Raw genomic sequence first — 72,089 nt, 5'->3', positions numbered from 1 at the left:
TTACGGCCAAAGCATGTTCTTGGGCAGTAAACTCATGTTTACTCTCCAAAAACTCGTTCCAAGGTGTTCTAAGTCGAGTACATTAAGTCATATGGCCATATCTAAGCTCCAAAGGTCGATTGGAAGGGTTTAACGTCTCAAAAACCCCTTATATGTGTGTTTACGGCCCAAGCATGTTCCAGGGCCATAAACACATGAAAATGGTCCTAAATGATTGTTTAACCACGAATTTTGAAAGTCTAAGATGCTAATCTATGAGTTAGGGAAGTTACCTTAGTGATTTGAAGCTTGAAAAGTGTGATTTTTGGACCTAGGTCTTGGATTGGGGAGAGAGGTTAGAGAGAGAGGAGAAAGAGTGAAAAAGTCTCAAATGGACTCCACTCACCCTTATATATGGGTTTGAGTTGGGGCTCAGTGGAAATCTACCCGATACTGCCGTTAAACGGGGCTTTTGGTCGCACCCGATTTAGTGGTCGTTTTTTGACTTGGTTGAAACTAAAATTTTCCAAGGAATTAATGAGGGTGTTTCTAATTTGTTTCAACCCTTACAAAGTCATTTAAGAAGTCCCAATTTAATTAGCCAGTCCAAAAGTTAACAGACAGTTAAATAAAACGAGGCTTATTAACGGAAAAGGGGTTAAAAATGACGGAATAAATTTCGGGTTGTCACATAAAAGCTTCAAATTATCCCTTTGCAAATAAATTGTCTCATCCTTAATTATAATTAACTCTTTCTCCTTTTGCTCAATCCACATTCACCTCTCCATACTCTTCAAAGACACCCTGCTGAGTTCATAAGTTAGGTTAGAATTTGTGAGGCGATTTTGGGTTAAACTACCGCATAAACTAGAAAATTTAGTTTTTAATTCGTTCAATTCTTTTGCATAGTTTGTGACATGGATTTTTAATGATTCGAGAATATATTGTACCTTCGTGATCAATTGGTCGCACTCATTGATCTACTCACCAACAGGTTTGGCAGCGAAGCATCTGTCCTCTCGTTCCTTCGCTTCATCCTGACCCCCATCAGTGGTGTAGTTCCTCATATGTGACACTCCAGCTGTCACCATCAATCACTTTCCTTCAACCGCATACTAGTCTTCTATCGCCACGAAAGCTCTACCATGTGTAGGCTTTCTCACTTCTTCATCCTCTGAATCAGTAGGCCAGACTTCAACACTACCAAATTCATCATCTGCAACAGTTTCCTTCACAATAAGAACATTCATAGTGTTATTTGTAGCAGCTTTCTTCTTCTTAATCTCTTATAGCTTTCGCAGGTAGTATGCTTCATCGTCATCACTTTCATTCTTCTCTGACATCTTCCTCAACATACAGTCCTTTGCAAAGTGGTTTTTTCCTCCACTGAAGTGACAATTAAATCCTATGTCACTTGACATCTTGCTTTCCTTCTTCGGTTCTTCTTGCTAGGGAGTGATCTTCGGTTCCCCCTTTGCCTTTGCTGAATTGTAGTTTCCTTGCCAGTTTTGGTTCTTATTGGTGGGAAACTTTCTCTGAATGAACTTCTTTGGGTTTGAAACCATCAAAGCATATTCTTCATTGGTCAGATCAAATTCAGAGAGATCTAAATCTTCTTCTTCTTCCACTGCATTCTTTCCTTTGAAAATTAGGGCTAAAGAACCCATGCATGAAACCACGTTCGTTTCTTTAGTCACTTCACCTTCATGTGACTTTAGTATCCCCACTAGCTTCACCAAAGAGTAAGCCTTGAATTGTTCATGGGCCTTTATAGTAGACACTGCAACCATCCATTCTAATCTTAATCCATTCATAAATGTAACCTTTTTCTCAATAACTTTCCTCTCTATGCCATGCTTTATCATTTTGCTAAGAAGATGATTAAAGCGATCAAAGGCTTGGATAAGCTTATCTTCAGGCTTCTGCTTGAAGTCTCCAAACTCTGAAAGTAATAGAGTCTGGATTGAATACTCTAGATCCTCATCAGTAGAATACAACTCTTTTAACCTATCCCAAACCTCTTTCGCTGTCGTGTATGAGCTAACCAACCGAAAGGTGTTAGATTGTAAGGCAAATCTAATCATTCTAAGTGCTTTTATATTGCATACAAACTTATCCTTTTCATCTTCAGGAACGTCCTTAAAATCAACCATAAGTTGGTTGTACTCCTTTTGAGTCTTTATGACTCGGTTTGTGCCAGAGTGAGCGAACGGACCTACAGTGATCGCTTCTCAGATCAAATACCCATTGTCTTCAGAACCGATCACATAGTCTTCAAAGTGATGTGTCCCTACTTCGTAATCCTGAGTATATATAATGGGAATTCTATTTGTGGATCCAATGCTGTTGGAGATATTGATAGGGTTTGTGTTGAAATCTTCATGTGACATGATGATATTGCGAAAAACCTGTTCAAGATCAGACTTGTAAATAAAGTTATGGGTAAAATTGAAATCCAAGAACTGCGTCAACAAAAAAATGATGGCTTCTAACAGAGATCAATATTCGCGGAAAACCCTGAAACCTTCTTCGACAAAAGAGATGTGTATAGATTACACAGTCTCTTGCTCTGATACCAACTCATGAGTTAAATTTTTTTAGATCGATTAGATCTTTAACAGGTAAATAATTACGAACAATAAACACAAGAAAAATCAATGAATCAATCCTTATGTCGAATGATTAAAATATAGTCACACCTCAGAAGAGATCGATTAAGAACTTCCTCTGTAGAGGTGCGCTAGGGTTTACAGAACAATAAATGAGACAATTAAGAAAACTGTTAATGATAAGAATGAATGCATGCACTTTATATAATATACCCTAGAATAACAAACACGGTTGGACAGGCCCAAAACTGTGAATACAAAGTATACTAAATAACATAGGCCCATAACGCAACATAATACCTTCAACAGTAACCATTTCAACAATAACATTATGTTTATATAAGAAAACACAACTCATTATTATGCCTTTGTCAACACCGTAGAAAAGGTAATCTTTTTAGAAATCATTCATATACATTTTTAGAATACGTGACTTAGTTGAGAATATGTGAGGCATTTCGTCTTCCTCGTACCTATCAAGGTATACAAGAAAGCCTTGATTTATAACCAGAATCTCCACCTAGAGAACGTGATAAGCGTGTATAGATCTATACGGGATTGATGATCCCGCACCTTGACTGTTAGCTACAGTCCAAGGGGTGACAATTATCGTAACATTCCAACGCCTGAAGAACGTCGCGGCAGGCAAATTTATCTTAGTACAGTTATGAAAACTCACAAAATAGACAAATATTATGCTATTTAGTTTTACAGGAAAAGTAATATTATAGTTACTTTTACGTACAATTTCAAGCTTCCTATAGTTTCATTTACTGATAAAACTACACATTTTCAGTTTAAGTATGACATATTTACTTACATTTTTTTGGTCTTGGTTCATTTAAGACTACTTCTCACATTAGTGAAAACATAGGATTTTGCGGGATAAACATCATCATTTTACTAGTAAACGATGATCAACATTACTTTCTAGAAACAAATAAGATTATTTATTTCAATACATCATTCTTTAAGTAAAAGAACTTATACAATTTTTGTCTTAAGGTTGTAAGACTACATTCCATTCAACTAATAAGAAAACATAGGATTTTCTGGAGAAACACCGCAACACTTTCAAAGAATAAAGAATGTACCTTTTTGAAAAAAAACAACGCTTATGAACTCACTAGCTTAAATGCTGGCCTTCTCTCTTTCAAAATAAATTGTATTCTTAGGAATCCAGTAGACAGTTACATGCGCAGATTTTGTGACGACAGAGCATAGTAGCGTTTAGTCCTTGTTTTGTTATTTACTTTTGGAGTCTACGATGTGCAAATATGAATACAATGTAAACACTTTAATATTAAAGTGTTGTGATATTGTACATGACGTCCTTCGCCCCCGAATGTTTCCGCCGTTCAGGTTTAGGGGTGTGACAGATTGGTATCAAAGCTTTTTTTATAGTGAATTGAGTATATCAACCTATAAAAGATATACAATTATAAACACATCATGATTAAAATACTCTGACCAAGAGTTTACACTTTTTAAATAATAAAATATTTAACTAAAGTATACATATGTGCATTCATACTAAAATCAGTGTCATACTAGGTCAGAACAAAAGTATTGTGATTATTGGACAACACAAGTAGGCTTGGGAACATATGATCAGATCTGGGTGTGATATAGCATGATCAACTATATTTTTCCGAGAAGTGATTAGCATGTGCCTAGGAATGGTTGTGGTGTTGCAGCAAGTCTAAAAACTTACCAACTCTACTACAATGAAAACTTTAGAACAGAACATAAACTTAAAATACTATAAGAATATTTTGTGTTACCATAACTACTTATTTGAGAACTAAAAAGTCCTTATTAGTAGGTCAATAGTTGCTGAGTGGATACGCTATGGTTATATGTGACTAGGGTGTCACAGACTTAGAATCTGTGATCTTTGCTTTACATCATGTTCCTTGTTAGGTTGTGGACTTAGAGTTAGGTTACTTATTCGAAGGTATATCCCGTTCTAGTTGCATATGATTATTATGCACTACGCAATTAGTGAAGTAACTAGTAAAGATCATTCTATAGTTATCTGAAGTAGTATGTCTATTAACTATCTCTTTTACCCCTCTTCTCACTTAAATAACATGGTTGGATCCCATCTCCCCGGTGACCCGTACTTTCCCAACCAAGGTAATGGTGGATGGAATGATGCCAAGCCAGAAGTCAATAATCTACCTATGGTGGCTCCTATCCCAAATCCTAACCCTCAACCAGGATTTCAAGGTCCTACACCTCTGTGGGCAGCAAACTTGAAAAGATGGAGTCCCGAGCAAGATCAACCCTTACCCTACAATGGAGACCGAACCTTCTACAATCTGAGTGAGGGAGGCTCAACAGACAAAATCTTACCTGTTCTGGTTCGCAGGGTTGCTCGTAATGAGGAATAAGGAAGGGCAACCATCAACCGGTTCATGGAGGTTGATGTCGATGCGGGAGTCACTATAGTTCACATTCGCCTTCTAGATACTGCTCATGGAAGAACCCTGAACCAAAATGTGACCCTGCAGCGAGAACTAACTAGAACCCAAGCTGAAGTTGGAGAACTTCGAGGTCATGAGGCAACGTTTGAAAGGCTCATGCTGGACATGGAGCGTCGTCTGGCAGAATCAAGGACTCATTCAAGCAATTATTGTCGCAAGTAGAGTCTACTCTACTCTCTCTTTTGGATATAAATTAGGTCTATGTATAGACTCTAGTATTAATTTCATGCTTTTGTTAAGACCATGAACTTTCAGTAGGTTAGGTCTTTTTACTGTAAAAATTTTCTCAATGTTGGTGTGATGTAAGACCTACTCCAAGGTCAATTTTCCTAAACTTATCACATCTTTGCTACCAATGACATCGAAAAACGTCTAATCTCCTAGGGAAATGTTTGTCCAAATACTTTCATCCTTCTATTTTTAGAACACTACCAAAATCATACTCTCATTTAATGGTTGAACTATGGTGATGGAGTTCATAGTGATGGGTTTTGGCCATATGAACATTCCTATGTGCACATACAAACCCTACTGTTCAGATCTAGGTTTCTCTAATTGAACATGCATTGAATCCAAGACTTCTAATGACTATTAGAGTATAATAACATAAGAAATCAGATTTGAAAGATTACCTTGAATCACTTGCTTGAATCTTCTTGTCCTTGAAGCTTTAGAGTCATAATTGTCACTCCTCTAATGGCTTACAAACACCAACTTAGCAAGAGGATGATTAGAGAGAGATAAGAGAGAGGAGGAAGTTGGCCAGGTTTCTTCCAAAGGCAAGAATGCCGATTTCATCAACCCCTTGGGTCTATTTATACTTGTAAGGCTCCTAGGGTTTCACCCTTAAAACCCTAATTGGATAACTTAGGCCCTAAGTAATCCAATACCCTAATGATAAGCCTTGGACGATTTTAAGGTCTATCCTAAGCCTCAAAACCATCCCCCTTTATCCTTAAGGGATTATAGCCCAAAATACAACTATCATTCAATTGACAGTTCATGCCCCTTTATTTAATTAATCTCTTTAAGTCACCAAATTAATTCCTAATTAATTTATGAGTTATATTAGTCAAATAATAATATTATTATTCCTTATATGGTTCTCATAATATATTAATAATATTTCTTCTCTCATTATAAATCATCCTGTCAAGTTGCTATGGTGAAGGCAACCCAAAAGGACCATGCTTGTAACAACCCGAAATTTCATATCACTTCTTGTAACTCAACTTGTAATCCAATTTGATCAACCAAACGTCGATTTCAAATTCGTTTCCGATTTCGCCATTTTATTAAGTCATTAGCTTATATCAACCTAAAATGACTTAATTGGTGTCTTAATACATTTAGAAATCATTTTAACACCCCACTTTAGTGATCGGAATAATTATAGAATCGACCATATCGAGTCACGACAATTTGGTCGGGTATGACCAAAAGCCCCACTTAACGTTGGTATCAGGTAGAATTCCGTCGTATCCAATTCCCGAACACTATATAAAGTGTTTTAAGACTTCATTTGAAGCCTTTGGCCAATTTCTCATTAAACTCTCACAACCTCTCTCCTCAAGCTAGAATTAAGGTCCAAATCTCAAGTTTAAGGCTTCAAATCTTTGAGGTAACCTCCCTAGCATGTTATTCAACATCTTTAGCCTTCAATTTGATGAAATATTTGATTTTTGGGACCAAGAACATGAGTTTATGGCCATGGAGCAAGCTTGGGCCGTAAACACCATTAAATGGGGTTTTTAAGCCAAATTACCCTTCCAAATCAAAGTTGGGACTTAGATATGACTATAAGGCTTACAAATCTAGACCTAAATCAATTAAAACATGATTTATAAGGGAAAAAAGAGAGTTTACGGCCAAGGTATGTTCTTGGGCCGTAAACTCCTCTTTAATGGGGATTTAGTGTCTTTAAACATGTCCAAATGCTTTGAAACTCAACCAATGGCCTTGTGGTAAATCCTAGATTCATCTAAAAATGATTTGAAGACCTTAAACACACCAAATGCCCTACATAAATGTGTTTACAGCCAAAGAACTCCTCCTAGGCCATAAACTCCTATAAGTGTGTCAAATGATGTCTTAAACCACCCTAAAGGCTTGGAAAATTTTCTAGAATTACATATGAGTGTTTTAAGCATCAAAAACTAATTTTTCAAGAGCATAAGGAGAGTTTACGGCCATAGAACATGCCTCTAGGCTGTAAAATCCTAAAACTTTGTTAAATGGTAACCTAAATTCATAACAATGCTTAGAAAACTAGTTAGAATCACATGTGATTGTCCTTTGTAGTTCAAATTAATCATTTTGGCCATGGGTGAGTTTACGGCCGTAAACTCCAAGAGTGTGGCCGTAAACTCCCTTTTATATGATGTTAATTCATTCCAAGTGTTCCAAGGCATTTTAGATATCCATTCTAGCAATCCCTATGTCCATGTAAGCCCTTAAACCCTCAAAATCACACCAACATGAGTTTACAGCCGTAAACTCATGTGTGGGTGTGTTTTGTGGTTTTAAACTCATTTAAATGTTTACTTATGGAGAGTAAACTCAAGTCCCAAGTCCCTAATGCCATATCACGTCCGTAGATATCACCCGGGTCACTCCAAACGCTCGTTTTGAGATGTTTAACCTCGTTGGAGTGTAATGTCCTAAATAATCAGTGATTGTAAATCTAATTAGTATTATATGGACATTATTACATTTTACATAGGGACATCGCGAGTAAACAATCCCTGAACCAACGTCTAGTATCTAAAACCGACACATTTCCGAGTCCGGTGAGTTCATACCCCTACCTTTTTCACTGTTTTTCACTGTTTTCAGGGGGGAAACACAAGCAAAGTACAAGGGTTTTCTTGTACTCAAAACTTATTTTCATGTGTGTGTTTCACATTTCATATGCTTTTAATATTGATATACACAACTGATAACTAGTAGAATACACAGATCATTTAAACATTTATTTGTGAAATGGGTTTAATAAACTGTTATGTTTTATATATTTCACAAATGGTTTCCACATTTTATCAGTTAAAAGCATGACATTATAACACATGAACAATATAAGTCGTACACAGTCTTGTCCTCGGTAACATTCCACAGAGATACACGAATGGAGGATTATCCTATTATTACTAGTAAATTTGTTATTCCGTATGATTGGAGACACGTCCTCGGCGAACACTCCATAGAGATACGCGAGTGGAGGACTACACCCATAACCAGAATCTCTGGAATTTAGAGAGCGTGACTTGAGTGTATAGATCTATACGGGGCTGACTACCCCACACCTGGCTGCTAGCTACAGGCGAACCGAAATGGTTCAAGGGTGACGAAAGTCATAAGGATTGTGGACTACTTATTGCCACAAGGTTGTGGACTACTTATTGCCACAGGTTCAGTCTTTAGTATGGTTATGGAACTCGCAACTAGGATAACAGGGATTTACTTATAGTAATAATGAACAATTTACTACATTTTACAGATAACCAGGTTTCGGTTTACATCTTTTACATAAGATAACCAACATTCAGGAAGGTATGGGACCTTCCTGGGGAAACTATGTACATAACCAGGTTTAGCAGAATACATCTTTCACATTAAAAACCAACATATAGGAAAGCATGGGGCATTCCTGGGTAACATATACATAATCGGAAAAGTGTAACCAACTGAATAACATTACATCTTTTACAATAACTAACATTCAGGAAAGTATGGGACTTTCCTGGGAATACACTGATACATAAGGGAAATAGACCAATGAATTGGATAACCAAACCATACTTTACTTATGTGAAATAACAACCAACTTTTAAGATAATATGGGATTTTCTTGGCGTGTATTACATTTTCAGAAACAGAAAGGAAACATAAACATTTTCACAAAATAAAACTACTTATGAACTCACCAGCGTTATGCTGATTTTCAAACTGCTTGTGTTCTCAAGTCAACGATAGTACAGGTACCCGAAGACTTTCTTGGTTCAGGATCGTGTGCGTGCGAGGCTCGTTCGTTTTGTTTATATCTATATTATGTATCACAACTGTATAAACTGTGTCTTTTGAAACATATTGCAAAACTTTTAATATGTAATGTAATGTTTGTTTCACTTTACTTACTATGTACATTGGATTTGATACTCAACGTGGAGTCAACCCCGGAAATGTTTCCGCCTTCGGTTTTCGGGGTGTGACAGATTGGTATCAGAGCCCTTGTTTATAGTGAATAAAGTATACCAAACTTTACATGGTATAAAACTATAATCACTAAAGGGCCTAAGTGCTCTGAAATAAAAGTATCTTCAGATTACAAGTATTTTCAAAAGTATACAAATATACCGAACCGTCGAGATTCGTAACTATAAATAGAACAAAACATAAGTAAATGGGTGTTGTGTACTGCGGTTAAACCTGGGCAGTTATGTAGTCGTGTCTAGGGTCAATATAGCCTGGCCAACTATATTCATTCGAGACACGGCCAACATGTGCTTGGGAGTGACTGTGGTATGCAGCATGCCTAAAACTTACCTTAATACCACAAACATCGAGCCAGTATCGTAGCAAATCATGAAATACTATGGGAGTATTTCTCGAATCATCGTACACGTATAGACCCCCGATCGTTTCGTTAGCGATAGTTTACCTGCTTCAATAACTCTTTCCTGTTTTATCGCTTATTTGGAATAAATATATGTCATATCTCTTGATTCAATTCAGAGGACTTATCATCCTCTCTCTTTCTTGATCTTATTAGATCAAGATGCCTCCCAGAAGAAGATCCAACTCCAACAACCCTCCGCCACCTCCTCCTGAAATCGATCCCGTGTTATTTCAAACAGCAGTTACCGCCGCGGTGGCAGCTGCCATGTCCCAGCTAAACACCAGTGGTCCAGGAGGCAATAATCAGAATCAAGATGGTAACCAGGAACGCCGTAAGGAGGGTTCCTACAAGGACTTCATGAATGCGAAGCCTTCTTTCTTTAATGGCACTGGTGGTGTCATTTCCTTATCCCGATGGTTCGAGAGGATCGAATCCATCTTCGAAATTTGTGCCTGTGCTGAGTCCGATAAGGTCAAGTTCGCAGCTTGTACCTTTCTTGATAAAGCATTGACTTGGTGGAATGGCCGAGTCAAATCCTTAACCCTCCCTGTAGCCAATGCCATGAGCTGGGAGGCTATGAAAGAACTCCTTCTTGCTGAATATTGTCCCCGAGGTGAAATGCAAAAGCTAGAGCACGAGCTCTGGAACCTGAAGATGAAAGGTTCCGACATTGCCGCCTACACATCCCGATTTGATGACCTTGCCCTTCTTTGCCCTGGTCTAGTCACTCCTGAAAGCAAAAAGATCGAGAGGTTTATTTGGGGGTTAACCAATCCGACAAAGGGTCATGTCTTAGCTGCTCGCCCGGATACTTACGATAGTGCTAAGACTTTAGCCCAAGCCATAATTCACCACAGTGATGATGTTGAGGAAGCCACCACTGCTACCCCTGAGTCGACTAAAAGCAGTGGTGAGAAAAGAAAATTCTGGAAGAAGAAGAAGGGTCAATCTTCCCAAGGCTCCTCCAAAAGACAACAAACAGTAGCAGTACATGCTGCTACTACCCCCGTTGCTGCTGCCTCTGTTGTGGGATCCACAGCTCCAACTCCTACCAGCCGATATGTTGGTAACCTCCCTCTTTGTGAAAAATGCAAGTATCACCACAACCCTGGTCCCTGTCGAGAACTATCCTATACCAATTGTGGTAAGAAGGGGCACACCGTTCGATACTGCAAAGCTCCGACCCAATCAGCAAATCAATCATCTGGAACAGGCGTCGGTCAAGCCTGTTATAACTATGGTGAAGCCGGGCACTTTAAAAGGAACTGCCCCAAGAAGACTAATGCTGACAACACCGGAAGGGTCCTTGCTATGGGACGGGAAGAAGCGGTCGCCGATCCCACTGTTGTCTCGGGTACGTTCCTTCTCGACAACTCGTATGCTAATATTCTTTTTGATTCGGGTGATGAGAGGAGTTTTATTAGTCATGCATTCAAACATAACCTAAAACATGATTCCCAACCTTTAACCGAAACGTTTACCATCGAGATGGCGAACGGTGAGAAAGAAAGCGCGAGTGAGGTATTCGTAGATTGTACTCTTACCCTGAACGACCATTCATTTCCTATCGATCTTATGCTAGTATCCATAAAGAGATTTGATGTCATCATTGGCATGGATTGGTTGAGTCCCAATCATGCAGATATCCTTTGCTTCGAAAAAGTCATCCGTCTCAACCTTCCTTCGGGTCAAACCCTAGTGATCTATGGCGATAAACTCGGTTCCAACCTTCGTATCATTTCCTGCATCAAAGCTCAGAAACTCCTGCGAAAGGAGTGTGTTGCATTCTTGGCCCATGTAATCAACGAGAAACAAGAAGTTAAAGACCTCGCGAGCATCCCCGAGGTCTGTAATTTTCCTGATGTGTTTCCCGAAGAGCTTCCAGGAATCCCTCCTGAGCGTCAGGTCGAGTTCCGTATTGACCTAATTCCTAGGGCTACTCCCGTAGCGAAGTCTCCGTATCGCTTAGCTCCAGCAGAGATGCAGGAGTTATCCAGTCAACTTAACGAGTTGCTTAGCAAAGGATTCATTAGACCGAGTTCCTCACCCTGGGGAGCTCCGGTTTTGTTTGTCAAGAAGAAGGATGGATCCTTTCGTACGTGTATCGATTATCGCGAGCTGAACAAGTTGACTGTCAAAAACCGATATCCTCTTCCGCGAATAGATGACCTTTTCGATCAAATCCAGAGAGCCAGTTACTTCTCTAAGATAGACCTTCGGTCAGGGTACCATCAGTTACGAGTTCATGAAAGTGATGTGTCCAAAACAACTTTCAGAACTCGATATGGACACTACGAGTTCGTAGTAATGCCCTTTGGTCTAACCAATGCACTGGCAGTGTTCATGGATCTGATGAACCAGGTGTGTCGTCCTTATTTGGATAAGTTTGTCATAGTGTTCATCGATGACATACTCGTCTATTCCCGAAGTGAAGAAGACCACAAACAACACTTGAGGCTAGTGTTGGAGACCCTGCGATCCGAGAAGTTATATGCGAAGTTTTCAAAATGCGAGTTCTGGATACAGAAGGTAACTTTCCTTGGTCACGTGTTGAGTGAGGAGGGTATTCATGTCGATCCTTCCAAGATTAAGGAAATAGGAATTGGTCAGCACCGAAGACACCCACAGAAATCCGACAATTCTTGGGTCTCGCTGGCTATTATCGAAGGTTCATCCAAAACTTTTCCATAATCGCAAAACCTCTAACCAATCTAACACAGAAAGGTGTACCCTTTTGTTGGGGTGATAAACAAGAAACTGCATTTCAGACGCTGAAGAAAGCTTTGTGCAGCCGGCCTGTCCTGTCCCTACCCGAAGGGGCAGAGGACTTTGTTGTTTACTGCGATGCGTCTAATCAAGGTTTAGGCTGTGTGCTTATGCAGAGAGGAAAAGTAATTGCTTATGCCTCTAGACAGTTGAAAGCACACGAGGTCAACTATAACACACACGACTTGGAGCTAGGAGCCGTAGTCTTTGCATTGAAGATTTGGAGGCATTACCTCTACGGAACCAAGTGCACGATCTTCACTGACCATAAGAGCCTGCAACACATCTTCGACCAGAAAGACTTGAACATGAGACAAAGGCGATGGGTAGAATTACTCAGTGATTATGAGTGTGAAATCCGTTACCATCCCGGCAAGGCCAATGTGGTAGCAGATGCCCTTAGCCGAAAGGAGAGTACAAGCCACAAGGTGAAGAGCCAGTCAATAACCATCTATTCCAACCTACCCATGCAAATCCAAGAAGCTCAGTTAGAAGCCCTTAAACCCGAGAACATGTCAACTGAAGTTTTGAGAGGAATGGAAAAGAAACTTGCGATCAGAGGTGACGGAGTCCATTGTTTCATGGATCGGATCTGGATTCCCAAGTCTGTAGGATTCAAAGAGTTAGTCATGGAGGAAGCACACAGAACCAGATACTCTGTTCACCCGGGCTCTGACAAGACGTACTTAGATCTCAAGAAACAATATTGGTGGCCAAATATGAAGGCTGAGATAGCTTCATTTGTGGGCAAGTGTCTGACTTGCGCCAAGGTAAAAATTGAACATCAGAAACCCTCGGGTCTGCTCCAGCAACCCAAGATACCTGAATGGAAATGGGAGATGATCACCATGGATTTCATCACCAAACTACCCAAGTGCTCGAGTGGGTATGATACCATTTGGGTGATTGTCGATCGTTTGACAAAGTCAGCTCACTTCGTTCCAATCAAAGAATCATTCAAGATGGAAAGACTGGCGCGGATTTATATTCAGGAGGTAGTCCGACTACACGGTGTACCTGCATCCATTATCTCTGATCAAGATAGCAGGTTTACTTCCCGATTTTGGCAATCTCTCCAGAAAGCCCTTGGAACCCAACTAGACATGAGCATGGCATATCATCCATAGACAGATGGACAGAGTGAGAGAACAATCCAAACTCTGGAAGACATGCTTAGGGCATGTGTCATTGACTTTGGAAAGTTGTGGGACGCACATCTACCTTTGATCGAATTCTCGTACAACAACAGTTACCACACCAGCATTAGGGCTGCCCCGTTCGAAGCCCTATACGGTGTCAAGTGCAGATCCCCTCTGTGTTGGGCCGAGGTGGGAGATACACAGCTAGCCAAGAGTCGAGTCTCTGACAGTGCTCTCACTGGTCCTGAGATCATCCGTGAAACCACTGAGAAGATTATTGAAATCCGTGAACGACTAAAGGCCTCGCGCGATCGCCAGAAGAGTTACGCTGATAATCGTCGGAAACCACTAGAATTCCAGGTTGGTGACTGTGTTCTGTTGAAGGTCTCGCCCTGGAAAGGCACTGTACGCTTTGGTAAGCGTGGGAAACTTAATCCGAGGTACATTGGACCTTTTGAAATCGTCGCCAGAGTTGGTCCGGTAGCCTATAAGCTTCATCTACCTCACGAACTCAGTAACATCCATCCCGTCTTTCATGTTTCAAACCTCAAGAAGTGCCTATCCGATGAAATGTCACACCGCCAAACCAGAATGGCGGAAACATTCGGGGGTGGATGACTTCCCGTAGTATCACAACCATTGAATATTGTAAAGAAAGTAACACAACCATCACATATATAATGAAAACGTATGTTGTTGCGTTATACATAATAGCAAAAGAATATTACAATGAGATGATAAATGTTCAATAATAAAACATCTTTAGTGTTTCCTTCTCCAAAAGCTGGTAGTTACCTGTATTACTGATTCCCTGAGAAATACAAGTGGTTTCGAAAAAGTGTCAACAATTAAGTTGGTGAGTTCATAAGTGTTTTGCATTGAAAAGTATGTCCTTTTTGATAGTAAATCGATGAACGAGGTTTTCAGAAAATCCAATATTTTCTATAGATGATTTGAAAAGTTTCCCGTGTTGGAGTGCATTAGTGTTTTCCATGCTTGAATAATAGTGATAACATTTGTATTAACAATGAAATGGAAAACTGAAATGCATGTATGAATCTCGTAAATCTAACTTGTTTTTATACTTTTATGTGAGTTTTATAACCATGCTAATGACATTGTTGGCCTGTAACAACGTTCTTCAGGCGTTGGAACTGTTATGACATTTGTCACCCCAGGCCTGCCGGCCTAGCTGTAGCTAACAGCTTAGGTGTGGGATTGTCAATCCCGTATAGATCTATACACAAGTATCACGCTCCCCCTACAAGGGATTATGGTATATAATACAGGACTTAATAATGCATACTCGAACGTACGTGAAGCTGTCTCACATTACTAGGTATAAACAGATTTACGATGATAAAAGACTGTACTTCTTTTGAAAGCATTTCATTTGTCGAAATGTATATGTAAAATGTATGAATCACTTGAATACTATGCTCATTATAGTTTGTCAAAAGTATGTTCCCATTTGGTAATAACAACTTGGTGATATAATATCCCTTTAAAACATAAAGTTATTTTTGTATCAACACTCTATAAGAACGATATTATAAAAATAATACTTTGATTTGTAATGTACTTGTATTCCCCCCCTAAAATGTGAAAAGAATTGAAAAGTAGGGGTATGAACTCACCCGTTTCGAAGAGAGAGGCTAGGGTTGAGCAGAACTTCGTCCGCGGATGGTTGCGTCGTCGGGCTCTTCGGGGATCTCTGCAGCGTAAATCTTCCGTCGGGGGCTCGAGTGCGGAAACCGAGGTGAGAAAAATGGTCTCTGGAACTCAGTGGTATGGGAGAATGACTGAGAAGTTGTGAAAGTGTGCAAAAACTCGAAGCTGAACCTTTCTATTTATAGGCTGGAATTGCATCGTACGCGGGGCGTAATTTTGGAGTACGCAGGGCGTACTTACGTACGCAGCGCGTACGTCGTTACGCTGGGCGTAATATGGCGTCATGGCTTACGACTCCTGGCTAGCTAAGCGTAGCTTGGGCGGGCCGATGGGACTCGACTCTGGGTCTAGTACGCGGGGCGTACTCCCAGAGTACGCGGGGCGTAATCCCTGCTTCCGACTTCTAAATTCCGTAACTTTTGCGTACGAGCTCCGTTTTTCGCGTTCTTTATATCCACGCGTAGGTGAGATTATGCTCTACAACTTTCCTTTAGACTCCGTCGGCTAGTTTTGACTTTATTTTTAATGATATATTTTTAATAGGCCGGGCCTCCTAAAGTTCGATAAAAATTCATAGGTTCTTTATTCGGCGTCGGTTTTCGTTTGTCTTTTTATTGTTTTATTACTACTGAGGAGATTTTCAACTTTCGTTTAGATACTTAAGGCTTTAAAATGCATTTTATTGAGATTCTACTTTTTATGTCAAATATTGTTTTAACGTCGCGTCGTAAATATACGAGTGGTTATAATTTCTTCAATATAACCCGGTTTTGAGCGTTCTTTATGTTTTTGGAAACCTTGGCATGATATCTAATATTCGATGCATCCCAACTTAGATACTTGAACACTTTATTTTCGAGGTTAATTTCGTTGTACTTAGCTTTCGAGCATTACAATGCTTTTGGAAAAATATAGGTTTGTCACATCATCCCCCTGTTAAGGGAATTTCGTCCCGAAATTTACTCTAAGATAGCGTTTACAGTTTTGGAAAAAGATGCAGGTACTTTTGTTTCATCTGGTCCTCGCGTTCCCAAGTGTATTCAGGTCCTCGCTTGGCGTTCCAGCGGACCTTTACAATGGGTATTCGGCTTTGTTTAGTCCTTTTGATTTCCCGATCCATGATCTCTACTGGTTCCTCCACAAACTGGAGGTTTTCATTTATTGCAATTTCTTCTAGAGGGACGACAAGGGTCTCGTCGGATAAGCACTTCTTCAGATTCGATACGTGAAAGGTAGGGTGTACGTTGTGGAGTTCCTGAGGTAGTCTAAGTTTGTAAGCCACTGGACCGATCCTGGCAAGGATCTCGAATGGTCCGATGTATCTAGGGTTCAGTTTTCCACGTCTTCCGAAGCGTATTAAGCCTTTCCAAGGTGAGACTTTGAGTAGGACATGGTCTCCAACTTGGAATTCCAAGGGTTTTCGTCTCTTATCTGCGTAACTCTTTTGTCTATCCCTTGATGCTTTTAGACGTTCTCGGATTTGAACAATCTTCTCCGTAGTCTCCCGTATGATTTCTGGCCCAGTGAGCGTGTTGTCAGTTGCTTGTCCTTTTGCTAGTTGTGTGTCCCCCACTTCGGCCCAGCACAAAGGTGACCTGCATTTGCGGCCATAGAGGGCTTCGAACGGGGCAGCTTTAATACTGGTGTGGTAGCTATTGTTGTACGAGAACTCGACCAAGGGTAGATGTGTGTCCCATGCTTTGCCAAAATCGATTACGCAAGCTCTCAGCATGTCTTCTAGGGTTTGTATAGTTCTCTCGCTCTGGCCGTCGGTTTGTGGGTGATAAGCGGTACTCATGTCTAGCCTTGTCCCCAAAGCTTTTTGTAACGACTGCCAGAACCTTGAGGTGAATCTACTATCTCGGTCTGAGATAATGGATATGGGTACACCATGCAGTCGTACAATTTCTCTGAGGTATGTCCTTGTTAACTTCTCCAATTTATCCGTCTCTTTGATCGGTAGGAAATGCGCTGACTTAGTTAACCTGTCGACAATTACCCAAATGGTGTCGAGTCCGCTTGTTGTCTTGGGTAATTTTGTTATGAAATCCATGGTTATCTGCTCCCACTTCCATTCAGGTATTTCTGGTTGTTGTAATAAACCCGAGGGCTTCTGATATTCCACCTTGACCTTGGCACATGTCAGGCATTTGCTCACGTAGGTAGCAATTTCGGCTTTCATGTTTTGCCACCAGTACAACTTCTTGAGATCGAGATACATCTTATCGGAGCCGGGATGTATGGAGTATCGTGTTTTATGGGCTTCGTCCATAACGATTTCTCTGAATCCACCAAACTTCGGTATCCAAATTCGATCCATGAAATAACGAATTCCGTTGTTCTTGGTCTCAAGGTTCTTATCCATTCCTCTTAGGGCTTCTCCTGTCACATTTTCGGATTTCAAGGCTTCTATTTGGGCTTCCTTGATTTGCGTGAACAGGTGTGAATGGATTGTCATAGTTAGGGATTTCACTCGGCGGCCTGAGTACTCCTTCCGACTGAGTGCATCAGCCACTACATTAGCCTTTCCGGGGTGATATCGAATTTCGCATTCATAATCACTAAGTAGTTCTACCCATCGCCTCTGTCTCATGTTGAGTTCTTTCTGATTTAGGATATGTTGGAGGCTTTTATGATCAGTGAAGATGGTACATTTTGTGCCGTAGAGATAGTGTCTCCATATCTTCAGAGCGAAGACGACTGCTCCTAGCTCAAGATCATGCGTTGTGTAGTTCACTTCGTGCGTCTTTAGTTGCCTTGAGGCGTAGGCGATAACCTTCCCTCTTTGCATTAAGACACACCCAAGTCCTTGGTTTGATGCATCACAATAGACCACAAAGTCCTCCGTTCCCTCTGGCAAGGTTAGGATGGGCGCACTACATAAGGCTCGCTTTAGTGTCTGAAATGCGCTGTCTTGTTTTTCTCCCCAGCCGAAGGTCACATTCTTCTGGGTTAGGGTGGTAAGTGGCTTGGCAATCTTTGAAAAGTTCGGTATGAATCTTCGCTAATACCCGGCGAGTCCCAAAAATTGTCGGATTTCTGTAGGGGTTCTTGGAGTAGTCCAATTATCTATTGCCTTTATCTTGGAAGGATCCACGTGTATTCCTTCTTTGCTTACAACATGTCCTAGGAAATCCACTTCCCGAATCCAAAATTCACATTTGGAAAATTTTGCGTAAAGTTTCTCTGCTCTTAATGTTTCCAGTACTTGGCGGAGGTGTTTGCTGTGTTCTTCCTGGCTTCTTGAATAGATGAGTATATCATCTATGAACACGATCACGAACTTGTCCAGGAAAGGACGACATACTCGGTTCATCAAGTCCATGAACACTGCTGGAGCATTCGTCAATCCGAAGGGCATTACCACAAATTCGTAGTGACCATAACGTGTTCGGAAAGCCGTTTTGGGGATGTCTCCTTCCAGTACTCGCAGTTGGTGATAACCAGACCTTAGATCGATCTTTGAGAAGTAGCTTGCTCCCTGAAGTTGGTCGAATAGATCGTCTATGCGCGGTAAGGGATATCGGTTCTTGATCGTGAGTTTGTTTAGCTCCCGATAATCGATGCACATGTGAAAGGATCCGTCCTTCTTCTTCACAAATAGGACTGGCGCTCCCCATGGTGAGAAACTTGGTCTGATGAATCCCTTGCTCAGCAGCTCGTTTAATTGACTGGATAGTTCCTGCATCTCGGCTGGGGCTAAACGGTACGGCGACTTTGCTACAGGGGTAGCCCCGGGGATTAAGTCGATTCTGAACTCGACTTGACGTTCAGGTGGGATTCCTGGAAGATCTTCTGGGAAAATATCCGGGAAGTTGCAGACTTCCGGAATATCTTTAATGTTTTTCGATTCTCGTTCCTTGTCTACTACGTGGGCTAGAAAGGCATGATATTCCTTACGAAGATACTTTTGTGCTTTAATACAGGAAATGATTTGTAAACTTGAACTAGGTTTGTCGCCATAAATGACAAGAGTTTCGCCGTTTAGCAGATTTAAGCGAACAGCCCTTTCGTGGCAAAGGATATCGGCATGGTGAAGGCTCAACCAGTCCATACCGATGATGACATCGAAACTTCTTATGGAAATGGGCATAAGATCGACTTGAAACAAACGCTCGTTTAAATTTAGTGTGCACCCTATGTATAAATCGTTTGCGTGTTCTGTTTTACCGTTTGCCATTTCTACAGTGAATATTTTACTGAGTGGTTGGGGTTTTTGATTAAGTAGGTGTTTGAATTTATGACTCACAAAACTTCTCTCCGCACCGCAGTCAAAAAGTATGCATGCATAAGTGTTGTTGAGTAGGAACGTACCCGTAACCACCGTCGGGTCTGCTATTGCTTCATTCTGTCCTACTGCCAACACTCTCCCTACACCGCCAATATTCCTTTCCTTGGGACAATCCCTCCTGAAGTGTCCAGTCTCTCCGCACCCATAACACGCCCGGCTCACCCCAGTGCCAGAAACCTGAGTAATTGGTCGTGCCGGTGCTTTACAGAAACGGGCTGTGTGCCCTTTCCTATCACAGTTCTTACAGTGCATCTCGCGACAAATACCATGGTGATGGTAGTTGCACTTGCCGCACTTGGGCAGAATCCCTGCATATGGTTTTGTTGGTGCAGAGGTAGCAGGAGTTGTGGTGGGGGTAGTAGCAGCATGAACTGCAACCATTTGTTTCTTTGAAGGTTCTTGTGAAGTTTGCCCCTTCCTTTTGTTCCAAAATTTCTTCTTGTTGTTGTTGTTGGCATTGATTTCATTGTTGCTGTTCCCTTTGGTTGGTTCAGCCATAATCGCCGCGACTCCTTGACAGACACCATGATCAACAAGAGATTGCGCTAGTTCCTTGGCGCTGGCGAAAGTCAAGGGTCTGGAAGCTAGTACACTTCCTCGAAGTTGGGGTGATAGTCCCCAAATGTATCTCTCAACCTTTTGGCTCTCCAGGGTTAACATTCCTGGGCAAAGTGTTATTAAGTCACTGAACCTGTTGGTGTAACCAGCTATGTCCGATCCTACCATCGAGAGGTTCCACAGTTCCTGTTCAAGCTTCTGAATCTCGCCTCTTGGGCAGTATTCTCGAAGGAGCATTCTTTTCAGGTTTTCCCAACCCATGGAGTTTGCCACCACCAGGGTTAGTGTCTGGACGTGGCCGTTCCACCATGTCAGGGCGCGTTCAGAGAAAGTAAAAGCGGCGAACTTTACTTTGCTTTCTTCAGGACATGCACAGATTTCGAATACAGCTTCTGTTTTCTCTATCCATTGAGATAGAGCCAATACTCCCCCAGTCCCGTAAAAGGGAATAGGTTTTCCGTTGGTGAAGTCTTTGTAAGTGCATACCCCTGAACGGCTTTGACCTTGGCCATTTGTAAAACTGTTTGTTCCTCCCCCCGATCCGTTGTTGCTCATTTGAGCCATTGCTGCAGTTACAGCAGCGGTTACAGCAGTCTGGAACATAACGGTGTCCATAATTGGAGGAGGTGGTGGAGGTGGTGTTGAAGTTGAGTTTCTGCGTGTTGATCTACGAGGAGGCATGTTCTGGTAGAGAAAAATAAGAATGAATACTATAAGTTTCTAATGTTTTGACAATCGTGTGTTAGTTGTAATTTGTTTTGACTTTAGTTTATGGTTTCAAGGTAGGCATAGAAATTTAGAACTCGTAATTTTTTTGAGAGGTATATAATAAGAAATACTTCATATTCATTCATATAGGTCACACTTGAGGTGTGTTACATTACATATCTTGTTCGGGAAAAATTTGATCCTCCTAGAGATCTCCGATTACGGATACAACAGGGAAATAAAGGAAAAACTTTTATCCGAAATCCTAATCTATAACAAAATTGTTGGGCATCGAACAAGCTCTACTTGCGGCGTTTGGAGCTAGACTCGGCATCCGACCGTTTGACTCCCATTAGTCGCCTCTCAAAATCCGCTTGTTGTTCCTTCATCCCTCTTATTTCTGCCAGAGCCACTATCATTTGGTTCTGAAGTGTTCCCGTGTAGATTTGGGTATTCTCATGTAGTCCTTCCAAACGGCGGATGTCAGCGGCGTTACCTTGGGTAGCAGCATTGATTTCACGAACTCTGGCTGCTTGCCTGTCCGTCTCGTAGTTCTGGGTAGCTATAGCGTTCACGATAACAGGAAGTGCTCGATCAGCTGAGCTTCCCCCACTGACATTGTAAAAATCTCGGCACATGCCGAAAGGAGGGCGTACACCTTGCTGGCGGCTCCAGTAGTAGAGGTGACTTCCCCACATGGGAATGGGTCCCGGTTGATATGGTCTGATTTCGGGAGGATGGGGGATGGGAGGGTCGTACACTTCTGGCTCGGAGTCTGTCCCGCTAGAAATCTCCTCGATCTCTTCGTCAACTTCGAATTCCTCTCCGACTTCGACTTCGAATTCTCCCTCAATAACCCCTTCGGGTTCTTCCTCGACCTCTTCTTCGATTTCCTCTGGGTCTTCCTCCGGGTCTTCTTCTATCCAACCGCCGTTGCCTTGGTTTGGGTAGTAGGGATCTCCTGGTAAATGGAATCCGGCCATTTGTCTGTACTAGGATGGATGTATGAGAACTTTATAAGAAAAGAAAATTTTATTTAACGACTTATTATTCTTAACTATAAATTGTACAACTATTTTTAATAATACTCCTATAATATTTCAATTTGGCGAAACTAAATTAATTTGTATTTGGTAAGTTCTTGGCTTGTTGTCCACTACGACCATTCCTCGACGTACGTTGGTCAAATCCAGGATAAATATAGTTGATCAGGCTATATTTATTCTCGACATGATTACATATCCCGAGGCTCAATCGTAGTGTCGTAACTTGCCGTAATACTTTTTAGTAAAACTTGTTATGATACGAGATTTATGCATGCTTGTAAAAATGTATATCTTTAAAAGAATGTATTTTGTTCATGAAAATGTTTCACCAGAGGGTTTTTGGTCCCCTTTGCATTTATAGTTTGTATATCGTATGTGGTTCGATATACTTAGTTCACTATAAACAATGCTTTGATACCAATCTGTCACACCCCCAAACCAGAATGGCGGAAACATTCGGGGGTGGATGACTTCCCGTAGTATCACAACCATTGAATATTGTAAAGAAAGTAACACAACCATCACATATATAATGAAAACGTATGTTGTTGCGTTATACATAATAGCAAAAGAATATTACAATGAGATGATAAATGTTCAATAATAAAACATCTTTAGTGTTTCCTTCTCCAAAAGCTGGTAGTTACCTGTATTACTGATTCCCTGAGAAATACAAGTGGTTTCGAAAAAGTGTCAACAATTAAGTTGGTGAGTTCATAAGTGTTTTGCATTGAAAAATATGTCCTTTTTGATAGTAAATCGATGAACGAGGTTTTCAGAAAATCCAATATTTTCTATAGATGATTTGAAAAGTTTCCCGTGTTGGAGTGCATTAGTGTTTTCCATGCTTGAATAATAGTGATAACATTTGTATTAACAATGAAATGGAAAACTGAAATGCATGTATGAATCTCGTAAATCTAACTTGTTTTTATACTTTTATGTGAGTTTTATAACCATGCTAATGACATTGTTGGCCTGTAACAACGTTCTTCAGGCATTGGAACTGTTATGACATTTGTCACCCCAGGCCTGCCGGCCTAGCTGTAGCTAACAGCTTAGGTGTGGGATTGTCAATCCCGTATAGATCTATACACAAGTATCACGCTCCCCCTACAAGGGATTATGGTATATAATACAGGACTTAATAATGCATACTCGAACGTACGTGAAGCTGTCTCACATTACTAGGTATAAACAGATTTACGATGATAAAAGACTGTACTTCTTTTGAAAGCATTTCATTTGTCGAAATGTATATGTAAAATGTATGAATCACTTGAATACTATGCTCATTATAGTTTGTCAAAAGTATGTTCCCATTTGGTAATAACAACTTGGTGATATAATATCCCTTTAAAACATAAAGTTATTTTTGTATCAACACTCTATAAGAACGATATTATAAAAATAATACTTTGATTTGTAATGTACTTGTATTCCCCCCCTAAAATGTGAAAAGAATTGAAAAGTAGGGGTATGAACTCACCCGTTTCGAAGAGAGAGGCTAGGGTTGAGCAGAACTTCGTCCGCGGATGGTTGCGTCGTCGGGCTCTTCGGGGATCTCTGCAGCGTAAATCTTCCGTCGGGGGCTCGAGTGCGGAAACCGAGGTGAGAAAAATGGTCTCTGGAACTCAGTGGTATGGGAGAATGACTGAGAAGTTGTGAAAGTGTGCAAAAACTCGAAGCTGAACCTTTCTATTTATAGGCTGGAATTGCATCGTACGCGGGGCGTAATTTTGGAGTACGCAGCGCGTACGTCGTTACGCTGGGCGTAATATGGCGTCATGGCTTACGACTCCTGGCTAGCTAAGCGTAGCTTGGGTGGGCCGATGGGACTCGACTCTGGGTCTAGTACGCGGGGCGTACTCCCAGAGTACGCGGGGCGTAATCCCTGCTTCCGACTTCTAAATTCCGTAACTTTTGCGTACGAGCTCCGTTTTTCGCGTTCTTTATATCCACGCGTAGGTGAGATTATGCTCTACAACTTTCCTTTAGACTCCGTCGGCTAGTTTTGACTTTATTTTTAATGATATATTTTTAATAGGCCGGGCCTTCTAAAGTTCGATAAAAATTCATAGGTTCTTTATTCGGCGTCGGTTTTCGTTTGTCTTTTTATTGTTTTATTACTACTGAGGAGATTTTCAACTTTCGTTTAGATACTTAAGGCTTTAAAATGCATTTTATTGAGATTCTACTTTTTATGTCAAATATTGTTTTAACGTCGCGTCGTAAATATACGAGTGGTTATAATTTCTTCAATATAACCCGGTTTTGAGCGTTCTTTATGTTTTTGGAAACCTTGGCATGATATCTAATATTCGATGCATCCCAACTTAGATACTTGAACACTTTATTTTCGAGGTTAATTTCGTTGTACTTAGCTTTCGAGCGTTACAATGCTTTTGGAAAAATATAGGGTTGTCACATGAAACCCTAGTGATTCCGTTAGACGAGATTGAGATCGATGAAAACCTCAACTTCGTGGAGGAACCGATCGAAATCATGGATCGAGAAGTCAAACGTACGAAACAAAGTCGCATCCCGTTGGTGAAGGTTCGCTGGAATGCCAAGCGGGGACCGGAGTTCACTTGGGAGCGAGAAGACTCGATGAAACAGAAGTATCCACAACTCTTTCTAGATCCATGATTTGTATTTTATCTTATTTCTTGTCTTGAATTTCGGGACGAAATTCCCTCTAACGGGGGGATAATGTAACAACCCGAAATTTCATATCACTTCTTGTAACTCAACTTGTAATCCAATTTGATCAACCAAACGTCGATTTCAAATTCGTTTCCGATTTCGCCATTTTATTAAGTCATTAGCTTATATCAACCTAAAATGACTTAATGGGTGTCTTAATACATTTAGAAATCATTTTAACACCCCACTTTAGTGATCGGAACAATTATAGAATCGACCATATCGAGTCACGACAATTTGGTCGGGTATGACCAAAAGCCCCACTTAACGTCGGTATCGGGTAGAATTCCGTCGTGTCCAATTCCCGAACACTATATAAAGTGTTTTAAGACTTCATTTGAAGCCTTTGGCCAATTTCTCATTAAACTCTCACAACCTCTCTCCTCAAGCTAGAATTAAGGTCCAAATCTCAAGTTTAAGGCTTCAAATCTTTGAGGTAACCTCCCTAGCATGTTATTCAACATCTTTAGCCTTCAATTTGATGAAATGTTTGAGTTTTGGGACCAAGAACATGAGTTTACGGCCAAGGAGCAAGCTTGGGCCGTAAACTCCATTAAATGGGGTTTTTAAGCCAAATTACCCTTCCAAATCAAAGTTGGGACTTAGATATGACTATAAGGCTTACAAATCTAGACTTAAATCAATTAAAACATGATTTATAAGGGAAAAAAGAGAGTTTATGGCCAAGGTATGTTCTTGGGCTGTAAACTCCTCTTTAATGGGGATTTAGTGTCTTTAAACATGTCCAAATGCTTTGAAACTCAACCAATGGCCTTGTGGTAAATCCTGGATTCATCTAAAAATGATTTGGAGACCTTAAACACACCAAATGCCCTATATAAATGAGTTTATGGCCAAAGAACTCCTCCTAGGCCGTAAACTCCTATAAGTGTGTCAAATGATGTCTTAAACCACCCTAAAGGCTTGGAAAATTTTCTAGAATTACATATGAGTGTTTTAAGCATCAAAAACTAATTTTTCAAGAGCATAAGGAGAGTTTACGGCCATAGAACATGCCTCTAGGCCGTAAACTCCTAAAAGTTTGTTAAATGGTAACCTAAATTCATAACAATGCTTAGAAAATTAGTTAGAATCACATGTGATTGTCCTTTGTAGTTCAAATTAATCATTCTTGGCCATGGGTGAGTTTACGGCCATAAACTCCAAGAGTGTGGCCGTAAACTCCCTTTTATATGATGTTAATTCATTCCAAGTGTTCCAAGGCATTTTAGATATCCATTCTAGCAATCCCCATGTCCATTTAAGCCCTTAAACCCTCAAAATCACACCAACATGAGTTTACGGTCGTAAACTCATGTGTGGGTGTGTTTTGTGGTTTTAAACTCATTTAAATGTTTACTTATGGAGAGTAAACTCAAGTCCCAAGTCCCTAATGCCATATCACGTCTGTAGATATCACCCGGGTCACTCCAAACGCTCGTTTTGAGATGTTTAACCTCGTTGGAGTGTAATGTCCTAAATAATCAGTGATTGTAAATCTAATTAGTATTATATGGACATTATTACATTTTACAAAGGGACATCGCGAGTAAACAATCCCTGAACCAACGTCTAGTATCCAAAACCGACACATTTCCGAGTCCGGTGAGTTCATACCCCTACCTTTTTCACTGTTTTTCACTGTTTTCAGGGGGGCAACACAAGCAAAGTACAAGGGTTTTCTTGTACTCAAAACTTATTTTCATGTGTGTGTTTCACATTTCATATGCTTTTAAAATTGATATACATAACTGATAACTAGTAGAATACACAGATCATTTAAACATTTATTTGTGAAATGGGTTTAATAAACTGTTATGTTTTATATATTTCACAGATGGTTTCCACATTTTATCAGTTAAAAGCATGACATTATAACACATGAACAATATAAGTCGTACACAGTCTTGTCCTCGGTAACATTCCACAGAGATACACGAATGGAGGATTATCCTATTATTACTAGTAAATTTGTTATTCCGTATGATTGGAGACACGTCCTCGGCGAACACTCCATAGAGATACGCGAGTGGAGGACTACACCCGTAACCAGAATCTCTGGAATTTAGAGAGCGTGACTTGAGTGTATAGATTTATACGGGGCTGACTACCCCACACCTGGCTGCTAGCTATAGGCGAACCGAAATGGTTCAAGGGTGACGAAAGTCATAAGGATTGTGGACTACTTATTGCCACAAGGTTGTGGACTACTTATTGCCACAGGTTCAGTCTTTAGTATGGTTATGGAACTCGCAACTAGGATAACAGGGATTTACTTATAGTAATAATGAACAATTTACTACATTTTACAGATAACCAGGTTTCGGTTTACATCTTTTACATAAGATAACCAACATTCAGGAAGGTATGGGACCTTCCTGGGGAAACTATGTACATAACCAGGTTTAGCAGAATACATCTTTCACATTAAAAACCAACATACAGGAAAGCATGGGGTATTCCTAGGTAACATATACATAATCGGAAAAGTGTAACCAACTGAATAACATTACATCTTTTACAATAACTAACATTCAGGAAAGTATGGGACTTTCCTAGGAATACACTGATACATAAGGGAAATAGAACAATGAATTGGATAACCAAACCATACTTTACTTATGTGAAATAACAACCAACTTTTAAGATAATATGGGATTTTCTTGGCGTGTATTAGATTTTCAGAAACAGAAAGGAAACATAAACATTTTCACAAAATAAAACTACTTATGAACTCACCAGCGTTATGCTGATTTTCAAACTGCTTGTGTTCTCAAGTCAACGATAGTACAGGTTCCCGAAGACTTACTTGGTTCAGGATCGTGTGCGTGCGAGGCTCGTTCGTTTTCTTTATATCTATATTATGTATCATAACTGTATAAACTGTGTCTTTTGAAACATATTGTAAAACTTTTAATATGTAATGTAATGTTTGTTTCACTTTACTTACTATGTACATTGGATTTGATACTCAACATGGAGTCAACCCCGGAAATGTTTCCGCCTCCGGTTTTCGGGGTGTGACAATGCTCAACCGGGTCAAATACTTGCCTAATATAGTTGCAGCCTTATACACTATTCCAACAGTCTCCCACTTGGATAAGTCTAGTAACTATATATACAAGTATAATCCAATTAGCAATCGTAGCTCTTCAAGACGCTGTCAAACTCTGATCTTATCATTATTGTCCTTTAGATAAGGGATCGTACAGTCCTCTGTTTAGATATCATGCAAACATTTACATGGAACCAATTGTCTAGCATTTGGTTTCTCGATCTCAGATTTATTTGACATAGAACTTAATCGAACACATCAATTCAGTTCTGACCGGGCCCGACACATAAGTCAAATCAAATCATCGAGCGGCCGAGATATCGCTTTTTCCTTCTTAGGATAAAAGTAACAGATAAACTTCGACTTGTATGCATTTACTTATTCATTAATCAACTATACACAACAATGTGTTTTATAACATCAAGTTACTGATGCGGTTTCGCATTAACAATGTACAACCAATCAACAAATAACAAACCATATATCTAGGTTTTAAGACCATATGATATTATCGTCTTGCGATCACCCTTCTTATCATATTCCATAAGGTGATTCCAGCAAGCGCGGGTTTGTTCCAATGCTCAAAACTACTTCAAAAGCACTCATGAACGTTGCAGTAAACTTTTGCTATGTCTAATACCACTTAGACAATCTACACACCAATTCATGACAATCTTCATTCATACCTACTTCCAACATATGAACGATTGTGGATAATTTGAATAATTCGATTATTCTTAATAAACTCAATTATTCTGGAAGTCAAAACATGCAAAGTGAAACAATAGTTAAACAATTAACATAAGACAGTAACATTACTCATACATAATACTCTTTTATTTAATCATCAAATATTAATTACATTTATCTATTACACGTTTCCAATACTATCTAATCAATATTAATATCATCCTTCAGCCCAATACTCCTAGCATGCTACAAGTGCTTAACCCTGCTCAGTCCCTTCGTAAGCGGATCTACTGGGTTATCTTCTGATGATATCCTATTTACTACGAGTTGTCCTTCTTCTACTCGATGTCTAACAAAGTGATATTTTCTATCGATATGTCTAGATCTACCATGATCCCTTAGTTCCTTGGTCAAGGCAACCGCTCCTTCATTATCATAGAAAATCTCCATGGGCTCCTTTATGGCAGGTACAACTCCAACATCACCGATGAAGTTCTTCAACCATATTGCCTCTTTTGACGCTTCGCTCGCTACAATGTACTCTGATTCGCACGTTGAATCAGTTATGGTTTCCTGCTTGGAACTTTTCCAAGTTACTGCTCCTCCATTCAGGGTAAAGACCCAGCCCGACTGCGAACGGTAGTTGTCTCTGTCGGTCTGAAAGCTGGCGTCACTATACCCTCGCACCTTCAAGTCATCACTCCCTCCGAGGACTAAAAACCATTCCTTCGTCCTCCAAAGGTACTTAAGGATATTCTTGACCGCAATCCAATGGGCTCTGCCAAGGTTCCCCTGATATCTGTTAACCATGCTCAAAGCAAAGGCTACATCAGGGCAAGTACAACTCATAGCATACATGATTGAGCCAACTGCGGAAGCATATGGTACTCGGCTCATTTCTGCTATTTCAGCTTCGGTACTCGGACTTTGAGTCTTACTCAACTTGGCATAACTTTGTATCGGTAATTCTCCCTTCTTCGAGTTTTCCATACTAAAACATTTTAGTACTTTATCTAAGCAAGTGTTCTAACTAAGTCCTATTAGTCTCTTACTTCGTTCTCTCACTATCCTTATTCCCAGAATATAGGAAGCCTCTCCGAGGTCCTTCATAGCGAAGCACTTCCCGAGCCAGGACTTAACCTCCTACAGTGTCGGGACGTCGTTTCCTATGAGTAGTATGTCGTCAACATACAAAACGAGGAAGCATATTATACTCCCACTGGCTTTGACATATGCACATGATTCATCTTTGCTTCATACAAATCCAAACTCTTTGACTTTCTCATCGAAGCAAAGATTCCATCTGTGAGATGCTTGCTTAAGTCCAGAAATGGACTTCTCAAGCTTACACACTCTATTCGGATGCTTCGGATCAACAAAACCCTCTGGCTGAGCCATGTAAACATCCTCAGCCAACTTCCCATTAAGGAAAGCAGTCTTGACATCCATTTGCCAAATCTCATAATCATGAAATGCGGCAATTGCTAGCATCACTCTAATAGATTTTATCTTCGCACCTGGTGAGAAGGTCTCATCATAGTCAACTCTAGGAGTTTGAGTAAAGCCCTTCGCAACCAATCGCGCCTTATATGTGTGTACGTTTCCATCCACGTTGGTCTTCTTCTTGAAGATCCACTTGCACCCAACGGTCTTACGTCCGGGCACATTATCAACCAAATTCCAAACTTGGTTGTCATACATGGACTGGATCTCGTTGTCCATTGCCTCTTTCCATTTTGCAGACTCCGGGCCTGCCATGGCTTCCTTATAGCTATTAGGTTCATCTAGATTTATTAGTGTACCATCATTAATATACGTATCCCCTTCGGTAGTAATATGAAACCCATAAAACTGGGGTTGAACTCTAACTCTTTCGGAACGTCTAAGAGGTAATGACTCGTCAATCGGTTCAACCGGAGTTTCCTCCTCGGGTTGATCGCCATCGGTAGAGGTTCCTTCATCTATCGACTCTTGAATCTCTTCAAGCTCGATTTGCCTCCCACTGTCTCATTGGCTTCTGAGTTCTCGCTCTCGGAAAACTCCTCTACTCGCAACAAAGACAACATTGTCCTTCGGTCTATAGAAGAGATATCCAAAGGATTTATGTGGGTAGCCGATGAAAATACATCGCTCACTACGAGGTTCGAGCTTGTCATGAGTATCTCGTCTTACGAAATCCTCACAACCCCAAACCTTGATATGTGGTAACGAGGGAGCTTTCCCTGTCCACATCTCGTGAGGTGTTTTGGCAACCTTCTGAGTAGGGACTCGGTTAAGGATATGGGCGGCAGTCTCTAAGGCATACCCCCAGAATGAGATAAGTAGTGAAGCACGACTCATCATAGAGCGGACCATGTCTAACAAGGTTTGATTACGCCTTTCTGCCACACCATTCAACTGCGGTGTCCTAGGTGGCGTCAATTGTGAAACTATTCCACACTCCTTGAGATAGTCGTGGAATTCAAGACTTAGGTACTCTCCTCCTCGATCGGATCGAAGCATCTTGATTTTCCTGCCCAATTGATTCTCCACTTCATTCTTGAACTCTTTGAACTTTTCAAACGTTTCTGACTTTTGCTTAATTAAGTAGATATACCCATATCTACTATAGTCATCGGTAAAAGTCACATAGAAGTGGTTCCCATCCTTTGTGGTTGATCTAAACGGTCCACATACATCGGTATGTATAAGGTCCAATAAACCCTCACCCCTTTCACATGTACTAGTGAAGGGTGACTTGGTCATCTTTCCAAGTAAACAAGACTCGCATGTGTCATCTTCCCTAAGGTCGAATGACTCCAACACTCCATCCTTTTGGAGTTGGGCTATGTGCTTCTTGTTGACATGTCCAAGACGACAATGCCACAAGGATGCTTTATCCATACCATTGGAAGAATCCATGCATAAAACATCATTTCCTAGATTATCTACAATCATAACAGTTTCATAAATTCCATTACATGGTATTGCTTCAAAATATAAGACACCATTTAGATAAGCACAAATAGAACCATTCTCATTATTAAAAGAAAATCTAAATCCTTGTCTAAACAAACCATGAAATGATGTTTCTTGCCATTTCTGGTGAATAGCAACAATTGTTCAAATCTAAACATAAACCATTCCTAAGCACTAGAGAATACAGTCTAATCTTGGTCACAGGCGATGATCTTCTATTCCCCATGATTAGATTTATTCTTCCATGCTCCACATCCCTATTTCTTTTTAGTCCCTGCAATTCAGAACAAATGTGGTAACCACACCCGGTATCGAGGACCCAAGAAATAGCATGAGATGAATCATTAGATTTAATTGTATATATACCTGTGAAAGACGGCTTGATCTTTCCTTCTTTGATGGCTTGCAGGTAGTCTGGGCAGCTTCTTTTCCAATGCCCTATTTTATGGCAGTGGTGGCACTCTTCCTCCTTTGGGTTAGGGTTAGGCTTAGCGGGATCAACTTTGGTCCCACTAGAAGAGGAACCATCTCGAGACTTTCCCTTGCGGTGGCTCTTAGACGGAGCCTTCCTCTTCTTGCCTCTTCCTTGCCCAATGGCCAAAACAAGAGCAGCGGGTGGATTAGGAGTGGGTGCAATAGACTTGTCCTTGAGGTTGCTCTCAGCAACCCTAAGGAGACCTTGGAGCTTACTTAGGGTGACCTCTTCCTTGTTCATGTGGTAGGTCATCCTAAATTGATTGTAACACGGAGGCAAGGAGTGAAGCACCATGTCGATTGCCAAGTCTTCCCCAAACTCAACATTCAACTTACGAAGACGATCGACATGCCTTTGCATCTTTTGCGGGTGCACGGTTAGAGATTCTCCATGACCCATTTTAGCGGAGATCATGTTAGTGAAGATCTTGTAACGTTCCAGCCTCGCGTTTTGGTGGTATCTCTCCAACAAGTCTTGGTGCATTTCGTATGGATACATGTCCTCATAGGACTTTTGGAATTCGGCGTTCATTGTGGCTATCATGATGCAATGAACCTTCGTTGCTGAAACGACCCAAAAATACGACCCAAAAATTTCGTTTTTCAACATAACCAAAAACCATAATCTGAGTGTCATATCGTAAAACCATACATGATGTATCTCAAAATAATAATAAAACACTGTGTGGAAAACTGTATCATATCCATGTCACATAAAAATCAAGAACTAAATCAACTCCCAGGATTAAAGCTGAAGCTATGGTGTGTGCGATGCCATCATCCCGAGCTCTTCCCTCTACTAGCGGAAGTACCTGAAACCAAAACTGAAACTGTAAGCACGAAGCTTAGTGAGCTCCCCCAAATTACCACATACCACACAATACATATAAAGCACATACTGGGCCTTGCCCACTGCATCAGACCGAAGTCTGGAACTAGCTGCATCGGACCGAAGTCCGGAACTGACCGGGACCTTGTCCCCTGCATCGGACCAGAGTCCGGAACTAACTGCATCGGACCGAAGTCCGGAACTAACTGCATCAGACCGAAATCCGGAACTGACTGCATCGGACCGAAGTCCGGAACTAACTGCATCGGACCGAAGTCCGGAACTGACTGATCATGACATAGCATAACACATAACAACTATTATAATCACACATACTGCATACTGCATCGGACCGAAGTCCGGAACACATAACACAAATATGCTTGAATCACAAAGACATCAAGCACTCTAGCTACTGCATCAGACTAAAGTCCGGAACTACTGATAATTAAACGGACCGGCATTGTGGTCGTAGACCCGTTCCTACTGAAGGGAAACTCACCTCGTGAACTGGCTGCTGAGTGAATAGCTCTGAGGGCTAACTGCTGCTGCTCCGGTATCTCCCCGGCTACAAGTCCATAAACACACTCAATCAAATACTAAACACTGCACTGGGTAAAATGACTCTTTTACCCTTGGTCAAAGTCAACTCTCGGTCAAAGTCAACTCTCAGTTGACCTGACTCGCCGAGTTGGGCCGCCAACTCGCCGAGTCCCCATTCTCACTCCTCGACCCTACTCGCTGCTACTCGTCGAGTATGGCATCGACTCGACGAGTACTCATTCGATCCAAGAACTCAGACAATCTTCATCCGACTCGCCGAGTCATATGAACAACTTGACGAGTTGTTCTTGAGCTTAAGAAGATTGCCTTGGACTCGCCGAGTTGTATGAACAACTCGCCGAGTCCCTCCATTACTGAGTCTACCCTCAAACTCGCTGAGTCCACTCCACTACTCACTGGTCCCACTCGACACCGCTCAAAAGGAAGAAATCGGGGACTCGCGACTCGACTCGCCGAGTCGTTCTTCCGACTCGCCGAGTCACCGCCATGCAACTATTCTACACTCGATTCTGCTCGAATCCAAAACATACAAATGATAGATCTGAGTCCAATAAGCTGATTTACCACGTAAAGTTTCCAACTTTACGTGTACAAACACATGAACAAGGGAATAAAGGCTAAAAGATGCTTAAAAGGGGTAGATCTAGGGTTAATATGCAAAATAGCTCCATAAAGGCAATAGATCTGGGCTCTACAACTCCTAAATGAACAGATCTAAGGTTATCTCGGCATAAGAGAGCTTCCATATCAACATAAAGCTTTGAGAAAGGCATTAACAAGATCTAGAAAGGGTTTTAAGGCATAAAAGAGAGGGAAAACTGAAGAATACCTCAAAGAGCTCTTGCTTTCCCTTGAATCTCTACTCTACAATCCTTCTCCTTGCTCCTTTCTTCTTCTCCTTCTTCAAGCCTTCACAATAGCACACAAAATCACTTAGAATCACTCAAGAACGAAATAGGGTTTTCTCACAGCTTTTGAGGGTGAAGGAGGCGAGATTGGGGGCTATAAGGTGGCTTAAATAGTGGGCAACCCGGGGATTTAGGGTTTCTCCCAGACGGACAGACTCGCCGAGTCCAGAATATGGACTCGCCGAGTCGCCAGCTAACACGTGCTCGAAATCCCGACCCTACTCGGCGAGTCAGGCTATGAACTCGCCGAGTCCCTCTTATAAAACTTCAAAATAAATACCAAGGAAATATCATACCGGAGACGGGTCGTTACAATTCTCCCCCACTTATCTCAGACTTCGTCCTCGAAGTCTGCTACGGCTGAATCTGCAAATATCTCTGGGTAGTGCTCCCTCATCTCCTCCTCAACCTCCCACGTCCATTCTGATCCCTTCCGGTGCTGCCACTGCACCTTCACTAACTGAATTACCTTGTTCCTCAAGGTCTTGGTCTTCCGGTCCAGAATCGCGACCGGCCTCTCAATATAATTCAGGCTACTATCAACCTGAATATCCTCTAGGGGAACGACTGCTGACTCATCCACCAGACACTTCCTCAACTGAGACACATGGAAAGTGTTGTGGATCTAACTAAGCTCCTCAGGAAGATCTAACCGATAAGCAACCCGACCCACCCAGGCCAAAACCCTGAAAGGACCAATAAATCTGGGGCCCAACTTTCCCCTCTTCCGGAACCTGATGACACCCTTCCAAGGTGAGACCTTCAGAAGGACCATATCCCCCACCTGGAACTCCAAGTCCGAACGCCTCCTATCGGCGTAGCTTTTCTGCCGACTCTGAGCAGTCTGCAGTCTACTACGGACCTGCTGGATCAACTCAGTCGTCTTGAGCACCACCTCCGTGCTCCCGATGACCCGCTGACCGACCTCGCCCCAACAAATCGGGGTCCTACACTTCCTCCCATACAGCATCTCAAAGGGAGGTCGATCAATGCTCGCATGATAACTGTTGTTATACGAGAATTCCGCTAACGGAAGATACGTATCCCAACTGCCACCGAAATCTAGGACACATGCCCTAAGCATGTCCTCGAGAGTCTGAATCATCCTCTCGCTCTGCCCGTCTGTCTGAGGGTGGAAAGCAGTGCTGAAATGGAGACGAGTACCCATCTCGTCGAGGAACCGCTTGCAGAACCTGGATGTGAAACGGACATCTCGGTCTGACACCACCGATACCGGCACTCCATGACGTGCCACAATCTCTCGCACATAGATATCGGCTAACTTCTCCGCCGATATACTCTCCTGGATCGGAATAAAATGGGCACTCTTCGTCAACCGATCCACTACTACCCATATCGAATCCACTCCTCGTGCGGTCCTTGGAAGCTTGGTGACAAAATCCATGGTGATGTCCTCCCATTTCCACACGGGAATGTCTAACGGCCGCATCCTGCCATGAGGTCTCTGGTGCTCCGCCTTGACCTTCCGGCAGGTCAGGCATCTCTCCACGTACCAGGCGACGTCCGGCTTCATGCAGGGCCACCAATAATCAGGTCGAAGATCTCGATACATCTTCGTCGCCCCTAGGTGGATAGAAAACCGAGACTTATGAGCCTCATCCATCGACACTTGCCGTACTCCACCCCAGTACGGTACCCACACTCTCCCGTGAAGCGTCAGCAAACCACGACTATCATAATCAAACGAGGCTACTCGGCCCACGATCCTCTCACACTTCTGTCTCTCCTCCTTGAGGCCCTCCACCTGAGCCTCCTTGATCCGCTCCAACAACGGAGTGATCACTGTCATCCTCAAACATAGATCTCTGATAGGGGCCGCCGACACTTTGCGGCTCAGGGCGTCGGCCACCACGTTGGCCTTCCCTGGATGGTAAAGGATCTCACAGTCGTAGTCCTTTAGCACATCCAACCACCTCCTCTGCCTCATGTTCAGAATCGGCTGATCCATAAGGTACCTCAAACTCTTGTGATCCGTGTAAATAGTACAACGGACCCCATAAAGGTAATGTCTCCAAATCTTGAGGGCAAACACAACTGCCCCCAGCTCCAAATCATGGGTAGGATAATTAGCCTCGTGAGGCTTCAACTGTCTCGAGGCATAAGCTATCACATGACCTCGCTGCATCAAAACTGCTCCCATACCTGTGATCGAGGCATCACAATAGACTACGAAGTCCTCTACTCCCTCTGGCAAGGTAAGGATCAGAGCCTCGCACAACCTCTGCCTGAGGGTCTCGAACGCTGTCTGCTGCTCCGGACCCCAACGAAATACCACTGACTTCTTGGTCAGTCAGGTGAGCGGCACTGCTATCTTGGAGAAATCCTGAATAAATCTCCGATAATACCCTGCCAACCCTAGGAAGCTCTGAATCTCAGATGGAGACTTCGGGACCTCCCACTGCATCACGGCCTCAATCTTGGCCGGATCTACCAAAATACCCTTCTGGTTGACGAGGTGACCAAGGAACTGCACCTCGCGCAACCAGAACTCACATTTCGAGAACTTTGCGAAAAGTCTCTCCCTCCTCAAAGCCTCCAGCACCTCCCGCAGGTGCTCCTCGTGCTGCTCCTGCGTCTTGGAATATACCAAGATATCATCTATGAACACTATCACTGACCGATCCAGCATCGGCCTGCACACGCGGTTCATGAGATCCATGAACGCGGCTGGAGCATTGGTGAGCCCAAATGGCATCACCACAAACTCATAATGACCATACCTGGTCCTGAAAGCAGTCTTCTGTACATCCTCATCTCTAACCCGCATCTGATGATAACCGGAGCGTAGATCGATCTTGGAGAACCAAGACGCTCCCTGAAGCTGATCAAACAAATCATCTATCCTCGGAAGTGGGTAACGGTTCTTCACCATTACCTTATTCAACTCCCGATAATCTATACACATACGATGCGACCCATCCTTCTTCCTCACAAACAGGATCGGCGCTCCCCAAGGCGAACTGCTCGGCCGAATGAAACCCTTGTCTAACAGCTCCTGCAGTTGTGTAGACAACTCCTGCATCTCAGGGGGAGCTAGTCGATACGGTGCTTTGGCTATCGGAGCCGCACCAGGAATTAGGTCGATCCTGAACTCGACCTGTCTCTCAGGAGGTATCCCCAGCAAATCCTCGGGAAACACGTCCGGGTAGTCTCGAACAATAGGAACATCATCAGCTGTCGTCTTGCCCTTCTCCCGGGCATCCAAAACGTAAGCTACAAAACCGGCGCAACCCTGCTGAACATAGCGCCTCGCCCTTGCGGCGGAACAAAAAGTCGGTCGTTGCTGTGGCCTCTCGCCCTGAATCACTAACTCTCCCCCACTGGGAGTGCGGACCCTCACTAGCTGAAGCTCACAATCAATCACCGCCCCATTGGGGCTTAGCCAATCCATGCCCACAATAACCTTATTCCCTCGCAGGGGAATAGGTACCAGATCCACTGAAAACTGCTCATCAAATAACTGAAGAGAACACCCTCTATGCACTCTGCCGACCCTCACGGTCCTATCATCTGCTATCTCAACCTCTAACGGACAATCCAGCTCCTCAGGAGCTCTACTAAATCTCTTGCTAAGCGCAAGCGATACAAATGATCGGGTAGCCCCCGAATCGAACAATACCAAAGCCGAAATGCCGTTCACAGAGAACGACCCTAAATAAAACATACAATCATAAGCAATACTCAATCAATAATAATAAATAAGAGATGAAGGGAAGATACATACATGTCACCACATCAGGAGTCGCCCGCGCCTCCTCTGCTGTCATCTGAAACGCCCTGCTCTTCACCACCGGCGTCTCAGCTCGGCCCTGCCGGCCATCTGTAATCCTCAAGGTAGCAGGGGCAGGTGCAGCCACCTTCCCTGCTGCAGCTAAACTCGGACACTGGGACTTTTTATGTCCCCTCTGATTGCACTGAAAGCAAATCAGATCTGATGCTGCGACGGCAGTAGCAGGGGCCGTGCAATCCCTACTCAAATGCCCAATCCGACCGCACTTGTAGCAGCCGGAACTCCCTGCCTTGCACGCTCCCTCGTGCAATCTCCCACACTTGCCACATCGACCATGGCTCTGCTGACTCCTAGATCTGTGATCCGAAACCTTGGGCTTTTTGCCCAAACCGCCTGTACCTGAAACCGCCTCCGGTTTCCTCTTCTTCTCCATCTCGAGATCAATCTCCGTCTCCCGAGCCCTAGCAATCATATCTTCCAGCGTTTTACAGCTGGACCGGCTCACAAACTGGCGGATATCGCTCTGCAACATCTCATGATAACGGGCCTTCTTCATTTCCTCATCAGCTACGTACTGAGGAACGAGAAGAGCCCTCTCCCTGAACTTGGCGGTGATCTCCGCCACTGTCTTTGTAGTCTGGGTGAGGTCCTGAAACTCTCTAGCTAACTGCTGCACCTCAATGACCGGTGCAAACTCCGCCCTGAACCTGGTAGAGAAATCAGCCCAGGTCATGGCGTCCAATGCTGCATCATCCCCAATGGCATGTCCGACCTCCTCCCACCAATCCCGTGCCCTGTCCTTTAGAAGACAGGATGCCAATCTGACCTTGTCCCCCTCGGGACATCTGCTAGTACGGAAAGCGTTGGCCACATCCGCCAACCATCTGGTGCTCGCTATGGGGTCTCGCGCCCCATGATAGTCCGGAGCTCCACATGCCCTGAACTCCCTGAAAGTAAGGGTGCGCGACCCCATCATGGCCGCCACCTCGGCACGGAAGGTGCCCAATCTCTCATCCATCAGCTCTAGAATCCCCTCCTTGATCGAACCGAAGATCATAAGAGTCTGCTCTATAATGATGCGCGTAATCTCCAAAGAAAGAAACTCTCGGGTCTGCTCATCGATGCGCTCACCCCCCGAGCCTGAACCTGATCCCTCCTCGGCACCTCCACTGCCGGCTGCTGGTCTCGAACGTAAAACCACCATTCTGAAACATATCACAACTACATCAGAAAACCGAAATATCTCAAGGGATCATTAATACTACAACTAGCTTCCTGGTCTTGTCTAAGCCTTTCTTGATCCGAGTACGGATCCTCTGCTTTCAGTAGTACGGGCCCATACTACCTTCGACATCTATCCGTACTTTCTTCAAGAACTGCCTTGACTCCACCAAGTCACTTTTACTACTACTGATCTTTGCTACTCTCATCCTAGGCTTGCCCTAGGGAAACCTCAGACTCAACTCAACTAGTCCTCAGCTGCTGAAGGTCTCCTTATAATGCTAGTTAGCCACCACCTGAACACCATCACATGTGACGAGGATCAGATAATCCTTCAAGTAAAAGACTCGTCCCTGTAACGGTTGGACTCAAACAAGAGCTGCGCAACAGGGCCAGTTCCAGCACTCTGGGATTATTCAACCCTGATCACATGTGGTGTGACGTGTTCACCTAATGGCTAACTCCCATCACTCAGAACTCCCACAAAGCACGAAGCAAGCAGCATTCGGATAAAGGAAACATACTCAGGCAAAACTATTCTCATAACGAGAAACTGTACTAGCATACAGTGCTAAGCTCATACTATCAGGCATAACCTAAACAGGCTATCCTACTGATGTCTACTCAATACTAGCATGCAATACTCATAAAGTTGTAACACATAAAGCAGGCACATAAAGCATCCTCCTAGATCCTTAGTCCTATACTAGCATGATGTTCTACTGAAACTGAACAAATAACTTGTATGGGTAATTTGGGAGTACTTACTTGAGCTCGGCTGATCGCATGCACCACACCCTTATCTTGTTTAAAAATTTCTTTCTTTCTAAGTGCTTTCAAAATTCTTTTAGAAAACATTTTCCTTTAAAAAAAATCTTTTTATTTCCCCTTAGTTTGAGTCCAGATACACCCGGAAGTGTGTCCGAATCCCTCAAACCAGGGCTCTGATACCAACTTGAAACGACCCAAAAATACGACCCAAAAATTTCGTTTTTCAACATAACCAAAAACCATAATCTGAGTGTCATATCGTAAAACCATACATGATGTATCTCAAAATAATAATAAAACACTGTGTGGAAAACTGTATCATATCCATGTCACATAAAAATCAAGAACTAAATCAACTCCCAGGATTAAAGCTGAAGCTATGGTGTGTGCGATGCCATCATCCCGAGCTCTTCCCTCTGCTAGCGGAAGTACCTGAAACCAAAACTGAAACTGTAAGCACGAAGCTTAGTGAGCTCCCCCAAATTACCACATACCACACAATACATATAAAGCACATACTGGGCCTTGCCCACTGCATCAGACCGAAGTCTGGAACTAGCTGCATCGGACCGAAGTCCGAAACTGACCGGGACCTTGTCCCCTGCATCGGACCAGAGTCCGGAACTAACTGCATCGGACCGAAGTCCGGAACTAACTGCATCAGACCGAAATCCGGAACTGACTGCATCGGACCGAAGTCCGGAACTAACTGCATCGGACCGAAGTCCGGAACTGACTGATCATGACATAGCATAACACATAACAACTATTATAATCACACATACTGCATACTGCATCGGACCGAAGTCCGGAACACATAACACAAATATGCTTGAATCACAAAGACATCAAGCACTCTAGCTACTGCATCAGACTAAAGTCCGGAACTACTGATAATTAAACGGACCGGCATTGTGGTCGTAGACCCGTTCCTACTGAAGGGAAACTCACCTCGTGAACTGGCTGCTGAGTGAATAGCTCTGAGGGCTAACTGCTGCTGCTCCGGTATCTCCCCGGCTACAAGTCCATAAACACACTCAATCAAATACTAAATACTACACTGGGTAAAATGACTCTTTTACCCTTGGTCAAAGTCAACTCTCGGTCAAAGTCAACTCTCAGTTGACCTGACTCGCCGAGTTGGGCCACCAACTCGCCGAGTCCCCATTCTCACTCCTCGGCCCTACTCGCTGCTACTCGTCGAGTATGGCATCGACTCGAAGAGTACTCATTCGATCCAAGAACTCAGACAATCTTCATCCAACTCGCCGAGTCATATGAACAACTCGACGAGTTGTTCTTGAGCTTATGAAGATTGCCTTGGACTCGCCGAGTTGTATGAACAACTCGCCGAGTCCCTCCATTACTGAGTCTACCCTCAAACTCGCTGAGTCCACTCCACTACTCACTGGTCCCACTCGACACCGCTCAAAAGGAAGAAATCGGGGACTCGCGACTCGACTCGCCGAGTCGTTCTTCCGACTCGTCGAGTCACCGCCATGCAACTATTCTACACTCGATTCTGCTCGAATCCAAAACATACAAATGATAGATCTGAGTCCAATAAGCTGATTTACCACGTAAAGTTTCCAATTTTACGTGTACAAACACATGAACAAGGGAATAAAGGCTAAAAGATGCTTAAAAGGGGTAGATCTAGGGTTAATATGCAAAATAGCTCCATAAAGGCAATAGATCTGGGCTTCACAATAGCACACAAAATCACTTAGAATCACTCAAGAACGAAATAGGGTTTTCTCACAGCTTTTGAGGGTGAAGGAGGTGAGATTGGGGGCTATAAGGTGGCTTAAATAGTGGGCAACCCGGGGATTTAGGGTTTCTCCCAGACGGACAGACTCGCCGAGTCCAGAATATGGACTTGCCGAGTCGCCAGCTAACACGTGCTCGAAATCCCGACCCTACTCGGCGAGTCAGGCTATGAACTCGCCGAGTCCCTCTTATAAAACTTCAAAATAAATACCAAGGAATTATCATACCGGAGACGGGTCGTTACAGTTGCATCACGTTCATGAGTCTCAAAAGCAGTCATTTCTGTCGGAGTAGCGATTTCTGGGTTGATCTTCTCAAGCTTCTCATCGAGGACATACTCCTTGTCCTCATAGCGAGCAATTTTGCGAATGTATCTTATCCATTCGCTAAAGTTCTTCCCATCGAAAGTTACCTTTTGGCAAAGGCTCATCAATGTGAACGAACTAGCAACAGCGTTGTTCGCGTTCGACATCTACAAATAGAAATGACAAAGATAGATTAGAATTTGAGTCCCTAATTATCACCCAATAAGAAAAATTAGGGCTAGGATCCAACAACAATATTTGCATATTAGAAAATGGATGTCGTAATCTAACATGCAAACAATTTGAAGGTAAGTGAATGACGATTCACTAATTCTCCGCCACGAAAACATAACTTTAATTCTAAATGTATTGAGAATTCCTAGGTTTTGTTGAGATTCATTGAACTTTTCAATGGCATGTTTAAATCTCGATATGCCCCTCTCGTTTGTGACTGGGATGCCGAAGATCACAAAGTGGGTGTGAATTACCATGCAAATTCACACGGTGCCTTCATTGTAACAATCACCTATTCGATGTGCCGGTAAACCACACACGCTCTCATCGAACTATGATAAACAATGAATCACCCTTTGCCATCTTTGCTTAGAACCAATTAGTGTGCCGGTAAACCAAACACGCTCCACTAACTTCTTAGCAAGGGTGCAAAGTGTAATTTCATGGGAATGCATCAATTCACTTTTCCTAAAGTAACTAGGATTGGGAATTTTTTGAAAAAACATGTAGTTATTTTGTATTTCATAGTATACTTTTAATGAGGAGATGAGGCTGCCCTATCCTACCCGTTCGGCTAACGACCCTCCACCGATCAAGCAAGCGGTGGGTGTGAGTGTACACCCATTAAGCGTCATTTTATAGGCAGCAACCTTATACCCACCTTATAGACCGGCTTCGTGAATGAGGCCTACTAACGGTAAGACTAGCATTTTTAATTATACATACATACATATATATATATATATATATATATATATATATATATATATATATATATTAATCTTGTAATATTATATTAGTATAGGGTTGAATTTTAAACTTGTAAAATTCTAGGGTTTGAAATTTAAATTGTCTAAATTAAACTTTTAATCATAAAACATAAATTTCAAAACTTGAGGGCAAGTTTTAAACTTTTCAAAACATACGGGATCAAATAAAAAATAATCTAAATTAACATTTAATCACATAATTATCCATATTTGATTTATTTAATTATTTCTTGCAAAATAATTTACCAATTTAATTAAAATAATTAATCAATTATCATATAAGGAAATTAATATTTAATTAATTGATAAATATCTTCAATTAGGTCAAGAATATACTCAAATATATCATAAAATCGGATTTATATTGACCTATTAAGATTATGGTAAGTATCCAAAAGATAAACAGCAAGAAATCTCGAAATTAGCTCTTTCTGACGCTCGAACTCGCCGAGTACCACAATGGACTCGCCGAGTTGAGCCTACTCGCCGAGCCCACTATGGGACTCGCCGAGTTCATCAGGCAGAATCACAAAATTCGAATTTTGCAAGCAACCAATGCATCAATTCAATAGAAACCAATCTAGGCTCTGATACCACTGATGGGTTTTGGCCATATGAACATTCCTATATGCACATACAAACCCTAATGCTTGGATCTAGGTTTCTCTAATTAAACATGCATTGAATCCAAGACTTCTAATGACTATTAGAGTATAATAACATAAGAAATCAGATTTGAAAGATTACCTTGAATCACTTGCTTGAATCTTCTTGTCCTTGAAGCTTTAGAGTCAGAGTTGTCACTCCTCTAATGGCTTACAAACACCAACTTAGCAAGAGGATGATTAGAGAGATAGAAGAGAGAGGAGGAAGTCGGCCAGGGTTCTTCCAAAGGCAAGAGTGTCGATTTCATCAACCCCTTGGGTCTATTTATACTTGTAAGGCTCCTAGGGTTTCACCCTTAAAACCCTAATTGGATAACTTAGGCCCTAAGCAATCCAATACCCTAATGATAAGCCTTGGACGATTTTAAGGTCTATCCTAAGCCTCAAAACCGTCCCCCTTTATCCTTAAGGGATTGTAGCCCAAAATACAACTATCATTCAATTGACAGTTTATGCCCCTTTATTCAATTAATCTCTTTAAGTCACCAAATTAATTCCTAATTAATTTATGAGTTATATTAATCAAATAATAATATTATTATTCCTTATATTATTCTCATAATATATTAATAATATTTCTTCTCTCATTATAAATCATCCTGTCAAGTTGCTATGGTGAAGGCAACCCAAAAAGACCATGCTCAACAGGGTCAAATACTTGCCTAATATAGTTGCAGCCTTAGACACTATTCCAACACATAGATCACTTTCATTATTCTCACTCTTGAATTCTTATCATCATCTCCATATTTGCAAACTTATAGTTGATAGATGCTGCCTCTGAAATTAACGCCGTCTGTGTTCGCAACCAAGAAGAAACTATAGAAACCACAACATGTCGTTACTTTATTAAAGACACCGAAGAAAAGTTCGTGTGAACTTCAGGGATTCGAACTCTCTGTTATGAAGTAATGGGGATCTATGTTAGAATCGGAAGTAAGACAACACAGAAATTCCATGTACCTATAGAGAAGAAGGACACCATGGAGATACCAAGGGAGAACAAACCATTACCGCTCGGATTAAATCATAGAATCAAGGAAAAACCACGCGTGTTCCATGTGAAGTGCTTGAATACCCCCTTTGTCATAGTAATGACTACTAATGTCACCTAGTGATTTAGTGAATACATTTCTTGCGTTAGGTTTTAAGCTTATCGTCATATTTATACCTTCTTGCACACACCGAACGATAACATAAATAGTAGGGATCATTTCATGAAAGTTCACTTTCTTCAAATTATCAGAGACCTGTTTTAGTTGTACTTGTAATTTATGGTACAATAGGGTTCGTAGTAATAATACCAAGGTTAGTTATTCGTCCTAGTAATCAATTCTTCTTCCAGATCAACATAATATCTAATCCATCAAGAATTCTGACATAATCGTCCGTCATGTTTTGGCTTGGTCCTTACCATGCAAAGTTTATGTAGTAGATGAAAAGAACTATCCCCTTAAACAACCGTCAGATAAAATTCTTCTGACCCATAATGCAAAACCCTTCAGAAGTACCCATGTGAGTGGTACCACGCCCTTCTAACCTACCCAATAGTTTTTAGGCTTGATGAAAAGACCACCAAATAACATCCCAGAAGTATGCGACCTTCCCGACATCTTTCCAAAAGAACGACTAGGATTACCACCACAACGTCAAATCAAGTTACGAAGCGACTAATCCCAGGAGCTACCCTAGTAGTTAAATCACCTTATCATCCAGCTCCATCAGAGATGCAACAACTTTTCAGTCAACTTAACGAACTCCCCAGTAAAGGAATTATTAGGCCAAGCTTCTCACCCTGAGGAGCACCAGTCTTTTTCGAGAAGAAGAAAGATGGATCATTTCATATGTGCATCGACTGTCGTGAGCTGAACAAGCTTACCATTAAGAATCGATACCCACTACCTCACATAATACTATTTATAAAAATTATGGACAAAGAAGAGGCACAAAAGGATGAACTTTCTTATTTAGACTCTGGTTGTTCCAACCACATGACCGGTAACAAAAATTGGTTTGTTGAATTTGTTGAACAACATGTAAATTATGTGAAGATAGGAAGCATGGAAAAGATATAGGTTCGGGGACATGACAATATTGTTGGAAATAATTCCGTGTCACAATGGTGTTAATATTACTAATAACGTCATGTTCGTTTTGCGTTCTCCACCTTTCTCGTGCTCATCCCTAGATTGAAACCCACATGTCTTGAACTTGAGACCTTTCCTATGGGGTAGCTAAGTTTTAGCTGGTGAGTCACCAAGGTGATGGCTAATTACAAATAATGTATCATTCATTATAAAAATTTTGGGGATGATTGAGATTGTCTTGAAAGCTAATTTTGGGGATACAAAATATTAATTTGTTGTTAGTTACGATCTAAACTTATATTTTGATTATGATTTATATCTACACATATGGATACAAGAAATGAAGATAAGATATCATTCGTTTATTTATTACTTTAACAACATATAATCTACACATATGGATACAAGAAATGAAGATAAGATATCATTCGTTTATTTATTACTTTAACAACATATAATTTATATATATATATATATATATATATATATATATATATATATATATATATATATATATATATATATATATATATATATATATATATATATATAAAAGTAGATTTGAGACATGAGAGTTCAATATCAAGTCAAACAATCCATGTTTACTTGATATTTATTTAGAAATAGATAGCGATATATAAACGATATTTTCTCCCATTTTATTTAAAAGTCACACTCACGATTGAAGATGATCAGCTTGAATGAGGATCTCTAGAAGATCCTTCACTGTAGCTGAAGGAATTGTTACCCTTTCCGCTTTCATCTCCAATTCCAACACTATTGTTATTACCACTGCCATTACCGTTAACAGTTTGGTTGCCATTTTGGGAAATATTTCCGTTGACGGCACCATTGTTGCTACCACTTCTGTTTCCAATATTGTTGTGGCTACCATTGTTGTTTTCATTATTTCTGTTATTAGTGATGGCAGTGTTTTTTTCGATGTTGAGGTAGTTATTTTTGTTGGCATTGCTTTTATTTTCGAAATAGACATTTTTCTTGTTGTTTCTATTTCTTCCGCTAACATCATTACAACCAACTTCCCTATTTGCACATCCTCTTCCTTGTATTTTCTTAGTTCTTTCTCCATTATCGTCGTCGAAGCTTATTCCAGTACCTGCCACAAACATTCCTCCATTATTTTCCTTGAGAGATTCTTTTCTATTATATTTATGCCCTCCTCCACATATCATGTCTCCCGTGGAACAACCAATCTTACTTGAAGCCTCTCCATATGCAAGGGGTTGGTTTTCCTTTTCAACAAGCTTTCTACCATGAGCAATATCAGATGTGTACATCAAAAACCCAAAAATTATACCAACAAAAATATTAATTGCCATGATATAGGTTAGTTTTTTCTAATTTTATATCGATGGATTATGATAATTTCTAAGACAATAGCATCTATATATATAGGGATTTAAATGGGAGAAAACATTAATAAGGTAGTTAATATATTAATAAATAAAGAGTTTTACGTCTTAAAATACATTGAAATATTATTATTTGATATATGTACCATTTAAATAATTTAACAAACCCATCAAACAATTTTCTATTATTTTTTTTATTTTACTAAAAAATTGAAGTACATTTATATTATTCTATAATTTAAATTTTATAATAAAACTAGAAAACTCATCAAGAACTATACAATACTATTTCTATTTTTATCATTGAAATGTCATAATAAAACTAGAAAACTCATCAAAAACTACAGCATAGTTTTTGTGTTTTTGAAATTAATCATTATATTATTTTATTGTATAGTTCACCAATATAAAATTTATAAATTTAAGATAACTATGTTATTTTAAAGAAACTCCAAGTAGATGAAACTTTTTTCTCACTCATGTTTCATTTTCCCTTTTCATATGCAAATAGAAGGTTTACGTGACCTCTATATATATATATATATATATATATATATATATATATATATATATATATATATATATATATATATATATATATATATATATATATATATATATATATATATATATATATATATATATATATATATATATATATATATACTCTTTAACTTATCCTCTCTATATATACTTTTTAACTTATTTTATACACATTCATATCTTCTACATATATCTCCTTTAAAAAAATGGTAAACCGTACAACTCATTGCCTACATTAAATATGTCTCAAGGTCCAACATGTGGGAGATAAATCATGTATCACTAGCAATATTTTCTACATCCTAGTACTAAAACCCTAAAGTTTTCTTTAAAAAATCATCTCAATCACTAGGCTCTCATTGTAGGGATAGGTGGGTAACGTCATGTTATGAAACGAATTTTTGAATATTAGATGTAATATGAATGATTTAAATATATAAACTTGTGAAATGTATTAAGGACTTAATGTTGAATTGGTATGAGTCAATAAGTTAAATGGAATGAATAGAAGATAAGTGTTTTGAAATTTCATTAGAAACACGACAAAACTACAATGGTGTTGAAACGCGATGAATGAAAAATGTAGCATGATGTGATCATGAAAAAATGTGACACATGAGGCGAGATTATGGTTACGTAAAAATGAGTAGTGGCAACAACGTACATTGTAGGATCGTGGTGCGACTGTGTGACGCACATCGTGTTTTGAAGTTGGTTATTACGAGATTTTAAACGAGTCTTTAGTGAAAGATTGTAAAGTGTTTAGAAAAGTGTAGAGACGTGACGCAAGGGAAGAAAAAGCGAATGGACCGGCTGTGATGCATCAATTATGAAGTTGTGACACGAAGTCTTCTACAACGAAAAAAAAATAAAAAAAAAGGTTTAGTTTGTGCTTTTGACCCAAATACTCATCTAAAACACAGTAGGAAGGTAGAGGTGTGAACTTGGGTGATATATCAGTTAACTTACTAAAAATTTAGGACACACTGAAAGGGATTGTACCACAACATCACCTATACACTTGAATTCAAAGAAACGTGAATACAATGATTTGCGGGGATAAAGTTGGAAAACTTAAACATTGAATTAATCTTACGTTAATGGTTGCTAATAATGAAAAATCTAGTCAACCCTGGTAAACCAGCGAGTCTAAATGATTAATTTCAACAAAGTGCTCAAGATGGATAATATTAAGTATAAAAAATGTAAAGCAAATAATAACACAGAGAATGTTAGAGAAATGATTGACTGAATCATTCCTTTAATTTGATAGGTGTAAAATGGTGTACACTAGTTAATAGGTGGTCCCAATACAAAGATTGATTACTGCTTATATAGCCAAGGACTTACTAAAAGTCAAATACATAAAAGGTGTTCAAGGACTGAGAAATTACTAAAGATCAACAACCTGACACAGCCATTGTTGTTTATATTGTCTCCGGTACTACACTGTAAAAAACACTTAGAAGAATAAAAAATAGTATTTAAAACCATAAATGTATTACAACTCAAATACTTCATAATACAAAGCAATCTTAGAAAAGTCTTCACTTTGGTATGTATTAATCACGGAAACTCATTCAAGCTCAAAATCTTCATCATCTTGGAATAGTACATGACCTCAGATAGTCACAACATATTGCATTGACTAAGGGGCACTTCATGTTTCAACATTCTCCCTTAAGTTACCTTAGCAATCCTCAGTAATTCTACTTTGATTATTTAAAACCAAGCATATAGGATTTTTGCATCTAGCCTCGAACTGCAATGTACCCCTTGAGTTAATCAACAAATTCATTTTTGATTTCTTTGAAATCTTTTGTCTTGTCAGCTTTCAAAATAAATCTATGAAGAATCATTATGGGAACTAGATGCTTGTCTTGGACTCGAAAGAGCTCTTTCTTGCCGATGCTAATTTTTAGGTAGACGAATCCGAGCTCATGCTCTTTTATAGGGTCTTCATCTAGGAGATCAACTCCATTAAGATTAGTAGAGACAGAGACAAGAATCTTGTCTGTTTTGTACAAGTGGGAAAACATTATATTTGATCATCTGAATTCACCTACATAATCTTTCAAGTAGTTAAGAGTTAAATTGTATGCATATGTTTTGAACTTTGAGGTCTATCTTTGTTTGAGATGCGTTGTAATGACTAGATTTTCATTAGGATTTATCGTTGGGAAATTATCATCCGATATCTTGATCTTCATTTGAGAGTTCAGATAGACATAGTAGAAGTAGAGAATTCAATTCATATCAAATTTTCCAAGTACTTTTGTTTTGAAACCACTAAACTTGGTGTTTCTGAACTTGGACCAAATTACGTATTTAGGAAGTCTATTAGGTGGTGTAGAATGTGTTGATTCTTTCTCTATTAGTTCAAAAGCGAGTGTCTTTGTCGTAAAACGGGTAAAGTGGAGAGAACTTGACATATAATCTTCCATAAGGAGAGATGGGAAGATCTATTTTCTCAAAATCATTTTAAGGAAGGCCATAGTTTTAGGGGGCACAAAGTGGTCATCATAAATCACCTTGAGGAAAGTATGGAGAGATACCTATGAAGGGATTTATATTCTCCTTCATTTCTTGAATTCTGAGGATTTCCTCTATTGCTTGCTTTATTTCATCCTTAAACCATCCTTATTTTTTCTCAACTTCTTTACTGGACTGACTCAATTGAAGAAGATTCATTTTTCTTTGTCTTTAATGGGGTCTTTCAGAGTGGAGGTGGAGGTGATAACCTATTGACCAATAGAAGTGATTAATAACTTCGAGGGAGGAGGAAGTAATGGTTCCTCATCATGTTTTTTTAAAGGGGATCCAACATCAACAGGCTCGATTCTTGGAGCTAGAATGGGAGGAAGCATAGAATGAGTGGCTTGGAAGGGATCTGTTGTCAACTTCGTTTTTAGCTTGGCCATTTCACAGCTTCTTTTGAGTGACTGCAAGATTGGATGGCTAACATACCGATGACCATTTCTTCTTCTCTTCTTCTTATAGGATCATGACATTTGATGGTTGTTCCCTAATGGCTTGGAGCCCAATGATTGCATCCATCACTTGGTCATTTAGATCAAATTCATCTTATCTTTCAAAGTTTTCACCTACAAACTCAATATCATCATCATCCGAGGATTCATCTTGGAGTTGGAATTCCGAGCTAGGTTTCTAAAACCCCATCACTTCTCCTTTTATTTTATGGGAAAGCCCTACCTTCGATGCAAGCAAAGCATCGGGCTATAAATCATCTAGTTTCTCAAAGACTCATTGGAAGCTCATATTTAACTGTTTCTTGAGCTTATCGTAGGCTTCAGCTGTGGGAGCTTGTTCTTTGATGGTATCGAGGGTCTCTTCCATTATTAGGATCATCTTATCAAATTTGTGGTTTGGAGTGTCTACAAAATGTTTTGCATACCGAATCACTTTGATTAATACTTTATGTATAATTATGTTAAAGCCATCGATCTCCTTCTTTAAACATTGGATTTATTTTTCATGATGAACATGAGTTTGCTTGATGAGTTCATTGGTAGAAAATATCATGTTGTCATGGATTTTGAGCATCGTGGAGATATGGTGGTCGAGATTGTCTTTATACTTCTCTTTAGCTTCTTCAAGAGTGCGTTTCAACGGGAGCGAGATAAGTTGATCCAACTTATTGGCACTATGGATTTTCGATGGAGCATCAGCTTTGATCTCGGAAAGAGATTGAATCACTAAATCGATTTTTAAGTCAAAAGAGGCGACTTTGGTAGTGGTTGTGTCAACTTTGGAATCAGCCTTTCAAACTCTAACTTGGAGCTTAAGGAGGGAAAAAGGATCATCAATCTCTTCGTCTGAGGATCGTGTATCCGAAGTAGAGCTTTCAGATCTTCTATCATCATCATCATGTAATTATTCAGTGCCCTTAGTTTCATCACCTTGATTGACTTTGGTTTGATTTTCTTGATTACCTTGAGATTGGTTTTCTTGATCACCTTGAGCGTGGTTTCCTTGATCACAATCCATATACTTAATAGGCATTTTGTCCAAGGACGAGGATCATCCGAAGTCATTTGGTACTTTGTATGTGGATGGAATCAGAAATGGAAAAGTCGTTTAATTCGGAATAATAGCAGCCGAGGTAGAGTCTTCTTCTAACATAACTTAAACTTCTTCTTCTTCAATAGGAGAGTCATTATGGGGAGGTTCTTCCATAATGAAAAAGGAATCAGACACTTCTCAACACAGAGTCTTCTCAGCTTCGTTATTAGATAGATCATCCATGTTACCAGGAACATCATCTACTTTTGGTTCGTTTGATCGAGGTAGAAGAACATCGACTTCTGAATCAGTGGGAAGTTTCATTTTGATTTTAGTGAGAACTGCTTTGTAGCACATTCTAAGGAGGTTAAACTTAACTTGATCTCTTGTAAGATGAGAGTTCTTGATTTGGGCCATGTCAATAACATCATTCCATTCGTTAGAAGAAAGACATGAGTTTCCTTTATCCGTAGTATATATCATCTCAGTTTTGGCTTTTGAGGTCAGAAGGATTTCTCTAGACTCGGAAAGCTTGGAACCTGTGGCAGGGGTGACAAATTGTGCTTGGATAAAAAGAAGATGATGATTCAAGTAGACCCGTGAGTCTGTCCGAAGGGGCTCCAAAGGACTTTGTTCAATATCAACATGACCCTTTTGGGAGGTCGGGGTAGATTATGTGCAAAATCCTTGTGAGTGTGTGCAATAAGTGATTTTGAAACTCGAAAGTGTACTTTGGAAGAGTAGGTGGGAAGGTAGGTTGAGAGCTAGAGTCAGGTCGAGATCCCATATGTGAATCCTTTTAATACGATTCACCGGCTTTGGTTCACTTTTTGGATTTTGGTTTAGAAGGGGATTCCATTCGCTTTTGAGGGATTTGTTTTCTTTGGCTTTCAGATGCTGCTGGTCTATTCTCTACCGAGGGCAATTCATCTAAAATTGGGGTAGGGTGCATTGTGTCAAATCCAATCGAAGTCTCCAGATGATGTTTTAAATGAAGAGAATCGAAAGGAATAATGTTCAACATATGTTAAAGAAGACATCTAATAGCTCTGAATGGAGCTTGATTAGGGAACATGTATGATTTAATAGCTTTAAAGCTACATAACACCCTACGGATGTCCAAATTCAGCAGAATTGCTTCATTTTGTTCGAGGTAGATCTGTTGTAGTATTAGAGCCCTAAACTCCAGACCTAGAATCTTGTTTGCCTTCTTTCTTTTAATGAACTTTCAGAAGTCTTGCCATAACACTTCCGGTAGTTCAACGACATTAGATGAGCCGATAAAGCTGGTGTAGACGACGTTGAGCCAATCCTTTCTCATGGTGTATGTGTTTTCATGCTTGCCAGACAATCCTTTGTATCATGTGCATCAACACTATCCAAAATTCTGGGAAGGGCCGGTTTCTTGAACTCCTTTGCCTTGAATTCACATTTATACCTGATTTGAAAAAGAAAGGCTTGAAATTCTTCATGAGAGGGTTCCACCACTTGAAATACTTGAAGATTTTCTACAACTCCAATGGTACAAAGGAAGTTTTCCTTATGAACATGGACAATATGATCATCAGTGGTCTTGTATTCAAGGACTCTATCTTCAAACTTGACTTGTTCAAAGGCGTTATGTAGTAACCTAAGAGGGAAGTTAGTGTTTTGGGATTTTAGTGAAAGGAACATAAATGGGGGTGTCTGGAGATGTAATAGATCATAACCCTTACATACTCTTCATAATCCATGGGACCATAAGAGAAAAGTTGAGTTGTTTCCCTTAAAATGGGCTTAGTCAAAGAGGATGAAGAAGATCCGTTCGATGACTTCTTCTTAGTTGCAGGTTTGGATGTTTGGGACAACATTTTTGTGAGATCTTTAAGAACAATAAAGAACAAAGTGTACAGATGAAAGTTCTAAGAAAGAGATAGCCAAAGTGAGAAAATTGGGAATGTTAAGATTTCAAAATTCTTTTACAGTTGACTGTTTCCGGATTTGGTCGAAGAATAAGAATGATGACACCCGATTTTGGAAATAGGTAGCATTAAATGCATAAGTCTAAAAGACCTCCCTATGTGAGGGTTTAAGACCACGAGATAAGACCTTTGTTTGCACAAATAGGGTAAATGTCGATTCGTCTAAAAAAACACTTAGTGATAATTAAAATTATTGGGAATTAAAAGGATAATCATAATGGAAATTACCATTTAAATAATTTTAAGATACATTTCGGAAAGAACTCATTAAATGATAACCTTAAAATTATTTATTGAAAAGGATGTCAGAATGGCCAGGTTCCGAGATTGAAAGACTTAAGAAACTTCTGAAACAAGGTTGACGGAAAATTAATACTTGATATAGTATCTGGAGATGGCACAATCTATGAAGGAATATCAGATGTAGAAATAAAAGATCTTAGAGGTCAAGTTTTGAAAAACTTTGATTTGGAAAGTTTTGAGAGTTAAATGAATAGAGCTCAGAAAGAGAATAGTAAAAGTATCACATTACCTGCTCAGATTTGAATTTCAAGGTAGATTTATCATGTAATTTTGGAATGTGAAATACTCCTATGTAAAAGCATTTTCAGTATTTCTGAGAACGACATTTGGACTTAATATTAAATAAGCAAACAACGTGAAAGAACTTTAGACTAGAAGAAGAGTTAGACAAAAAGACATATAATGATCCTTTGTTTTCCGAGAAGAAACAATTCAGAAGTTAAAAAATGTTTGTCTAGGAGTTATTGGATTTTAGATGTTACCATTAGAGAGTGCAAACTTCTTGGAAGAGTTGAGGATCACGAATCATCATTCCCATTTTATTTAGGAAACTATTGAATTTAGTTTCGTCTAATGCCTTATTAAAGACATCAGCAGTTTCAACGTCATATGGAACAAACATAAGCTCAATCTTACCATTAAAACATGATCTTTAATGCAATGGTTATGAATATGAATGTGTTTGTTCATTGAGTGCCTAATCAGATTGTGGGAGATAGATATATCACTTTGAGAATCATAATAGATCGAAATTTGTTTTAATCGATAACCATAATCTAAAAACTGAGATTTCATCCATCGAACTTGAGAGGTGCAGCTTGCAATAGCAATGTATTCTGCTTCGGCCATTGAAAGTGCTAAGTAGTTCAGCTTTATGGATGACCAGCTAACCATTCTTCCACCTTAAATTTGAAAACCACCAGATGTGCTTTTTCCTATCAAGTTGAAGTCCCCCATAATATGATTCTGAATAGGCTTGCAGTAAGAAGCTTTCATTGGTTGGATACCAAATTCAGAGGCTCTTTATCCATTTGAGATATTAGAATATTTGCTTAACTGCTAAAAGATGAGACATCTTTGGATTTACCTAAAATCTAACACATAGAAATTGTAGAGAACATGATGTCAGGACGACTTTCAGCGAGGTATAGTATCGATCCAATCATTCCCTTATACTTCTTCTAATTAACAGCTTCACCAGACGGGTTCGATAAGATCTTTTTTCTGAAACCCATAGGAACCTTTGTAGAGGCTCATGTATCCATTGAGTTTTTCTTCAGAAGTTCTTAAATTTATTTCTCGTTGTGAATAAATATTCTTGTATTGGTTTGTTTGACTTGTAGCCCCAGAATGAAACTTAACTCACGATTCATATGCATTCAGAATCAGCTAACGATCAGCTTAACGAAGTCAGCAACCATCGTTGGATTAGCTGACCCAAATATGATTTCTTCAACATATAATTGAACTAACATGAGATTCTTCTCATTTGATCTTTGGAACAATGTAGGATCAAGAATTCCTCTATGAAAACCATAACATTTTAGAAAACAGGCGAGTGTCTTGTACCATGCACGGGGGGCTTTCTTAAGGCCATACACCACTTTTTGGAGTTTGTAATAATAATTTGGATAGGATAGATTCACAAACCCTAGAGGCTGATGAAGATAGACTTCACTATGAAGTTTACCATTGGGGAATGCACTTTTTACATGCATTTAGTATACCTTGATGGACTTGTAAGTAGCATAAGCGAGAAAGATTCAAATAGCTTCACGACAGGCAACATGTGAAAAAGTCTCATCATAATCAAGACCTTCGATCCGTGTAAATCCTTCAAACACTAATATCGCTTTGTTTCTTATAATGACTCCTGCATTGTCGAGCTTATTTTTAAAAACCCATCAAGTCCCAATAATTGGCTGATACCGAGGAGGAGGTACATGAGTCCATACTTAATTTCTATCGAACTCTACTAATTCTTCTTGCATTGATGTAATCTAATCTAAATGTTCTATAGCTTCTTTGATGGATTTAGGTTCAATCATTGATATGAATTCCGAGAAGTGACACTCATTTTGAATGTTAGCAACAAAGTGAGTTTGAAATCCATCATTAAGACTTCCAATGTGTTAGGAATATTATGTTGCATCATTGTACGTTTTTGTTAGTCCATTTATGTAAACAGGCTTGGGCTTGTCCACCCATAGATTATTTGGCAATTATTCTTGTAACCCTAATCACGTCTCTACAGTAGCAATTCTTAATCGACTTCTTCTGAGGCTGTGGAATATAATCATTCAGCATATTTTGAATCATTGTCCTTGTTCTTGTTTGCAACTTGTTTAGAATCTAATCAATATTTCAAGGATTATTATCCCAACAATTGGTATCAGAGCAGGAGACTGTGTAATCTACACACATCTCTTCAGTTTATAAAGTTTTTAGGGTTTCCGTTGACATTGAATCTGGTTCAGCCGTCATCACTATATTCTTGATGCTATTTTGTGATTCTAATATTTATCCTAAAATTAATTCAGTTTACACATCTGATTCTTAATAGGTTTCAAAAGGTTATACCATCATGCAACACGACGATTCTCACATCAACTCCATAAATCTTTCGAGCAGCATTGGATCGACAACTAGGATTCTAATTCTTTTTCCTAACGAATATGAAGTTTGGGTGCTTCATTTTGAATATTACGTTATTGGCCTAGAACACAACGGATGTTCGATATGGGAGGCAATCACTATTGGACCATTTGTTCACACTAGAAGCATAAGAGTTATCAAAACTCAAACTGACTACAACAAACTCCTTCTTGATATTAAGGACATTCCTTAAGATGAGAAGGAAAAACTGATTAGCAATGTTAAGGCAATGAGAATCATTCGATTTGCCTTGCAGACTGACATTTTTCGTCTAGTTAGTTCATGTGACACAGCCAAACCCATCTGGGACTGGCTTAAGGAACTCTAATCCAGATGCAGATCTTGAGCACTCAACACAAACACTGATGCTTTAAAATTTTGGTGTATTTACACAAAATCCTGAAGAGAGTTTAAGTGAAACTTTCAATCGTTACAATCATCTTTTAAGCAGGATGATGAAACATGGCATTGGATGTGAAGCTATTAAACAAAAGGTCACATTCACGAATGCGATCAAATCAGAGTACAAGGCGGTGGTGTTTACAGTCAAGGAACACGAGCACTTCAAGAATTATTCTTTGGAAAAGCTAGTTGGAATCTTGAAGTCACATGAGAATGAGGTGACAAACAAAGTGAAGGTTTTGTCTGTTTTGGGATCTCTAGCACTCGTTGCGAAGTGCAAGAAAGTAGCAGAAGATGAATCAAAATTTGATCTTTCTGATTGTGATCTTACGAATGAAGAGTTTGCATTAATGGTGTCAAACCCAAGGCGATTCGCAAAGAAGAAGTTTCCCTCTAACAATAATTGAAACTGACAGGGAAGCTACAGCTTTGAGAATGTGAAAGAGGAAAATGTGAATGGTTCACAAAAGGAAGAGGAAAAGAAGGAGAAGAAGCGGACTGGTGATTCTGGCTATGATTGTATCTACTGTCATGACAAAAATCACTTCGCCAAAGAGTGTATGTTGTGAAGACTGAATGAAAAGAAGGAAGGAGGAGATGATGAAGCCTACCATCTCCGAAAGCTTGAGGAGGTAAAGAAGTAAAAGAACTCTAATAATTCTATGTCTGCTTTGATTGTGCAGGAAAAGGCAGCCGATGATGAATTTGGCAGGGTGGAAGTCTAGTCCACAAACTCAGAAAATGAGGAGGTTCAAAGGCCAACTCATGGGAGAAGCTTCATTGTGAAGGAGGAGGAATTGCACTCTGGAGGAAGATATCTCATAGTGACAAGTGACGTGTCAAAGATGCAAGGATATGCCACTAATAGTGGACATGGGAGTGATAACTTCCTCGCTGCAAAACCAGTTTTTGAACAAATCAGTGAATGTGATCAAATAATCAACAAGGTACACATTATTCTTGAATCACTCAATATTCCTCTGTCACGATACGAAACTGAACTAAATGAATTAAAATTCACATTTTCAAGTATCAGTAACAGTTTAAAACAAACACGCTTGACAAGTTCTAACCTAACCGATCAAATTAGTAGGGTCTTGTCAAAGAGTGTGGAGAGACGCATTTGGATTGAGAACATTGAGTCCAATTTAGCCAAGTCTAGGAATTAATTAATTTATTTGTAACGAGACAATTTAATGCTTTTGAAACAACATAATATTATTTGTTTAATTGCAAAAAGGCTTTATCATAATATTACTCAATTGCATCCTGATTGTGAGATATGTCAAAAACTTCATAAGATGATTTTCCCATTCCTTGAATTAAAGGAAGACGAAGTTGATGCTGACTATTATAAGTGCGAATCAATCATCTCATTTGATGAAACTTCAGAAGCTTACAGGATTGGATTGGACAAAATTGTGTCCTTTATTAAGTCCAAAGACCACAAGAACATGCTAAAACAACTTTTGGACGAAAATGATAAAAAAACAAATTAAATCTGATATTGTCTAGAAGTTTGACTCATTGAGTACAAAGTTGAGTTCAGTTAACAAACTTAACGTTGATAACACATCTGAATTTGATGATGACACTAATATAAGCGAAATATTTGTATAGGATTAGGTTGATTGCTCAGAGATTCTTAAAAACGAACCTTGTGTTGCGAAAGTCCTAATTTCTGAAAACTCCATTGAATTTGCACGTCTTTCTGAAAATAATCCAAACGTTCTAAAAGAAATTGCGACTGTTTTTCCAAAGGTCCAAACTATCCCTAACCAGGTTTTCAAAATCAATGGGGCAAATAAGGATCAAACAGTCGAACTAATGTCCATAGTTGACAAAGACAATGAAGATGGATGTGGTGAACATTTTTGGTCAACTCCAATTGACAATGCTGATGAAACTAATGGTCTCTCAGAAAAGACCTCCTGGAGAGTAAAAGGAAGATATGTGGCAGAACCTTTGAACAAGGTCAATTTCGGCTACGAGAAAGGAAGTCCCAGTGGAACTAAAAACATTCCTAGCTACACATCATCTGTGCAACATGAAACTCCAGTGAGAAAGCCAAGAACGAAAGTTAACGTTCACAAATCTTCAGAATAGTTCGCAGCGCAGAAACGACAAAGGAACGCCAGATACAACAAAAATCTTAGGGAAAGAAAACCGTTCTAGAAATCCATAAATCCCAACTTTGTTCACATTGAGAAACCTCTCAATCAAAATGTGAAAGTAGTACCAAAAGCAAATCCAAAGAACTTTTTTGCAAAATCAGTTTCGCAGTTGTAACGCTCTGTTCCGAATTGACTCCTACTCTGAGGTGGTGGCTCGAAGGTCAGTCATTATAAGGATTATGGCTCTTGGAAGGTAATACCTAACCCTTTTGGGTGCAGGTGATGTATTAGAAGTGATCCGGGTGTTCGGTTCGTGTTTTGGAGCCTAGGGGTATTTCGGTAAAATGGCAGTTTGGGTTTTTGTGGAAAATGGATTTTTGTTTGGAAGGTATTTAGGAAGATATGATTTTATGCAAGTGTAGGGCTTCTCGTTACCTCTGCGTGGATATAAGGATCGTAGAAAACGGATTTATAACGAAGAAGTTATGGCCTTCAGAAGTATAGTAGTTTCAGGCTTAGCCAAGTACGTTGGGCGTACACAAGGAGTACGTAGGGCGTACTAGTGAAGAAGGCAGTACGCTAGGCATACTAGTGATGAAGGAAGTACGTTGGGCAAACTTTTGAGTACGTTGGGCATACTGACCAGGAGGATCGCGAATGTTCCTAGGAGTACACTGGGCATACCATATTTACGTTGGGCGTACTCCAGTCAGATCAGAACCCTATTTTAGGGTCTTGGACCCTATTTAAGCTCCTTATCTCATAAGCTAACCCTAATATCTTCAGCCTCCATCCCTCTAAACCCTAGAAATCGACCCTTAGCCTCCACTCGAGTGATTCTTGAACTTTTTGGTGATTTAGTGTGTTTTTGTGCTTATGGTGGAAGAAGGAATTCCTTGAGGAAGCATTGCTTGGCTTGAAGCTTGTGGATCCAAGCCCTAATCATATTGATCTAACTCTAGAAAGTATAAATTTTGGATCTTGGTAGATTTCTCATGTGGATCTAGTTGGGTTATGACTTGTTATGTTGGACCTTGAAGAAGAAGGAACTTGGTGATCAAGCTATGGTTGGAGCCAAGCTTCTAGATCTAGAACCTTCATCAACTTTGCAAGCTTTTAGAGGTATAAATTCTCAAGCTTGTCAACTCTTTCATGTAGATCTACTATTGTGGGTGTTAGATCATTTTGGTCCTAAGGATGGAACTTTATGGTTGAAATCCGATTCTTAGGCTTTGAGTTGCCACTCTCAGTGTTAAATAACTCCCTAAGGCAGAAAGTTGTCATCCTGATAGTCTTAATGAGTTCATGCTTGAGTTAGTGTCACTTTTATGGAAGTAGAAAGCCATTTTTGGAGTTTGGGTTTGTTTGGGGTATGCAAAGTCACCAAGTCAGTGACTTTATGGATTTAGACGTTAAGTATAGTTCAGATGTATGATTTGGACTTATTGGATCGCGTATTAAGCACTTAATGGATGTTGTGCATGAGCTATTTTTACACTGAGCGTACTATGTAGTACGTTGCATGTACAGTCCAATTGCTCAGTACGCTAAGCCTACATGATAGGTACACTGGGCGTACGCTCTCAGAAGGACTTGGGCCTTAGTGCACTTTGGACCTTTGGGCCCTAATGGTTTTAGGCCTTGATTTGTTGATAGTTGGGCCTAAATGCATCTTTGAGCCAATAATGGAATAGTTGGGCCTGTTAGGCCTTGTGGCCCAATATAGAAATGAACTTCGCATTATGGGCCTCGGATTGGCCCAATTCTTGGACTACATTGTTGTGGGCCTTCTTGGGCCATTTGGGTTAGGATTATTGACTAAGGAAAGTACTGGGCTTTAAAATAAGGTACATTGGAAATGTCTGGGCCCAATTTGGAAAATTGGGCCATTGATGGTTTTATGGACATTATAAATGTTGGGCTTTTGTTTTGGGTTTGGGCCCTTAGTTTTGGATCATATTGGGCAGGGGTAAAATGGTCATTTTACCCCATGCATGGATTAAGGATTATGGTACGAGACCCAATTGCTAATTGGGTATATTGATTGGTACTGACAACTCGGGTAGTTGGTGGGGCAGCAGCTAAGGATTTCTTCAAGAAACTTCTGCGTTCGAGGTGAGTCTTCTCACCATGCCAATGGGTCTAAGGCACCAAGGCCGGCCCATTTTATGTTATGTGGTACACTAGCTGTAGTATAAATATGTGGTACGATAGTTAGCTATATGCTAAGTGGCATGCTAGTGATTATATGATATGTGTTATGCTAGTCGTCGTTGCGATACTTGCATGGAAGACCCCGGGGGAGCTCGTGGCATTGGATGTAAGACCATGTGGGGTAACCCATTGCAGTGCTAGGTGAATACCATGTGGGGTTGCCCATGGCATTGGATGTAAGACCATGTAGGGTAGCCCATGGAAGTCCTAGGTAAAGACCATGTCGGGTAGCCCATGGCATTCTTACAGGTTTATGTATGCATGGCTTATGTGATATATGTAGCTTTTATAGCTAATACGGTATGTGTTATGTGGATTATGTTGGGTTTTAGTATACTACAACATCCTATGGTGCACATACAACCCTAAATACCTTGGATCTATGTTTTCTCTATTATACATGTAAATATGAAGTTTCCAAGATATTACCCTATACTAGCATACAAATATCATATACTTGGATAATAAAATATATAGAATACATACATTTTTTATGTAACTTGTCTTCGTGAAGCTTGAGTGCCTAGTGCCCCAAGTGTGACACCTCAAATGGTTCACACAACACCATGAACACTTGGAATAACCTTGAGAATAAGGATACTTTGGTTTTTTCTAGTGAAATCGGCCATACCCTTTTGTATACACACACTAGTGCCAATTTCACCAACCAAGGACTTCTTTATATAGTGTGGAGTTTAGGGTTAAACCCTAATACCCATGACCTTTCATTTCATATGATCCATGGGTTAAACACTCCATGAACTACCCATGAAAGCTTAGCCCAACCTAAATGAACTTGGCCCATCACACATATATATCTAAGAGTCCATATTTAATTAGTCCCTTTTTGATCACTTAATTAATTATAAATTAATTCTTGATCAATACTAATTAAATAATATGATTATATATTAATATATTAGAACTTATAATATATTAATATAAATCACTAGTATCCTTTTTCCTCATCTTGTCAATCCAAATGTCCCGATGCCATGCAACCCAAACGGACGATACCGGGTCGGGTCAAGTATTACCAATTATAGTTATGGACTTAGACAGTAATCCAACAGTATCCCACTTGGATAAGTCTAAAACTATTATTGAGTATGACTTCAAACCCCGACTAGCAATCGTAGCTCTCAAAAGCTTCTGTCGAACTCTAACCTTGCCGATGAACTCTAACCTTTATCAATGACTTGTCCATTAGATAAGGGATCAAATATTCCTCCATTCTAGATATCAAATATACTAAGACATGGTTTATAATCATTCTCTATGTCCATTTGTTGTTTCCTGATTTCCGATTTATGATGACTGACTGATTGAACAAATCATATCAGTCCTGGCTTAGCCAAGCACTCACATGTGTCATCACTAAATCATCGAGGGGCCCACAGATATCACTTTCATCCCGAAGGTAAAAGGAATGGATAAACTTCGACTCATATGGCTTGTTCTACTACTTGTTGAATCATACAAAAAGGCACGTTTTATAACATTGAGTTACCAAATGTGTTTTCGTGCAATCAATGTACATCCAACTCATAGTAACAACTCATATCTATAGATTTGAAGAATATAAGATATTATCGTCTCATGATCACTTGTGATAAAATCCATGAAGTGATTCAAATGAGCGCGGGTTGAATCCAGTACTCAGAACTTATGAGCACTCATGAGTGTTGTAGCAGAACTTTTTCCACCGACTTGGACCTCTACAAGCCAACCCATGACATTCTTGATTCATATCTACTTCCAACATATGACCGACTGTGGATGGTTTTAATAACTTAGTCATTCCGGAAGAATAACCTAGTTATTATGGAAGTCAAAACATGCAAAGTGAAACACAAGAACAAATGAATCAAATATGGTATCAAACCCTATGAATATAAATAGACCACTTTTATTTATCACCATACTGATTACTCATTATTCATTGTTTCGGTTTTATCAACTTTATACCTGAATTAAAAACACTAGTTGTCCCATGCTCCAAGCATGTACACTATGTTTTTCTAAACAATAGCTTTGCCATACACCAAGTATGCACTCTATGTTTATCTATGATCCTTACTTTGTGAAATAAATCAATTGACCAAACTTTCAATGATTCTAATATCACACTCCGAAAATCAAAATCTTGTAAGACTTTAAACTTAAATGCATTGTTCCTTTTGTAATGATTATGCACAAAGCCACAAAGACTTGGCAACAATCATTACAGAGTATTCCAATGGAGAGCAATTCCATGGAAACGATGTCTCAAATTCAAAGCGCATTGCTTTGAACATGCTTCTTGCATTAAGTTTCTTTAACCTTACACAGATTGCTTCCACCTATGAAGACAACTCTATATTCCCATTTTGACTACCACTTCTGAGCAAGAGTTGCCTCTTTTCAGACTATGTCAGTATGGTCCTTCCAATATTAACAGTATACTTCCAACTATCCTTGAGCAACCAAACTTTGGTAAAATTTAGATTGTCCTCGACAATTGCTTAATCACTTTATTCATATACAATTCTATACATTTTCCTCCTTAATGCCCCAAGGCATTTGGAAAATTCAAAAAGGATAAATATTATAGCACATGTAATCGATCTTGTACCCAAAGTAAATGGGACACGATTCATGATTTTTCACATAAAGACATGGTTCTAGACAAGTCTTTTGCCATAATAATTTTTTGTTTTCCATATTCTCAAAATTTGACTATGAAAAGGGATGTCGTAATCATAATCGAATTTTGAGAACGCAATATATAGAATATTCTTAAGTTGAACCAAACCAACATAAAATTTATATATATATATATATATATATATATATATATATATATATATATATATATATTCTTGAGTAAAGGTGATTAAAACCTCAATATAAGCTCTTTAGAATTATTATAAACTCAATCTTAGCTTTTTAGAATTGAAATGAAGTATAATTCCCTCTCCCTTAATTATAGCAAAACAAATTTTTCAACCCTTACAACTTCACGAATTGAAACTTTTGTTTTCTATAATTAACATCGCTAACTTGCAATACTTATCACAATTATCATGCTCCCGTTGAGATGATGATTATTAGCATAACACTTATGCTCCCACTAGCTTTGACATGTACTCAGAAATCAACTATTGACTTTCTTACCAAAATTCAGATTTCTGATACTTGATTGCTTTGATAAGACTTTATCAAAATCATAAAACTTATCTTAGATAGCTCATAGGTGTGTCTAAACAATTTCAGAACTATGAAAAGGGATGTCGTAATCATAGTCTCAATTGTTTAATCCCTTTTTGATCACTTAATTAATTATAAATTAATTCTTGATCAATAATAATTAAATAATGTGATTATATATTAATATATTAGAACTTATAATATATAAATATAAATCACTAGTATCCTTTTTCCTCATCTTGTCAATCCAAATGTCTCGATGCCATGCAACCCAAATGGATGATGCCGGTTCGGGTCAAGTCTTACGAATTATAGTTATGGACTCAGGCATTAATCCAACAGATTATGTGTAAGGTATGCTCTGAGGGACTCACTAAGCTTTATGCTTATGGTTTACAGTTTTGGCTTCAGGTATCATTGATTTGGAAATGAAGAGCTCGGAGTGATCGTAGTGCACACACCTATGATTTTTGCAATGAATGATTTTGGGATGAACTCTGTTAAATGTTTTAATTAATGTTGATTTGAAATGTTTGGAATAAATGGTATCAATTTTTTAGCTATATTAAAAATGAAATTTTTACCCTTGATTTTTGGGTCTTACAAGTTGGTATCAAAGCCTTGGTTTGAGGGATTCGGAGATACCTTCGGGTGTGTCTGGACTCAAACTGAGGAGCTGTAAAGCTTTCAAATTTTTCAGAAGAAAATGTTTGAAGGAAAAGGTTTGCTAAGACAAGAAATGGTGTGGTGCATGCAATCAACCGAGCTCAAGTAAGTTTCCCAAGATACCCACAATTGTTATTTTTACGATTTCATTTATGAATCTGAGAATTACATGCTAGTTAGGACTAGGAGAGATGCCTTTATATGTTGTATGAGCTGGTAGACTTGCATGCTAGTGCTGAGTAGTTAGCATTAGGTTGGCATGATATGTGGTGCTTGTAGCCATGAGGATATTGGATGTCATGCTGGAATTAGAATGATAATTGGTATTCATAGCTGTTAAGTGTATTTTTAAAATTGTATACGGTTAGGACTCGTTTCCTGTTCTGTGTACAATTTACATTCATAAAGATAGCCGACAGCGAGGATGCATGGATGTGGACAGCATAGGTTGTGGTTCATGGACTGAATGTCTGATGATAGCTTCACAGGTTGGAGACTACCCTAGGGAGAGCCTAGGATGACATTAGTGACAGGTATTACCTGCTTGTGGATTGGATGTGAGGATAGACTGACTTGTCTAGTGTATGCTGGTTAGATTTACCGATTACCTGAATGCTGCTTGCTTTGTGCTTTGTGGAACTGTTGGGTGATGAGAGTCGGCTACTAAGTGGATATGACGATATCCAGGAGGTGGATGGTTGGCATCATGAGGAGTCCTCAGTAGCTAATGGCAGAGTGAGGATGGAAACCTTGGAAAGCCTAGGATATGCTCTAGTGAGATTAGTGGGGCAGTTCGGTGAAGTTGGGAACCTAGGGGGAGCCTAGGAGGTGCTACGGTAGAGATTGTCTTGCTGTTTACCAGAAATTTAGTGTACCGGTGGAGTAAGCGACTTAGAGGATTTAGGAGGATTGCTAAGGAAAGCATGGATAGGTGTGGAAGGTAGTATTGGGCTCATATTACTGAAAGCACAGGATCCATACTCGAATCGGTGAGAGTCTTGGAGAATCTGAGAAGCTTATGGGAAGGAGAATTATTGGTTATGCCTTGATCGTAGGATTAGCTGCTTTATAGAATGAGGATGACCGCGCAGGGATGGGACAGGGTCTGGTCCCAGCTCCGGTGGTGAGCCAGTTAGTGGAAGGACTGCCAGGATTTTAAGTTCGCATATGATCTTTTGTATCAGGTGGCAAGGGTTGACTATACGATCTATTTCACATTCGGATTTGGAGACCAAGTCACAGGGATAGTTTTAGCCCGGTTTAGAGCAGAGATTTCTCCAGCTATTGTAGTATAGTCGTGGCGACTGAGCTGGTGAGTGTGTTAGGTTGCGAGACACTAAATGATATGAATCTCAGAGTCGAGGGTAGAAGATTGATTAGAAGTACCTCATGAGAGAGGTTCAGGTTAGGCGAATTTATTGGAGGGTCTCGAACGGAGACCCAAGATTTTGGATCAGCATTTAAGAGACCAGCAGGGTCAGATCCAGTGCAACGCTTGCAAAAACTGCGAGATGAAGTTTTGTTCCAAGGGTTTGGATTGTCATTGTGATCTAAAGGAGGTGATACATTATGTTCTCAGGGTGGTTGGCGTACCACAAGAGGAGGTGGCCAGGAACCCTTCAGATGTTCGTGGATATGCTATATTCGGCCATTTTAGGTGGATACCAGGTATTTGTAACGCTTGGGGAATTATAATGAGTTGTATCTCAGGTTGGTTGTCTGCTATTGTCTGGGTTAGAAAGGGTTGGCAGATGCCATTCGACATGTCATTGAATCTTTGAGAGATCTTCGGGCGGATGTATCTTGCGAAGTGAATTCTGTGTGTACCGTGATTGCTCTGATGTCATTATCAGAATCTGTCCAGCGATCCAGGTCGCTACAGGTGTAGCAGGTTTGGCCACATCATCAGGGATTGGCCATAGAGAGAAAGCCCGTTACTTTTTCGTTGTGTGGATGACAAGGAGGTCGAATGTCTGGCGAGCAGGGAGGATCAGTGAGTGTACCTGCTCCAGACATTCTCGGGGTTTGTTCAAGGGCTTGAACAAGGGAGTATGGCTAGTTTTCATTAGCCTTAGTAATTATGCTTTTGGAGGAGCCATCGGGATTGTCGGGGAAAGAGAAAGTTATCGTTGAGGTTTTGGTTGGACTATCCGTTCGATGGACTCCGAGATCTGAGCGTGATGTCACTTTTAAGCGTTTGAAGTCATTGATGTAGTTGGGATACAAGAAGTGTTAGTTGAATTTCAGGTAGTATGTTGTTTGTGTAGGGTTATTCATGGTGTTCTAGCTTTGGCAAGCACCTGTCATCAGCAAGGTGAACATTGTAACGTATTAAGGATTAGGAATCCTTCAATTCTCATGTGCCGAGTGGACTTAGTTGAATCTAAGTGGGGGAGAACCGTCCAGGTATCCAGGATAAAAGCGAGTGTAAGACGAGGATACGTCTCAAATTCCCCTTTGGGGGAGGAAATTCGGCCTTAGGGGCTGACTAAATAGAGGATGTCGTGGATGGGAGTTCAGGAAACTCCTAAACATTTGGATCATGTCGTCTGATGTCATATAGCAGGCTTTAGGGGAGGGAATCAGGTAGAGTTCCAGTCAGTGTTTGAGTTCAGTTGGGAGGATAGACCACGTGGGGGCTCAATGTTGAGATGTGTTTGGATTGATAGATGAGAAATAGGGATATGATCAGTGATAATGTGAGGGTAAAAGTGTTGTAAGACTATGGGTGAACCATAGCATTCACTACCAGACCGATAGTATGGAAAGTGTTGTAAGACTACGGGGGAGCCGTAGCATTCACTAGCAATCAGGTAGTGTGGAATGTGTTGACTACGGGGGAGCCGTAACATTCACTATTGGTCAGATAGTGTGGGAAGTGTTGTAAGACTGTGGGGGAACAGTAGCATTCACTAGAAGTAGAGAGTGTTGTAAGATTGCGGGGGTGCCGTAGCGTTCATGGATTCTTCCAGGTGATTTGGACTAGGGCAGGCTAGTTCATACAGTTGTGGGGGAGCTAAAGCTTAGTTAGGATCAGGACCAGAGGTGATTGAACGATCAATTATTCGGGGGCAACCCTGGATGGTTATAGGAATTTAGGATGGAACCGGTAGAGAGTGTTGAGCTAAGGGTTGGACCTTGTGATGCTGGATTTTATGGTCGAATAATGCATGTTTATGTAGGGCTACAGCTGGGTAGCCCTGTTATCGGATCTCATAAGAACCTGGTAGCTGGACCGGGTGCGAGACTGGAAGTATCAGGGAATCGGCTAAGGGTATTTATTAATCAGTCGAGTAAAGGATGACAGGAAGTCATGGTACATTATGCAAATGTCGATTCGAGGATCTTTGGATAGGACTGGTGTGACAATTTTGATCTGGATGGGAACCCGAATCGGAGTTCGTGCTGGATTTTGTTTGATTAAATTGGGATGTAGGGAATCTATATGCCAAGGGCATCGACAACAGAATTCTAGGGTGGTGAACGAATTGGTTTGATGGTATTTTAAGCCATTGTGATGTGTCTCGGGTGGCCCTATCCGTAATAGAGCCATGACATGTCGGAATTAGGAAACTGTGGGTCGACGGAGGCCAGGTATGATGTAAGTATACATCTATTCTGGTAGTACACACCTTTTTGGTATTGGGTTCGGTGGCAATGGGTTGTCAGCCTATCTTTATCGAATGGATCAATGGGTTGAAGGAGATAGGGCAATTATGGTTGGACGAGGTAGTCTGTCAGAGGTCACAGGGGACTATTGAGTGTGTTTGTGGCTCAACAATTAGGTATGTGTGGGGTGTTCCAGATAGTGGCCAGATAGGTTGGGACCAGGAAGGTCCCCGGATGTTCTCCAGGAAAGCAGCCATATGGCAGCAAGAGGAGTAGGAGTGACTTCAATGATTTGGGGTCTGTATGCGGAATTTCTTGTTAATCGGTAGTCGCGGTTGGTCGGTGATATTGTTCTTTAGGAAGCATCAAGGTATTGCGAGTGGGAAGTATTCTATCTAGACTGGTTTCTTGGGAAATCAGTCCGATGATGATTCGTTGTGGCCAGTCTGTCAGGGAGATAGACCATCTCGAGACTTCAGATTTCAGATGGGGTAGGTGTGATCGGGTTGCAACGAATTTGTTCATCTCCATGTTACAGAACATTATGAGGATTGGTTTCAGTTTCCTTGAGTGGGCTGTGGTATTCACAAGTTTGTGGCGATGTTTCTTAGGTTGTCTGGTATGTCGGGGATGGTGATGCATGATTTCGAGGACGAAATCTAATTTAAGTGGGGGAGAGTTGTAATGTTCTATTCCGAATTGACTCCTAGTCTGACGTGGTGGCTTGAAGGTCGGTCATTATAAGGATTATGGCTCTTGGGAAGGTAAGATCTAGCCTTTTTGGGTGCAGGTGATGTATTAGAAGTGATCTGGGTGTTCGGTTCATGTTTTGGAGCCTAAGGATATTTTGGTAAAATGGTAGTTCAGGTTTTTGTGGAAAATGGATTTTTGTTCGGAGGGTATTTAGGAAGATATGAGTTGATATAAGTGTAGGGCTTCTCGTTACCTCTCCGTGGATATAAGGATCATCGAAAACGGATTAATAACGAAGAAGTTATGGCCTTCGGAAGTTTACTAGTTTCAGGCTTAGCCGAGTACGCTAGACGTACACAAGGAGTACGTAGGGCGTACTAGTGAAGAAGGCAGTACGTTGGGCATACTTTTGAGTACGTTGGGCGTACTGACCACGAGGATCGCGAATTTTCCCCAGAGTACGTTGGGTGTACCATATGTACCTTGGGCGTAATCCAGTCAGATCAGAACCCTATTTTAGGGTCTTAGACCCTATTTAAGCTCCTTATCTCATAACCTAACCCAACTATCTTCAGCCTCCATCCGTCTAAACCCTAGAAATCGACCCTTAGCCTCCAACTCGAGTGATTCTTGAGCTTTTTGGTGATTTAGTGTGTTTTTGTGCTTATGGTGGAAGAAGGAGTTCCTTGAGGAAGCATTGCTTGGCTTGAAGCTTGTGGATCCAAGCCCTAATCATATTGATCTAACTCTAGAAAGTATAAATTTTGGATCTTGGGGGCTTTCTCATGTGGATCTAGTTGGGTTATGACTTGTTATGTTGGACCTTGAAGAAGAAGGAACTTGGTGATCAACCTATGGTTGGCGTCAAGCTTCTAGATCTAGAACCTTCATCAACTTTGCAAGCTTTTGGAATTATAAAGTCTCAACTTGTCAAATCTTTCATATAGATCTACCATTGTGGGTGTTAGATCATTTTGGTCCCAAGGTTGGAACTTTATGGTTGAAATCCGATTCTTAGGCTTTGAGTTTCCACTCTCAATGTTCAATAAGTCCCTAAGGCAGAAAATTGCCATCTTGATGGTCTTAATGGGCTCATGCTTGAGTTAGGGTCACTTTTATGGAAGTAGAATGCCATTTTCGGAGTTTGGGATTGTTTGGGGCATGCAAAGTCACCAAGTCAGTGACTTTATAGGTTTAGACGTTAAGTATAGTTCAGATCTGTGGTTTGGACTTACTGGATCAAGTATTAAGCACTTAATGGATGTTGTGCATGAGTTGTTTGTACGCTAGGCGTACTATGTAGTACGTTGCGCGTACAGCCCATTTGCTCAGTATGCTAAGCATACAGAAGAGGTATATTGGGCGTACGCTCTCAGAAGGACTTGGGCCTTAGTGCACTTTGGACCTTTGGGCCCTAATGGTTTTAGGCCTTGATTTGTTGATAGTTGGGCCTAAATGCATCTTTGAGCCAATAATGGAATAGTTGGGCCTGTTATGCCTTGTGGCCCAATATAGAAATGAACTTCACATTATGGGCCTCGGTTTGGGCCAATTCTTAGACTAGGTTGCTATGGGCCTTCGTGGGCCATTTGGGTTAAGATTATTGACTAAGGAAAGTACTGGGCTTCAGTATAAGGTCCATTGGAAAAATCTGGGCCCAATTTGGAAAATTGGGCCATTGATGGTTTTATGGACATTATAGTGTTGGGCTTTTGTTTGGGTTTGGGCCCTTAGTTTTGGATCATATTGGGCATGGGTAAAATGGTCATTTTACCCCATGCATGGATTAAGGATTATGGTACGAGACCCAATTGCTAATTGGGTATATTGATTGGTAGTGACAGCCCGGGTAGCTGGTGGGGCAGCAGCTAAGGATTTCTTCAAGAAGCTTTTGCATTCGAGGTGAGTCTTCTCACCATGCCAATGGGTCTAAGGCACCAAGGCCGGCCCATTTTATGTTATGTGGTACACTAGCTGTAGTATAAATATGTGGTACGATAGTTAGCTATATGCTAAGTGGCATGCTAGTGATTATATGATATGTGTTATGCTAGTTGTCGTTGCGATACTTGCATGGAAGACCCCGGGGGAGCCCGTGGCATTGGATGTAAGACCATGTGGGGTAGCCCATGGCAGTCCTAGGTGAAGATCATGTGGGGTAGCCCATTGCAGTCCTAGGTAAAGACCATGTGGGGTAGCCCATGGCATTCTTACAGGTTTATGTATGCATGGCTTCTGTGATATATGTAGCTTTTATAGCTAATATGGTATGTGTTATGTGGATTGTGTGTTGGGTATGCTCTGGGGACTCACTAAGATTTGTGCTTACAGTTTACAATTTTGGCTTCAGGTATCATCGATTTGGAAACGAAGCGCTCGGAGTGATCACAGTGTACACACCTATGATTTCCGAAATGAATGATTTTGGGATGAACTCTGATAAATGTTTGACTTAATGATGATTTGAAATGTTTGGAATAAATGATATCAATGTTTTAGCTATATTAAAATGAAATTTTTACCCTTGATTTTTGGGTCGTTATAGCAGTCCACATAATTCTAAACAAAATGTTTTTCAAAAACCCATTCTTTCAAAACCAAAAAGCCCTGTGGAGAATCCAAAACCTCACTACTCACAAACCAAAAACGCTTCACATCCTCACAAGACATGGCAAGATGTTAAAAGAGATGGAAAGCAAGTTTTGGATCATTATG

Source organism: Lactuca sativa, chromosome 7, assembly GCF_002870075.4.
Source record: "Lactuca sativa cultivar Salinas chromosome 7, Lsat_Salinas_v11, whole genome shotgun sequence".
NCBI classification, from domain to species: domain Eukaryota; kingdom Viridiplantae; phylum Streptophyta; class Magnoliopsida; order Asterales; family Asteraceae; genus Lactuca; species Lactuca sativa.
The sequence above is the reverse complement of the archived record's forward strand: the minus strand, read 5'-3'. Positions refer to the sequence as shown.